The 72,089-nt window shown below is 38.5% G+C and overlaps 1 protein-coding gene across 4 annotated transcripts; it reads left to right on the top strand.

The window, feature by feature from the left end:
- The first annotated feature begins 13,601 nt into the window (after positions 1-13,601).
- sema3fb (sema domain, immunoglobulin domain (Ig), short basic domain, secreted, (semaphorin) 3Fb) lies at positions 13,602-71,799 on the top strand. 4 transcript variants are annotated; one of them, XM_079596711.1, is made up of 20 exons: positions 13,603-13,699; positions 13,847-13,951; positions 16,432-16,585; positions 50,414-50,574; positions 51,737-51,799; positions 53,676-53,795; positions 55,939-56,028; positions 57,667-57,760; positions 60,157-60,276; positions 60,520-60,659; positions 63,112-63,226; positions 65,887-65,956; positions 66,115-66,259; positions 66,510-66,732; positions 68,500-68,588; positions 68,948-68,989; positions 69,265-69,422; positions 69,909-69,976; positions 70,379-70,512; positions 70,588-71,799. In XM_079596711.1, exons 3-20 carry the CDS (start codon positions 16,474-16,476, stop codon positions 71,005-71,007), a joined length of 2,364 nt encoding a protein of 787 aa, XP_079452837.1. In that variant the 5' UTR covers positions 13,603-13,699; positions 13,847-13,951; positions 16,432-16,473; the 3' UTR covers positions 71,008-71,799. The 4 variants fall into 4 exon arrangements, with proteins under 4 accessions (XP_079452836.1, XP_079452838.1, XP_079452837.1 ...); XM_079596710.1 differs by having other exon boundaries at positions 13,602-13,951; XM_079596713.1 differs by lacking the exon at positions 55,939-56,028.
- The last annotated feature ends 290 nt before the right edge of the window (positions 71,800-72,089 follow it).

Raw genomic sequence — 72,089 nt, 5'->3', positions numbered from 1 at the left:
TAGGTTTGCGTGATCAAATAATTTATCTCGGATGTCATTTGTAGAAAAAATTACTCAAAAGAACTGATCCTAAAACCAGATCTGTTGTTTGCTGACTGATTCACGGACTGACTCAACATTCAACTTGACATTTTCTTCTTTCTTTATAAATACTGTTTGTTCCTTTTACCTCAGGATCAGATCAAATGCATTTAAGATTAAATCATTTGAAATATAGATAAAATCGCAGCTTGCAAAATGGTTGTGAAACTATATTATGTCATCAACGTACCAGCGTCACGGGAGGTGACAAAGCAGGGAAGTTGCGTGAATGTGGATCTGACAAAGCAGTTTTAAGGGAAGCGGGTGGTTTCAGGAAGCCATTGTAAAAAAGTTAATGTTTCCTGCTCTGATGTCACATGTCTTTCCAGGCTTCTAGAGCAGTGTGCATTGGAGTCGTGAGGTAAATGTACGTGTAAAAGCACGCTGTGACATCATCACATCCCACCTGGCAACTGAGGGACCCTTGTTCTCATCCTGTGGCCATAGAGGGAGGGGAAGTAAATGTGAGACAAAAAAACTACCATTAACGTGCCAATGTGCGTCAACATGTATTCATCAACTATTAGTGCCATCGACAACAATAAAGCGGCTCTCGCTGACATTTACTGATCTGATGCAACCAACCCGAGGCAAGCAGGCAGAAGTGCCTAAGTCAACAGCCACAGTGCCTCGGTAACAAAAGCATTTCCAGCACGCCTAATCCTCCTGGCTCCTGACTGCCAGAGTCCTGAGCTTTCCATTCACGCTAGACCAAAGAGTCACCGCCATGGCGCACCTTCATCCAGGGGCCGTATAAACAACAGCGCTTTAAACTGAAAACGGAAACATTATGCCTCTTGACTGTTCATTTACATGACAATGGTGTTTTTGAGGCCTGAAAATGCAAACCTTTGATAACGAGTTGCAAAGTGCACGTTTTTGAAAACGATACCGTTATTGTCCCCATGTTAACTTCAAAAACGTGACGTGACTTGACGCATACATATTACGCGTTCAGTCTATATGTGCATAGTTTTTCCTTACGAGGTGATATCGCCAACTACTGGTCTGGCAGAATATTACAGCGCTTTTAATCGCTTTCGTAGATCCATGTGAACAGGGGTCATTTTGACAACGTTGTCGTCTATACGCCAAAAATGTGATGGGAAAAAATTCTATTTTTAGTACATCATTGCCGTGTAAACATACAATTCAATACAATCGGCAGAAGTCAAAAGCTAAACCTAGGCGTATAAACGAACTGCGCCACAGTCACATGACTTCAACGTCACCATCACTAAGCCTCAACATCATTTTCAGTCATTGTTTAAAAACATTTTCCCTGAAAGTTTGAGTAATTGTTTGCAAGTGTGCAATTTATAAACCCAATGTGGCTGTAAAAGTGGATGTGGGTTTACCTTAACCATCAGGACTGCTAAATGCTAACTCATTTTTTGGCGTAGGCCTATAAAAATCACATCATCCCTGCACCACTCTATTGGTTTAGCCTAAAAATCAGCTTTTATTATGCCAGTTGTCAGATTATATGTGTGATTTGACATGTTATTGAAAAGTAAGCTTATCCAACAGTCTTGGATAGTTCAGTCTTTCTTCATTGAAGTAGATAGGAGTTGTACGTGAAAATGGCAGCCTGGGGACGCTGCCAAGATGGCTGCTGAGTGAACTACCTTGCCTTAAAGGGACATTGGCATCTGATTAAAGTGAAGGAATGATGTACTGTAGGCTGTTTTCTCTCTCTTTCTTTGGCTAAAGCATCCGTTAAGTATAACCCCCAGTATTATTAACAACACCATTAAATATCATTAAAAGTAACAATGATATTTATGACTAACATTTAAAGTTCTGGCACATTTATGAGATTACACCAAAGGTAATTGTCTAATTGTCATTTTTGAAAGTAATGTACCACTAAACTCTACCCTAAACCTAACTTATAGTGAAATAAAATGATTATTGTGAAATAAAATTGCTACTGCAGATATTTCAGCTCTTTGATTGTGAGACGTGTTTTACCGGTGCATGATGCATCACAAGTGCAATGTTGTACCAGGTGAGCTACCAAGCAAGTTTACTACATCAGGAAAGCCATACGTATGGAGCTGGGTATGTGATGTAAACATAAAAATTTAGTAGTTTATAAATCAAGCACTATGGTAAAAGTGGTTTGAAATCATAACATTGTGCAAGTAAACTACCTCCGTAGTCATCATTTGTGTGAAAAGGAATAAAAGGTGCTTAACTGACAATAATGTTTAGCTGGAAACTGCAGTGATGGGTAGAGACACTTATTTTCATTGAGCCTAGGTTGGGATAGAAATGCACGCCAAATGCATAAATGAAACACACTGGTGGCTTTTTTGAGGTTTTAAGATACATGCAATGCTCTTTGAGCACTGCAACCCAAGACAGTAATGATTGCATTTAACATTATGCATGATGCTGTGTTTTTCTGTTTCATGTTTTTTCATCTGCGGCTTGCCTTAATGCTTCATGTGAAAGCTCTGTTATGGAGATTTTATTGCTTGCAGGAGTTTGGGTTTTCTCCCCAACATAGTCCAAGTCTTTGTATTCTGGGGTGTTCCGCCATTGTTCTGGGTGTGAGGTGGTGCCATTAGAGGAAGAAAAAGAGAGAGAGAGAGATAGAGAGAGAGAGAGAGAGAGAGAGATCCACTTAGTCCTATTCTGTCACATCAGCATACAATCCAAGTTTAAGACAACAATCCTTGCTTTATAGTTTCCAATTTGTCCATTTTCTAATGAACTTAATTTCGCATTGACAAACATGATGTCATAGCATTTAGAGGACCTTATATTCACAAACGGGCTCCTTTTTGTACTCTATCTGGCGTAGATAAGACAATTTCAAAACCTCAAACAGTGAGATCATTGTTGTCATTTCTTCATTCAGACTCTTCTAATTGTGCATGCTTAATTATGCAATTTAAAAAGCCGTTTAAACTGTCTATCAGTCAAAGGTTTCTATAGAAATATATTTTTGTATTCTGCAAACACATTCAATGTTGTCTGCCTGCTTCATTGTTTGCGGTTCTTTATGATGGAGTATTTATATGATTTTTACAATGGCAGTTATGCTGGGAGGTTTGGCTCATGGCAAAAGTGCTAGTCATTATTCTTAATTGAGATTGGCAAGGTTTTGTTACTGGCATTAGCATTAGCATTGACACACACAATAACTTTTCCTTTGATGTTGGTTTCTGGTAGCAGGAAGGGAGGCCACCAGCTGAAATGCCACTGATGAACTACAAAAAGCGCAAACTCTGTAATAGCATGAGCCTTTCCTCCCTACCGGGGCTTGCCACACACACCGTGTCCTTAGGAAGTATAGGCACACACTGTGCCCGCCAAGGTTGCAGCACAATAGACAGTATTCCATTTCCTCTTTGAGCTTGATGTGAGCAAGGACCACAAACTGATTTTATTTTATTTTATTTTATTTTATTTTATTTTGTTTTATTTTATTTCCCCCCAAGCTAAATACACCCTTTTTCTGGCAAATGTATGTAATGACTAATGAGACCACACACATTTATTTCTCCACATCCTCCTGATCTGGCTAAGCATGGCTAAGTCTTTTACCTTTTAATGTGCTTTGATTCGTCTTGCTTACGATGATTGCTGACTCTATAATTGCAAGCTTTATCAGGATCAAGTATGATTTGATTTGACCCTCATGACATGACACTTCTGTTGTGGTTGATCACTGTTTGTTTACCTTTTCGATGACGGAGATACAGATTAAACAAGGATAAAGATGACCAATTGTTTAGCATGTCACTGCACGACACTGCATCCCCCACCCATATAAAGATCTCTCTGATGAGATTGTCACAACTTAAAAGTGATTAAAAGTGTGAATGGATCTTTCTCCTCATGAGTTTGGGAGGAGTGTATTGATGCTTGTAATGGCAACGGTCATAAAGAAAATAATATGTACACGGCTACTTACCTCATTCCCTCCATGAATTCATCCAGCATCCCTTCTCCACCTTAAATCTACATTTTCTTAGTGTCATGTAGCCTGCGCATCAACGATTTTGATGATCAAAAGCTTTCATTGTTGTAGGTTCAAATCCCTCAAGAGTTGATCCATCAATAAATATTGTGCTCTTGACCTTCGGTTACTCCAGAAGGACTGATCTATAGTGTGTGTGTGTGTGTGTGTGTGTGTGTGTGTGTGTGTGTGTGTGTGTGTGTGTGTGTGTGTGTGTGTGTGTGTACAGTATATATATTCTGAATATGAGTCTATATATGAATATATTTGAGCTGAAAGTGAGATATTTTGGTGTCTCCATTTTGGATAAACAAGCCAAACCTGGTTACCCTTTTCCGCATGGCTTAATTCGCCTTTGGCTAAGCCACGCCCTAGAATATAGATTGACCAATCACAGCGCAGCCAAGAACGAGCTCCCACAGAGGGTCCGACACTTTTTCATGGCGCTCCATTGACTTCAACGCAGGAGGCTCATATTTTTGGTCTCGGCAGGCTATTACGTCGTCGTTTTATAAAAAATATGGTTAAACGTTGTGCCTGGGGCATTTGTAAAACAGATACGCGTTTCCCAGAGAGGTTGGAGGGGGTGTCCGTTTTTCCCCCTTCCCAAAACCGAAGTTAAATACTGACAAGTGTCGTCTTTGGATTAAACTGTGTGGACGTCCTCAGTCAGCGAAACCCCTCAAGGATCAACAAGCTCACCTTTGCTCTAAGATACATTTACCTTTTAACCTTACTGTGTGTGAAGTTATAGGCTACTAGTTAGACAGTTTTATGCTGTTTAGGTTATGATTTCGGTTCTCTGCCCTAATTGTTGATACGCTAGCACACGCTGCTAATAAATACAACTTTATACTCGCGTAGTCCGTTTGCTTTGTAAATAATAACGATTATAGAAGTGAATAGAGACCTACCCAGCTTTGTATGAACAGTGTTTCTCCTGGTATTGTTAGTCACAGCCTCCGTCTCGATTAGGATATTAGGTGGTTCATTTTTTGACTGTGACCGTTAACTTATGCTTTTGCCTGTATTTGGATGCCTTGTTGCTGCTTGCGTTTCACCGGTATGTCCTGAATAAAGCCTTCAAACGCACACTGCAGACACTTTTGCCTACTTCTATCTGACACTTTATTTGCTGCTTTATAAAAGTTTGATAAAATTTCAGCAGGAAGAGCTGTCACAGCATAAGCCATGTTGATACCAAACCAGAGCCCAGATGAAGTTGTCGGAGGTAGCAACAGTAACTAAGGGGGGCGGGGCTTAGCCAAAGGTGAATTGATATAAACACTTGAACTGAAGCCTGAAAGTGTTTTGATAGGAATTACTCAGTGTATTTTAGGCCTTACTTACAAAAGTGCTTGGATTGTTTTACATTTGATTTTCATTCATGGTTACTTGACAAAGTTGTATAAGCTTTAAATACATTAAAACTTGTGCATTCAATCTTGTCATTTTGACATTTTATAATAATGGTATGCCAAAATACCATCCGATCAGCATAATCATAATCAGTCAAAATTACTAGCATTTCATCTCACTTCTGCCCTTCACTCACTTCATCTCTCCTCTGCACTTCAAACTCCTTTAAACAGTCATGGTCAATGGTGAGATGTCAGAATTTTCTTTTAGTTCAGTGGTCATGTGCCAGACCTGTGCCTCCCTTGGACCGAACCCAAACCCTGACGCATAAATGAATCATAACATAACCCTCCTATGATTTACACATGCATTTGCCTCTGTTTGTCAAGGTTGTTCCAGTTGCACTGAATTAAATCAGTGTTTGAACTTTTCATACCTCACCTCACACCTCAGTGTGTGTTCCCACAGAACGAGCCAGGATGAAGTCTGGACTGGTCTGAAACACATTACAAAGAACTGTTGAATTAGTTGTGCACCAGAGAACTCTGGTTTGTGGTTTTATTCAATTAAGGTGTATTTATTAAGGCATTTTTAAACATTGATTATGTGAGGTGGAGGATGAAAGTCTAGTTTTACATTAGAATCTGTGATGAGTGAACTTGCACACACACTCTTGGCGGTGGCTCTGTTCCAGTGCTCTCTAGAGCTTGGTCTGCTGGTCTGTGGAAAGCGGATTCAACTTTTTGGGTAAAAAGTGTGAGTAAAGTAAAAGAGCCATCTAAGACTACTAGATCCTTTTATATAGTTTCCCATTATTTGGCACAATTGTCAGTCAAAATATAAGCTCTTAAATTCTATTCAGTTATTCAATAAAGATTGTGTGTTAAAGGCGAATTCCGACAGACGCAGACCAACGGCGACAGTCACCAGATTACAGCACGTCAGTTATAATTCTGATTCAGCAACGGGCGAAAACAAAGCTCCTACAGAACAGACTCCGTCAGGGGTAACACACTGATCCGACAAAACCCGCCGTCGTGTCTGTCGGTGCGGTGTGAATGGGCCTTTAGGCCAAGTAAAACTTTAACCTTTCTTGTTTGATCCCCACATTGTTCATTGTGTCCCTGATCAGATATATCACTGTAAAAAAATATTGTTGGTTTAACTTAAAAAAGAAAGTTACCTGGTTGCCTTAAAAATTTGAGTTAATTGAAATGAAACAATTGAGTTAATGCAATGAAGGAGATTGGTTTAATCAATAGAAACTCAAAATATTATGTTATCTGAACTACATTAATTATCTAAGTTGATTTGACAAAAGATAAAAAGTTGTGATTACAAATAATGAAAACATTTTTTACAGTGTATGATTGTTGAAATTATAGTTTTAACTGATTGGGGTGAATATAGATGCTAATTGGATGGTCTGAATGAAAACCCAAAGGAGCCGGATCAATGTTTCAGTAAAGGAAAATCTGCCACAGATAAATAATCTGTAAAACATGCTTCAGAAAAACATACTTTTAGCCCTTACAGTTCAAAAGTAATTAACACAAACATGAGTGCACATTTGGACAGTTGGTGGCGCTAGAGGGATTGAGTTAGAGACTCCAAAATTGCTGTGGTTAATGTTCAGACTGTCCTATATCTGTGTGCCAAATTTCATTATTTTCCCCCAAGCGGTTCTATGGGCTATACTTCATGAGTGGAAGAAGAAAACAAATACACAAGGCACCATTCCACCATCGGTGCTTGGCCCCTTATAATATTTAAATAATAATAATTATTATTATTATCACAATGACTAAAATGCTTCAGAGAATTTGATACGAATACCAAAAATTTATAGCGCAAACAAATCCACTGAGCATAGACTTAAGAACAGGACAAGCTAATGAGAGATGGATTTTTCTTGATTTAAATAAGCTTCAGCCAAGTACATTATATACAAATGACAAACAGCTGAAACATAAATGTTTCCTCTCTTGCAGGTCCAACATATTTTATGTCCTCGCCCTGTATACAGGACCTCAGTGATGGTGACTCATAATATTTCATTCTGCCAAAGTAGAACGGCCTCAATAAACCTTCACTTCTTATTTTGAAAGTTGACAAAGAGTTTGACTGTCCACGATTCTCATATAAAACGTGTTTTCACAGCTGCAGAAAGAAAATGAGACAAAAACATCAGAACTTTGGGAAAGATGTATAAACTCTGCTTTGAGTTATTTGAGCGGAGACGAAGACCTGTGAATGCTCAAGGTGAGGCAGAGAACTTTTCTCATATATATGCTAATGAGAGAGACGGGACATCAGCTCTACCGCTGGGTTGTCAGGAGGCCTTTTTCATGTCATATCTTGTCACAGCTTAAGGTTCCTATTGAGGCTGTGAGATTACTACATGTTCTCTCATTAATTCAAACATTTAATCTGTCGTACTGTTTGAGGGTGTGTGTGTGTGTGTGTGTGTGTGTGTGTGTGTGTGTGTGTGTGTGCGTGCGTGCGTGCGTGCGTGCGTGCGTGCGTGTGTATTGTAAGTTATTGATTGTGTGTCTATCACTGAAGAATACTTACACTGTAGTTTGGAGCTTGGCATCCAAAGTTATCATCAGGGTTATGCGCCATTCAGAAATGTTCTAGATTCTAGATTTAAATTGAAATTGAATTTGAATTAGGGTAGCAAACAGGTTGAAGAATTGCAATTTGAATTTGAATATAAGACAGAAGTATAGAATTATTTGACTAATTTTTAACAAACTTTGAATGTTCACTTGGATGGATGGATGGATGGATGGATGGATGGATGGATGGATGGATGGATGGATGGATGGATAGATAGATAGATAGATAGATAGATAGATAGATAGATAGATAGATAGATAGATAGATAGATAGATAGATAGATCAAATTCATCTTCTCAGCAGCTTTTCTGACTCTCAGAAACAAAGGCTGTTCTTATCCAGCCATATTCATTGTTATGTGTACACAGATAGCGTGTTAGCATTGAACCAAAAACTTTGCGTTGAGAAGCCAAGAGAGCTTTCGTGATCTTGGCACTGTTTTTTTTCCCTAAAAAGTAAGGAACTGCTGCGGGTGACCGAGTTTGGTTTTGAGTCTCCAGAAAACAGGTATTCCCCAGAGGAAAAACCCTGAGACTGGTGTTTATTTACAAGCGCTAACAGGGCTAATGCCTCCTGAGTGATTCAAATGGCTGATGTGATATGTCTTCTTTGATTGGGTACAAATAGAGCCCTATTCAACAGAACCTCTTAAGCACTGAGACAAGAGTGACTTTTAGACCTCCATGAATTGAGAAAGAGTAAAGGATGGCTTCCAAATCTCCTAGCACCTGAGGGAAACCAGTACGGGAGACTAATCGGGACCATTAGCGCTGAGACGGATCCCAACGAATGCTTCAAGGAACAATCGTTGCTTTTTACAGTACTTTAGTAAAGGGAAGCTCAAGGTTGTATCAGGCTGGACAGGAATAGAGATCTTTTGTCTGTTTGTCAAGATCACAGTAGGACTTCTTCAGAGAAAATGAAGCTGTTTTCTCCAGTTTCTTGAAAGATGTCAGTATAAGTGTTTCTGTCAGGAGCACTATCGTCAAATACGATTGACAATTAGCATACAGTTTGGATTGGCGGTATGGTTCCGTTCTGGGCGAGAACTCCCTGCGCATCCATGCAGTCTAGCATTGGATAAGAGCAGCAATAACCCACCTTAGGGTAAACAGAACAGAACCAACATGAATGTATTGCAGATACCTTCAATTCAAGATTTTAAAGTACCACATAATTTGAGAATGTATTCTGATTCAAGGGGAATCAGAATGCCATACTTACTGACGAGAGGTGGAGCTGGGGATGGAGGAGGGTAACTAGCTCCTGAGAAACGCGATATCTGCTGATAATAAGGAGCTTATATATACATACAGTGATAGGCATCGTATTTGTATAGGTAGACGTAGATCAGCTGAGAGTCAAACATATTTAGTAAAAAACATGAGTAAAAAACATATTTAATAAAAAATCATATTGGAAGTGGTCTGTATTTATCTTCTGAAGTGATATGATAATCAGCACAAATATGAGAGATAATGGAAACATTAGTCAATTTTGTCTTGGAATATACACTACTTTTCAAAAGTTAGGAGTCAGTAAGATTTTTTTTTTTTGTCAAAAGTGACAGTATAGGCATGGAAAATAAAAATTATCATAACTTTTGCACAAGCAGCACAACTGTTTTTAATATTGATAATAATAAGAAATGTTTCTGGAGCAGTAAATCAGGAATGATTTCTGAAGGATCACGTGGCACTGAAGATGGGAGTAATGATGCTGAAAATGTAGCTTTGCAAAACATGTTAATGTTTATACATAATATAAACATTAACATTACATAATATATTAAAATAGTAAACAGTTTTTTTAAATTGCAAAATGGAACCTTTTCGCAGAATGTGATGATGCATTTTCACAGTTATAAATATCTTAAATCTAGAAAAGTAAAAAAAAAATGTATATTAAAATATAATGTTCATTGAGCAAAGGGGAATGCAAAAATTATTACATTTGTTGTTGGATCCACGTATTTTTTAAATCAAATAAATACAGTCTTGGTGAGCTGAAGACACTTTCAAAAACATAAAAAAATCTTACCATCCCCAAACCTGAGCACAACAGTCTTATGGACCATTGTCATGGTACTTTTTATAATGCATTTGTAATATTTCTGCAAAACATCTCTTTATATGTTCCAGAGAAGAAAGAAAATCACAGGTTTGGAGCGACGTTATGGCGAGTGAATGATGACAGAATTATTCCTTTAAATAAAATGAATTAAAAAATGCAAATTATTTTCAGTTATGAATGCCTAAATGAATAAAAAAATAAACAATTTACAATATTTAGTAAAAAAAAATATTTAGTAAAACAATATTAGTTCAAAAAAAAGTTTTGTCAGATTTCTTCTGTTGACGTTTTTTTCAGGTACTCTATCAGCAGAAAAGCACAGAACTAAAGGGCCCAGTTTTCTACACACACCTCCGCTGTGGGAAAAGGTGTCAGGTTGTTGACCCCTGAGGTAATCACAGTGTGAGCACTTGTGACTAAAGTGTCTGGACCCTTCATTATCACCCTCAGTTCACAGATACGCACAGGTACAATAACACCTGAAGCCTCAGGGCTTTACCGCACCACAGGAACGCAAGTCTAATCTTTCTGTAGCACGAGGTGCCTCAGCATGAGCTAGTCATGTCATCCCACTGAAACATTCAACCAATATTTCTGCAGCCGTGTTAGAGGACCAGCCCTCAAGGGAAGATCCGATGTCAATACAGCAAACCGGATAAAAGACAATAGCATGGTGGAAACAAGTTCACAGGCTCACTCAGACTCCACATCCAGTCTTGACATCTGAAATGCCTTTTATTTCCACATAAAGGATGGGGTGAAGGGTTCTGAGACAGTTGTGTAGACCTGCCTCCTCCAGAAGCCCCACTCTGAAAAGATAAGTTGTCGAAGTTGTCAGAGTTCGCCTGGAGGGAGACAAAGTCAGTCTGCTTTCATTTACAGACATCTTCCATTTGACCTCTGCCAAGTCGTCTTTGAAAACAGTTTTATTGCAGGTCGGTGCGAGAGAGGAGGGAGGGGGTGAATGGTTCGACGGTGCTGAAAAGGACAGATTCCCCCTTCATTCTCCGGTTCTGTCCATTCAACATCTTTAGCCCGAGCCCAATCTCACCGGCAGGCTTGCATTGTGACCGTAATGTGAATTTTTGCGGGCGGACGCAGATGAAATAGGAGGCTAATAAAGAATGTGGCCCACGGAAAGTGAGCGACAGAAGTGCAGCAATGCGAAGCCTGGATTTAGCTTTTTCAATCTTTTTTTGACAATAGCAGGAATGACTTTTCATTAGTCGCCTCAAGTCGAAGGTTTTCAAATAACTTCATGACGTGAGAGACAAAGATGTAGGTCTCTGTGTACCGACTGCTGAACACTTCATCCATGTTGATGTCTCACTTTATTTTTCTGGCCATCCTATAGATTCTGCTGACCAAAACAGAAATGTTCTGTTCGAAAAGTTTGCTGAACAATGAGAAATTTGCTTCAAATTAACAGTTGAGTTTGCAGCCATCTGATATGTTGAACATATACAGTATATTATACAGTACATATATATATATATATATATATATATAGAGAGAGAGAGAGAGAGAGTATTAATATCAGAATTAAGAGTAAATCGACTATGCTGTGGCACAATTACAGTAAAATGATCAAAATGATAATGAAGGGACAATATATATATAATATGAGAAATGTTTCTTGAAAACCAAAGTAAATGATTTGTGAAGGATTGTGTGACACTGAAGACTGAGTTATGATGATGAAAATTACATTTGAAAATATATTCAAATTGAAAACAGTCATTTTAAATGATAATAATATTTCACAAAATTACTGATTTACTATATTTGTGATCAAATAAATGTGATCATGATGTAAAACATGATGCTTTCAAAAACAAAAAATCAACCATTATTGCATCATTTGTGGCATGTCAGCTTTGTCTGTCATCAATGTGCATTAAAATGATCTTCTAACTTCTAACTAACTTCATCATGTTGTAAGAAAGATACATACCAGAATATCTGTCCTGATTTCTCCCAGAGGTTTTCCCAAGCATTCCACGTAGGGACAACACTCTCTATATCAAGCAGTGTGAATGCTATGATGGCACCATGCTCATATCACTTTAATTGAAGAAGACACGCATGATAATTTCCCAAAGATGAATGTCGTTAAGTTATGTCACTGCATGTCTTGCATCAAAGAGAGTAGAACCTCATTCCCGTCTCTCTACGAGCCGCTCTGAAAAAGAAGAAGAGTTGCATGCTGATGTTCTGTAAATCTTGTGCAGGTAGTTTTTCAACCTTTAAGCATTGGTATGCCTTTTATCTAAAACCCCGTGTCATGTATTAACACGCAAAAGCATTTACTCCCTAATACAAGAATGTTTCTGCTTACGGGCTGAGGTGAAGGGACTTGAATACTGTATGTGTGTATGTGGTGTGCAAACGGTCATAGATAAATCAAGCCTGAGGCTTTGTAACTTTAATTGCATCTTATTGCTTGTTATGAGTTTCAAAGCGATGACCTGTTTGAAAGAAGCAGCAAAACTGGAAGCGATGATTCCAGTGTCACAAACTCAAGCTACAAAAGTGAGTTTCAAAAGCTCTATCAGAGTGAAGGTTTTCACTGCAGTTCCTCAAGGGAAAACACTGAACAAATAACATATTTTGACCATGAGAAACTTCTACTGCTCTCGCTCACAGAACTTAATATGAGTGTATTTTTAAGGTCATGTGTCATAGCTATATCGATAGATGGATAAATAGATGGATAAATAATAGAGGCTGGTGGCTAGTTATCACACTCTGGTGACTGTTTCTCTATATAATACAATAATACAATTTCAAATTTAAGTTCAATTTATATAGGCTACACAATACAACTTAATATTGCAGCTATAAAAAAAACTATTGAATATAAAAAATAATACAGTAGGCCTGGCCTACACATATTTTGAGTAAGTAAAAGTAAGTTGTCATTAAAAAAAGGCCTATTAAAAGCTTTTCACAAAACTATAGGAATTGTGAAACACAAAATAATTAATGAAAGCAACATCTAACTTTCAAATATGTAAAATCACTGTTTTGGTCAGAAAATGTTGTGATAAAAAAATTACATTATTATTAGCTATATTATTAAAAATACATCGTCTTTCAGAACATAATTTTGACTTTTGTTTGAATGTAGTCTACGCTAGTGTAGTTTTATTGTGTTATTCAACAGCAAACAAAGTATCTCAAAGTTTGGAGGGTTTTTTTTTGCCTGTCTATCGGATTAGTGTACACCAGCCTACAACACAATGTAAAAAATGCACAAATATAGCGTTCCACACAGTAATTGCACTTCATATCTAAGTTCTTGTGAATACTTACTGAGTTTACTCCACCTAATGAAACGTGAATGTAATCGCATTGACAGTACAGTGAGTTGAGGATAATCACACAGCGACTCGAGCTGAAGGGGGCGGGGCTCCAAGGTAAACTCCGCCCCGTGGGTGTGTCGTATGCTAATGAGCAACACTGCATCCACCTGCCAAGCTGTTTGGGCAGCATTTGAGGCGAGCGAATGAGTGCGGGCAGGAGTGCGCTTGTGTTTGGAGATATTCAGACTGGCAGCCACAGCGCTGAAGCTGTTCTCGGAGTTGTCAGGTGGCTTTTACGCTTCTTTAACGATTCTTAGCGCGATATCAAACGGGATTTTATGACAACTGTGCCAAATGAACACTATAATAGAGAAGAAGCACACCGCGCTCAGGTGTTCAGAGAGATAAGGACTGTACCTCACTATACCTGCAGGACCTGGGACATAAACACACGAACATACACGAGAACTCAGGCATTTACTGGATTCACTCTTTGAGTTGAGCTCAAAGTTGCTTTTGGACAGTTTGGAGGAAGCAGGTAAACATTAGTTTCTTTTGTTTTCATTTTCTCAACACTTTCATCGTACTATTTTAGTATCAGTCACATTTCAACGTTTGGATTTCATTTCTAAATGCATCTTTTGATCTCAGTTGACTTTGCAATTATTGCAGATTCCTATTAAAATGTTATTTTATAATAATTATTTTCCAATATAACATTCAGTGTTGGCAGAAATATTTCATTTTTTTGTATGTATCCTATGTATCCACCAACGTATCCATTGGTGACATTGATTTATAAAATTACAAACCTTAATGTACCTTAATTAAGTACCTTAATGTAATATGGTCCTAAACACATGTATAGAAGTAGGCTAGTAGTTTCAGATGAATTGCAGAATGTCATGCCAAAGGACTTTGCAGAAACTGCTTGACATTTCATGTCAATGTTAGTTAGATTAAGAATAACACATGCTCTGAAGTTGTATTACACACACACATTCATATGGCAGTATGCATACTAAATAACCTTAAATATTTGTTTGCATTGTTACTTATATTACTCTTCACTGCGAGACAAATTTGCTTTGCTTTGCACATCTCCTTTCATGCTGTTTCCCAGTGTTTTTCTAAAAAAAGTTAACCATACACTGAAAGCTCCTGTATATATAACAGCACAATAGGCATTTAAGACCGAGTCAAAGTAGTTTATTTTCATTTCTCTGCTGGGTGGCAGGAAAAAGAAACTAAATACAATATCTCCAGGGGCCAGAGTGCATGTACTAAACAAACACTGTAACAATTTCACAAACTAGCATTAAACAAACACAGTAAATATATATATTCTAGTGTCAAATGGGGTAACAACATGCAGAAAGCAAGAGTTGCATAAAAATAAGTGAGACCAGTCATCTTGCTGATCAGTCATAACTAAGTCCTTACAAATGTTGACAACTTTCAATGTGTACCAGGAAGGCTGAATTTACAAGCCAAATCATACTTTCTTGAGTTATAAGTAGCAGATAAGACCATTCTATTCATATTTCTATTTAATCTAGATGTTTGTTTTTTTAATTTGTCATCAGAATTAATGAAATCAGTTGATATGTTAGTGCGGTAGTTGAGGATATTTTTCATTATAGTTGATAAATAAATGAGGCTTATCCTTTTTTTTTAAATAAATTGATAGAGTCCGCTTTAAATTGCATTTTAAGATTATACAAATGAATAGATCTAAAAGTAAAAAGAATGGGACCGAATGTTTCTCGCTATCCCACATTTTTTCACATAATATTTTGCCTGTTCTTAAAAAAGCAGTAAAAGCCATATATTTGGGGTTTTATGTATTCTTTCATTGTATTTGTGAGATTGTATCCATAATTGCTTACCTCCAACTGTGTCTGTGTGCACTTGTGTTCATATAATTGTTGTTTAATTTCACTGGCTTGTGTGAGGTAAAGAGGCAGAGAATTTAGATAAACAGCCGGACAGTTAACAAATTGCCTGCAAATAGCTGAGGTTTAAACAGCTGCTTCCACTCATAAACGCTCTGCGGCCAGGCAACGCTTTTTGGACAGATCGTCTTCCGCCAGAACTACTTTTTCTGTTCTGAGATGTTTGCTCCTTCTTAAAAAAAGAAGAAAAAAAAAAAAATGACGCATATACAGTTGTGATCGATGCCAATACTATGTGGGTTTGGGAACGGTCTCGTTGATTCAGATATCCGAACAGATTTAAGTTTTTACGGTTATGTCACGCCACCACCGAGCAACATGAGTGCAGCCCCTCTATGGGTGGCAGCCTTGTTCCTGCCCATGTGAAAGAGATGGACTATGTGGCAGCAGTGGGGTTTGTCAACATACTCCCTTGGGGAATATCCCTTTGCTGTATGTTTCAAACAAATGTAACCAAACCCTTATTTTTTGGCGCAATGTTTACTGCGGAGGGCCTCTTCGCTTCTCTTATTAAAGCAGGGAGCCCAGAGGTAAAACTGGAACATTAAAGTACAGTACACAAACAAGATCTCAGATATAACTTTGGATTTTTCTTAGACGTTTAGAGAATGCATGGGGAAAATTGCGTGTTTTTCTTCATCTTTTGTTCTTCATTTGATAAGTTATTGCTGATATGATCATCAATATAAAATGTACACAAATATTTCTTTAAAAAAGTTTTCACCTGCTTTCTGTGTGCAGCTATAACTAAAATAAATCAGCTGTGAGTTTTGTGAATAAGGCCAAATGGTAATGAACCTAATTTACATTGAAAGGAGGTGTGTTTGTGCTTTGAAGAATGACAGTGACTTAATTTGAATACAGAGTAGTGCTATTACAGCACTTTTTTTTGCGCGAGTGTTTACTGAATAAATCGCATACATTTGCACTGAAATACGGCATGCAAAAGTGTGCCAAATTCGCCCTACAGTCTGTAACCCAAAGAAATCAGTTTGAGCCATGCGTTACCTTTGGAAAGCATATGAAGTCATATAATTTACAATCATGTGTTTTTTTTCGCCAGTGGCCTCTGCTATTGTGTCTTTCTGACTTCAACGGATGCACCATGCTGTTGGGCAGTCCTTGGTCAGTCCAGGTTCTCCTGGCTCTGTCTGTCCTGGCGTTGGGTTTGGACAGCGAACCTCAGAGCGCCCCCCGGGTCTTCTTGTCCTTCAAAGGTAAGTTGGCTGTTTGGCGTTCTCTTGATTTGCTTCTGGTTTTCTTTTAGGGATTGCAGCTCCAGTTGTGTGGCCTGTGGTTTGGAGGAACCGTGTGAACGTTCTGGAGTATACTTTTTTTTTTTTCACATACTACCTTCTGGTTTTCATGACTGAATTTGATGAGTTGATAAATGTTTTTAGGTTCGGCGGGAAATTCACAGCGTAGACGGATTCTCCGGTCTAACCGCACGCCGAATGAGTGAAAACCCTCCGTGTGTTCCTAATGGCTTTCCCATCAAACATCTTAGATTTTTTTTTCTCCCAGCCAGCTGCGTCCACTTTTATTCGGTGTCTGAGTAATTAAAGACACAAACAAGAGTTGAAGAAACAATCATTCCGAAACTTCAACACAGGTCAGAGAAATTTACAGAAAGCCGAACACGCCGTCTCGGTTATTTTCGGTAGTATGTTTTTAAGCACATTTCTGAAATAATCAATTGCAGATGCAAAACAGGAGATGTGAGAAGTTAGTGATGAAATGAGGGCAGATGAGCCTACTGTTTTAGCTCAGGGCCTGAACTCTCTCACAGATTCACGCTTATTCCTACAAATAAAGCTGCTTAAAAGGTTTTTGCAGCTTGATGCCATAAGAGAACCTTTTTCATTCAGTCAGTTCCATTCTGATCTGAAAAAACAATAATGTACACTCTTTAAAATAGAGCTTCTTTATTGGCATCTGTGGTTCCATGAAGAACCTTTAACATACAGAACAAATGTTCTTTTGATAATATTATTTTTTTATTTTTTTTCACACTAAGAAAAATGAAATGAAAGGTTCTTTGAGGAACCAAAAACGATTTCCCTTTTGGAATGTGTATTCTTAATAGTGTACATCAAGTACTTATACAACATCATGTAAACCCTTTAAACCCAAAAATCCATATAGCGATCTCTGTAACCTTATACAATGAAAAATGTTTCTCGCTGAACCTAATGTCAAGTCACCTTCATTTATATAGCGCTTTTAGCAATATAGATTGTTTCAAAGCAGCTTTACAGTGCTAATAGGAAATTAAAGTAACAGAGATTGTTTTGGCTTTACAGTGGCTCTAGAATGAAGTTATTGTCCAGCTAAAGTTGAAGTTTTGATTGACTCTAATGTGTTGCAAAAAGCATTAAAGAAGCTTTATTTTTAAGAGTTCAATTGGCCAGGCTCTGTCTGGGGTTTTAAAAGCATCTTGTAGAGTTAAATTGTCTAGATCAGCCATGCACATCGATATGCCCCAGGTCTGCACTGCTGGAGATCCGTCCTGTGATTAGCCGTTTGAGAGAAGGGACTACGCAATTCCCCTGTTTGCCAAACTCTGTTTCCCAGACCAGAATGTGCTGGTAGACTTAATTATGAAAGCCGCCCGGCACAGTTCGTTATTCAGGGCTTTCCCCCCCGCTTTAATCAAGATGGATTTAACACTCCACTGAGCATGTTTGTAGATCCAGTCATTTTTTGAAGGATTTCAAATATTGGTCCCTCAGGAATCGCTTTACCTCATGAAGCTGTGCTATGCTATAACCCTGCACCCTTACATGACACACAGTCTTTTAGCTCATTGATGTGTAAATTGTTCATGTATTGCGACCAAAAGGATGTGGTTATGGTTGAAAGGGTCATGGATTTGTCATTTTGCGGGTTCTCTTGAGAAAAAGCTGAGTAAGTGCGTTGCTTACTTGCATACCCCATCAAGTTGGGCGCAGCGTTATTTGGATCCTGCAGTCGCAGAGCTCTCGAGCCAAACTCGCATTTAGCGCTTTTAATTGGTTTTGGAGAGCAACTGCAAACCTCATCATAAGACAGCACCTGCAGTCCACCCCAAACTGCAGGCCTACTGTTTTCACCACATAACACCCTCACAGCAAGCACAGGAATGTGCTAATTATTGTCCAACCCATTTTTAGATTTCTAAACCTCCCTTCTCACTTGAGTTCAATTTGTGTGCATTATATGATCATTGAAGCGTTTCTCTAAAACTTTCCTTGAGCAGTTCTCAAAGCTTTGAAGATCTAAAACCCAACCCGTCTGTGTTTAAGTTAGCTGTGTCAATACGTCGACCGCTCTTAGATACGTTATCAGGTTTTCCACTTTACAGTGCTATTATTCTCAGGAACTCCGTGACCATGCCACGCTGAGCACGTTTAAGGCTCATGAATCTCGTTTTTTTTTTTTTCTCTGCGAGTAGAATGTCTGACTGTCTATGATGATGCCTTAAATCGAATTGCTCTGTCAACCCACTTTAGGGGTCAAGAGTTGCGACCCCTCACACGAGAGCAGCTCACTTTTCTAGTAAAGCGGTTCCACCCCACTTGGAGAGTAAATCAAAAACATCTTAATTGTTCTTTGAGCTTTGCAACTTCCTTCCCTTGTGTTGAACTTCGTCAAGGTTGTTTCCCTCGGGAAAATCTCCCATGATGCCAACGGTGAGGGTTTTTAAACCAGTGGCAGATGTGGTACCTTTTCCATATCAGATTGAGGAGAAACCCAATCCTGTTTGGTCTGTGTAGGAATGGATTGTCATGGTAAATGAGATGACACTGATTCAGTGATGATTAATCAAACCGTTGGCTTGATCCAGATGCCCGTTTTCAGTCGTATTGTATGCACGAGTTAATTATTTGAGCCAACGGAGGGTTATCGGCCACAATCAAAGCTCATTTGATGTAAATTGTCGCTGTTTGAATGTGTGATTTAATTCCGTGTCTTGTCCCCAACGTTGAAAGGCGACCCAGCATGCACAATTGATTTAGAGCCGTAGGAGTCTGTGTCGCCAGCCTCCCTCCAGGGGGTTCTGACCCCTTCAACTATACGGACACACACACATCCCACTGGGTGCTTTGGCTAGTGTTGGCTTAACTTGCTAATCTGATGTCAGTATTGCTGCTTGTCTAAAAGTGTCTGGGACTGATTAGAGTAAGTAAACGTGGCTCTGGAGAAGTGTAAAAGAGTGATGTCCTAAAATGTTTAAGTTCTCGTGCTTGGAGAATTCATAGGTGGAACCGTTGAGCTCATGCTGTTGTGATGCAATAACAGAGTTCAAAGTTGACTTCAAAGCTTTATTGACATGCATGTGAAATATGCTGCCTGTTTCAGTTTGACTCTAGTAAATGGTATTGTACAGGTGACATTGGGTTTAAATTCATCTTGGCACAAAATCATAGTTGGCTTTCTGCTGCTGATATTTTTTCTGCAAAGCCAGTTTGAGAAGAATAATTTGAGCCAGGTGGCAATGTGAATTAGGGGTAGATTGGGTCAGTTCACAGTACTGTGGTCATTGCTGTATTCTTTTTTTATTGGATTGTAAAGGGTAGCAGATAGCAACATGTACAGACCTCAGTTTATGCAAGGTTTATTATATTTTAAAGCAAGGGTAAAGCCAATGAGAAAAAGTCCACCAAAAATTTGTCAACCAAACAGAAAAATTGGTGGTGGCTCTCCTCGAGTGGTGTGAGTGTGGGGGCGGAGCCAACTATTTATAAATAAGGGGTGGTAAATTGGTCATTGTTTTTGCATTCCAGTATATTTCATATTTCAAATATTCTCACTAATTCATAATGTACACATACTTTCTACATTTAAAAATACAAGTGGACACATTTAGAAGACACATTAACATCCCAGCTTTTAAGTGACCTGCATTTTTATCAGAATTGAACCTTGGGAACTGGACAAAACCAGGGAGCCCCATACCAGTCTCAGCTTGTTTTTACTTATGTGGTTAACCGCTATGCCAAACATGTGGCATTCATAGTTGCCCACAAATATCATTTTTAATTTCGCAAAATAACTACTTTGAGGTGTCGTTTTTGGCCAAAGTGGTGGTGAACATTACACGTCTCATTGACTATTACACCCAATACAACAATAACAAATATAGCCATAATACACTATAATTAGTGTGCTAAGATTAAGTGTCTGCCAGCAGGGGAAACAGCACTTATATGATGAAAACAGAACTGCTTATGGGCAAGTGGGAATAGTAATTTTTGACCAGCAGAGTCATATATCTGGGTACACCACAACACTAAAAAATATTTCCAGGTGTTTTTCCAGCTAATGGACATGCACCTTCTAGAGTAAATCATCATTATTATCAGAAACTCATTGGCTCTTTTAATTAAAAGATGGTTCTTCATTTCTGTTGCTGCACTTTTGAGCATTCTTTTTTACTTCAGCGTTCCGTGATCTCCCTCTAATGTGTCTGATGTCATCCGATCTCTATAAACAGTTCTGTGCTGTCATGTAAAATCAGGTCATTTGAAATGAAGTCAGTCGAGAGTGATTTGTTCTCCAGGCCTTTAAGTATCCGCTTTTATAGGAGGAACACTGGACGCATTGTATTTGAGAGGGGTAATGATCATTCAAACCTGGCATTGCGACCACATGAGGATCTCAAGAGGAGATCTGATAAGGATGAATAGACAGATGGATGATAAGGGGAAAAGAGCCATTTGGAAGAGTCCCTCTTTCTTATTTTTCTAGCTCTTTTTCCTCTTTCTTTCCATCTAAGCCATTTCCTCAGAGGCTGTTCGGATTTCAGGAAAACACTGTCTTGCGACACTGGAGGCTCCAATTCAGTTTGAGGGCCTTTGGCATTCGAGACTGTGAGACCGTTAACCCTGTGAGGGTGTTCCTGCCCTCTACACACAAATGGGACAGGTCATAGTCCTGTATTAAAATAGCTGCTCTGGGTAAAGATAAGTAGTGCAGACTTACTGGCCCCTACGAGTCCTTACAATCACAGAAAGGCCACTTTCAAGAACAATTTTCTTTTCTTTTTTTATAAAAGTAAGCAATATTGCTGCGTTGTTAATGTGCTTTATATGTGGCTGTTTATATATAGTGTGTTAATTCTTCCTTGTCTTGTGATTTGTGCATATGAAAGTGTTAAGATGTTTTAATGGGTTTTAATAGCAAAAATGGCGTTAGAGTATGTGTCTTTTATTCATGTCCATGAATCAGTTCAAACTCATTCAAAACTGATTTACTGTCATGGAAAGTCATTCCGTGCCATTTATCATGCATTACAATGCTACTATATGTATATAATACAAAGGCTGTAATAGTATATCACTCAGTCCTACTCAAAATATATCGATTCTGCTGCAGATTAAACCGAACAATTGCTTTGAGCCACTTCATGCACTGATCAGATTCTGCTGACATGCACAGAACCGCTCTAAAACAGGGGAATATGACCAGCAATTTTGGTTGCTCAACACCATTGACCCACATTCAGTGTATCTGACTGCACAGGCCGGCATGGTTCATTAATCTGGAGTGATATGATGATGTCTTGATTCTTTCCCACAAACCTCTGCTCTAATCCGTGTAGCTGCATCATAATGCAGGCCGTGTGCATCTCATCAGGACACGGGCAGCAGCTGGACCTAAAAAAACCTCACAAACCGGAGCATGCACTGCAAGCGCTCAGAGTGAGGTCAGCGGATTATCACGCCCTTTCACACGAGTTCCAGGTCAGCCGGTTCAGTGCGACTGCAGATAGAGGGAAAGCCTTCTGAGGCTGCGATATGATGAATCTCTCTGCCGAAGGCATCAAATCTCTAATAATATTATTTTAAGAATGACAATTAAGCACCTTACCCCTATTCTCAATATTGTAATGCAAAGGAAATATTATTTAATCATTTATTAATTTAAATTGCAATGTATCATTTAAATATTTGTTGTATTGCCTTTATGCTTATTTTATTTATAGAAAATAAATAAAATACTTTTTTTTACTATTTTAATTATTTTTTTGCTGTGTTACCGTTTTAAGTAAAGCATTTATTTTAACTGCCATTTTAATTACATTTACAATCATTAGAACGCAATGAGAATCATCATTGCTGCAATGCAATATCCTTAATTTTCTTTAGATTTTTGGGTGAAATATGACCCCGGCATTTTGTTTAAACCCCCACCCCAAAGGTTTTCATTCTTTTAAAAATATCTTAGTCTTTAAATAAAGCTTGTCCACTCAGTGTTTCCTAAAATAATTTGTCATGGTATTCCTTTAGTTCAAAAGGATATTCCTGTAGGTCATACGGGTTAAGAATGACATGTGCTGAGTAAATTATGATAAAGCTTTTATATTTGGGAAGATTTCCTGTTTATTGGTGCTGGATGCTACTAGTCATTTTAATACAGTCAGATGTGTCTGCATATCAGAACTCGCATAGGTGGTCCTCATTTCTCATTTTGGGACATGGATTGTGTGTGTGTGTGTGTGTGTGTGTGTGTGTGTGTGTGTGTGTGTGTGTGTGTGTGTGTCTGTCTGTCTGTTAGTGTGTTCCATGGGATTTACTGGTCTGTCTGCAGATGCTGGAGATTGATGTTTATGTGGACACCTGGTGAGGATGAAGTGTGTCGTACTTGCGCACATACATGGACAACTCCATATGGATTCTCACTTAATGAAGTGTTTATTGATTTGAGGTCACAGGAACTATAAGTGACTGTACAGTATATACAAAATGGCTCTTTAGAATTGGCCTACTTTATTGGTCAGTCACTACATTCTGCTGTAAAAAAAAAAAATTATATTGTCCCAGGCAACCAATTTCTACACAGCTGTGCTAGTTTAAATATCCTGTATTTTGTTTTTGCATTATAAAATGATTTCAATTCAAATCAATATTTCATGTTGGTCAGTATTTCATATTTCAATCAGTTTTGTTTATTTGGTTAGTAGCCATGAAATAATAGGGATCATGTACAGTCTACTGGTCATTATCACAAAATAAAACCTTTCAGCATGATAAAAATCTCGTTTATTTTGCGATAATGACCATCTGACTACATTAGCACTTGTATATTTGACTTGACTATACTTGCATGTGTATTTTCTCTCGCATTTTGCCTTGGTTCTCTCTCGTTTTCTTTCTTTCTGTCCTCTCACTCTCTCTTTGTCTTTCCCCATGTCTTTCTCTTCTCTCATCTGATCCGTTGACACGGGGGAATCTCGGGGAGGCCGAATACTCTGAATTCTTGGGCCGGCAGCAGTGCACACTTTTAGCTCTCACAGGAAGAGTGATGTTGAGTTTACCGTGGCCTCCCTTCTGGACTCTCACCTGTGCGCTTCTGGGGGTTTTGGGTTTCGCCGTCTGTCAGAGCTCAGCTGTGATTAAACTGGGATCTTTCCTCAGCAGGAACACTCAGATGCCTCTCCACACTTCTTTATTTCATTCCTTCTGGTCTATGTGCCACACTGGAGAGTGACTCAGGAAATCACGTTCATGTTTTTCTTGTCCTAGTTGCGGAGTCAATAATTTTTCTCATTGTTGTCATGATATCACCCAAGAAATATCGGTGGGTTTCACTAAATCTGTCAAAAAGAAAACTACATCTTTAAAATTAGGATTTTGCTATTAAGCACTGATTCTCCATACTGTGATGTGAAAAATATAAATTAAAATGATCTATACATAATTGTAGTATTTATTATTATATTGCCGTTATGATGATTTTATTACAAAAACAATTGCTTTTTTTTTACTTTACTAAAAGCATATTAAAATGCCGTTTTTCTTAAGATTTTTGTTACATAAATATTTGTATAATTTTTTTTAACTTTATTTTACTGATATGTTAAAACATAATTACTGTTGTAACAAGAATCCAATGAATGACTTAATCATTGCTGCAATACAAGATTCTTAGTGAGTCTAAAAATTAAATTTTCTTAGCTAAATATAACTTTCTTTCTTTTTTTCAGGGGCATGAAATAAGACCTGGGTGTGTTTTGTGAAATTTATCTGTAGATTATTTATAATAGAAACAAACTATGCAACCAGCAACAACAGAAAATGACTAAATATTGAAAATCTGAAATCACTGACTCTTTATCTAAGATGCCCGTGTCTCTGAATTCAACCCGAGATTTAAATGGAGTATATTTAGATCTAATGCTATCGTTCTCAGATTAAAGTGTCGGATGGAATAATAGTCTAGCGGGATTAAGAGAGTGTGATTATTACTGACATGTGTTTGTTGTGCCGTGAGTGGAAACGTTGTGTGTGTGGAATTGCAGTGGAAAATAAGCTGAGAATGCTCAGTGGGGGGTGAGAGGTGATTTTAGCATGTCTTAAGGTCTTGACCAGAGAATTGTCTCTCATATCTAGTTTACACCATAATTCCGATCATGTCTATGAGTTCTATATAAATTTAGTGTATGATTTGTATTTCGTAACCATTTGATCATCATAGTAGGATAAAGAAATCCTAAATCGCTGTGCTGTCATTGGCCACCCATGAAACTGAGAGAACAGAATGGATTTTCTCATTTGAAAGTGAGAAATGTGTACATAACTATTTTTTTGTGTGTGTAATTCATGTGGTTCACAAGACATTTTATTGCACAGATTGTTTGATTCATTTTAATGCAAAATATAAGGCAGAACATGTGCTGTAATAATGTCTACAGTTCAGTATCATTCAGAGTTTGGCAAATTTTCCCAGAACGTCCTCCTGTGAAGTTTTGGAGGAGCTCTGACCTCTCCGTGGGATGGGGTCAAGAGCACGCTCTATTTAATGAGCTGGGCATCATTAATCAGCACGCTGTCAGTCATTCACCCACTAGATCTGCTCATCTCAGATATTTTCAGATTTACATTCTTGAGATTATCTGGATTCGCTTCAGTTTGCCTGATTTACAGTGTGAATGCCTGAAAATAATGCTCGTTTCTCAGTCGATTAAACCATGCAACATGAAGAAACTTGTTATCAGTTTTACTCAAAGTGAATAATGAGTCATCGGGAACCAGAATGACAGTTCATGGAATGAGCTCTAAAGAAGGAAGCCAAAATATGAAAAAAAAATCCAATGTTTTCTAACCCTCCTGCTTTACTTAATCTTGTTCTCAATCAATCCCCCAGCATTTCAATCAGGAGTGGTGTGGAGAGGACACAGCATTTGTGAAGTGTGGAACTCAGCGTCCGCCCCTGCATCGGGAGACTTTGAAGCCTTCATTGAGATGCTGATTCACGTTCTTCAGTCACCCGACACTGCATGCTTTTCGAGTGGGTGGCAATTGTCATGGAAGGAGATGAGCTCTCATCTGCTCTCATTGAAGCCGTGCCAGGTCCTCCCTCTCCACCACTGACCCTCCACCCACAATCTACCCTGTTCCTGGTGGGAAATGGGTGGAGGTATGGCTTTGTGAGAAGATCAACTTTTTAAGTTCCCTGTGGACTGTGGAATTGGCCAGGAGTCGGGGGCGTATTGTAGACCTAGGGGTCCAAAAGGATGGAATGAAAATGGGGCGGGGCTTCACACATCCCTTGTTGTTGTTGTTTCGTCTCGCCCCTGCGTTCATCCACATAAGAAGGGCGAGCGAGCGGGCGTGAGTGGTGAGAGGGCATTTGTGTGGGTTCATCGTTCCATTCACAGCAGTTCATTCACATTCTGGGAGATCTGGGGGTGGGCTTGTGACTGGCACTGGGCCTTTATTTTCCATCAATGAGTGCCTTGCACAGTGTGCCACAGAGCAACACACACACTTTACACATACACATTAACCTCTAACTTATGAACGTATTGAGAGATCGGAGGATGGCAGAATTTGTGTAGAAAATAAACTTTGAAATGAATGTCATCGATCATAAAATAAATTCAATCTGAAGAGCATACAGCACTTGTAATATCTGAATTAGTTGTATGAGTTGCTTAAAGACACACATTCAAAGCTAACCCAATTTCATTTTCTTGTAATTGTCCCTGGTCTTATTGTGTTTTGATTCATTTGTTATTTACTTTTTTTTTATATCAGATGGAATTTAGTAGCTGTAAAATGCTCAAATCACCAAATATTCATATTAATTTCAATTAGGTTGTGTCAGCACTATATTCTTTCTGACTAAATATTCTATTAGACTCATATGTCACATTATGGAATCAAATGCCTTGCACATGCTGATTCATATTGTTTTTTTATGGCATTCTGAACCAAGACAACAAAGATCTTTGAGAACTGATAGGGAAATATCTTATTCAAAATATTCAAGCCAGTTTAGACCTCAATGGTGGCCAAAACCTAGAGAGCAGTGTGGTTTATTATTAAAGTTTTGTTTATTATTTTATATAATATACTGACAGCAAATGCTGTTAATGATTGATGCAGATAATTTCCAAATGGCCACAGCTTGTCCAATTAATCTTCCTGAACTTTATATCAGTCTATTGTCAATTTGGTTCCACTCCAGATGTATCATATAACCAAAGTAAGGAGAGATTTTCAACTCTCTTATTTGCCTTTCTTTAAGAAAGGTGAACCTCCAAGCTCCTTCTTGCATCTAATAGCCGAGACCTGAGTCCTTCAAAATGCAAAATGACGGGCCTTTTCTCTGATGGTGTTTGTTTTAACCCACTCGTCTCACATCAAAGCTAGACCACTCAGTAGGTAAACGCACTTTATTCCAAGTCCCATTCACACGGGCCCGTTTCCCCCCAAGCAAGGTGCACTGCTCCGCAAGACCCGTCAAAGGAGCTCTTTTGTTTTGTAAATATATAAGCCCAGGGGAGGTTTTGCCACATAAAGTCCTTGTTTAACTTCTTAACTTGACCACTTGTTGCCCCGCTTAGCGTCTGAATGGTTGTTAATGAATACTTTATTGCCACTTTGCCGCATGTATCACGGCGACTTAGTTTAATTTCTCAATCCAGGCGCCCTGTGGCGTTTCCCAGAGAAGTGGGGAAACGACACATTTGCATTTCCTTTCTGTGGAAAACACAAACGTGGGATGAGTACAAGTGAGGGAAAGACTTGCACACACAAAGACGAGAGCAGAGAGAGATTGCAAAGGAGGGTGGCGTGCATGGAAGGGGGCAGGAGTAGGGGTGGGCGATATGGCAAAAATATCATATCACGATTTTTTTCAGGAAAATCACGATTCACGATTTTATCACGATTCCTTTTCATGTTGGTTTTACTATTTTGCAATTGACTGAGCATCACAGCCAAACTAATGTCCCTATTTTAAAAACAAAGCCTTAGGTAACAAAATATAAAATAAAAAAGAATGGCAGACATTTAGGCCAAAGTGGCGAAGATAAACAATATTTGTCATTGTCTTTGTTATTAAAAATTAAGAACAAAGATACACACACACAACTTAATATACAAATTAAATAAACAGTGCTTTATTTTTTCAGCTACAGGTGTATTTAACAGCATTGAAGAAAGTAATTAAATGAAGAAATATGAAAATAAAACACAACATCGACTTCACTGTATAAATTTTACATTGATTCTTGACTCAGTCAAGAGTGAGTGATTTGCTCTTTGTATTTTGTTGTTTTATTAACAGGGATAGTTCTCCCAAAAATTTAAATTCTCTCAAGCTGCTTTAAACCCGAATAAGTCTCCCTCTTCTGTTGAAAATAAAAGTTATTTGGAGGAATGTGGGTAACCAAACAGTTGATGTACCCCAGAGACTTCCATAATAGTTTTTTCCTACTATGGTAATCAATGGGGACCAGCAACCGCCCGGTTAGCCACACTCCTCAAAATATCTTCTTTTGTGTTCAGCACAAGAAATAAATTAATACAGGTTTGGAACAACATTAGAGAGTGAGTAAATAATGACAGAATCTTTATTTTTGGGTAACTGTCCCTTTAAGGACAAGCGGCAGCATGTTTACTATTAGGGCTACTGTCACTTTAAGATCTGCGCGCAACGAGTCTACACGCAATTGAAAAGCAGATTTTTTCTTCATTTTTTCTATTGTTCTTTCACTTTAGACATAACCAACTTTGTTTATGTAAACCTTGTGTGTATTTGACAGTATTAGCGCAATAAGACTCGAAATATAACTTAGTTCAGTAACGGGTGCTGTTAGACAGGCTTTTAGTGCATGTGCGCGTCGGGTCTATTGTGCTCAGAAAAGCGCCCGTTAGAACAGCGCATCAGCAGCGAATGGCATGTTTAACAAGCAAGGCTTTAAAGCACATGCAAATAAAAAAATTTTATGAACTACAGTGTCCCGTTCCTCTGCATTTCATGTGGATATACGTCGCGCTGTACAGTATGTTGAGACGGAGGCGCCAGAAATGCAAACTGATAAAATGGACGATCCTACGATATTTCTTCAAAAGCAGATCGTGGAGACATTTTAATCGTCCACGATCAAAAATCGTAATATCGCACACCCCTAGGCAGGAGTTGAATTTGCTTTGGTGTGTGTGTGTGTGTGTGTGTGTGTGTGTTTGTGTGGTTGTCCAGGATGGGGATACAGTAGGAATCAGATTTCCCTCCAGACCCTAAGGTTGATGCCTCAGCACAGGGGCGTGTCTAGAGGGGGGGCACGGGGTGGCACCGGCCCCCCCTGGAATATGATTGGCCCCCCCTGGTGCCCCCCCCCCAATCTCATTGGGTTAGATTTGCTGTCAACCTAAAAATGCCCACCGCACCATTGGACCAGAGCGCTGTCAATCACTGTTTGATTTGAGACTCGCGCGAACGCGAAGAAGAAGTGATCACAGTTGCGCGTTTTTAAATCAGGAGGGAGCGCTGTCAATCACTGCTTGATTTTGAGACTCGCGCGAAGAGGAAGCATAGTTGCGCGTTTTTAAAACAGGAGGAAAGTATGTAAGTTACACACTAAATATATTTTGAAATATCGAAGCTACAAGCCCAGTGTGAATTCCCGCACGACGCTGCAGTTAACAGTCATAAAGTGCGAGATAAGATTTAAATAGCTAAACTAAACAGCTATTTTAGATAGAAGTTTTAAACGAACAATAGAAACAATCAGTATGAAAAGTATCCAAAGCTCAGCTTTGGGAAAGGAAATATAGCTACAGGTCAGCATACTGTGCCCAGGATGAGACCATAACATTTTACAATGTATTTCTATTTAACACCGATATACTGTATGTGTTTTCCTTGCTAATTACAGTGGATATAAGCGCAATTAAATAACACAATCACCTATTAAACATATTTCCATTATTATTGTATAAATATAGGCTAGGCTATATTTGTGTACCTCAAATGTGTATAAGTATTGGAATAACAAAGACGGAATGGAATTGAAAAGCTGTAGTTATCCAATGTTTTTGCCTTAAAACACCTTAAAATGCACATGTGTAGATCAAGAAAGACAAAAAATCCTCGGGGGGGCATGCCCCCGAACCCCCCTAGTAAGATCACTTTTGAGACCTCAGTAGGCTATTTAGAAAACTCTGCATACGACCCTGGGTGAAGACCATTTGTGCAAAAATATTTCAGTACCCGCTCCCTCATTAACTTCCAGTCCAAATATCTCAAAATTCTTAAATCAAGATGCATTTACTAGAGGAGTAAAATTACATAAGATATTAAGTCTTGTTTTCTGGGGAAATAAATCAAAATTAAGTGAGTTTTTGCTTAAAACAAGCAAAATTATCTTCCAATGGGGTAAGTTTTCTTAAGACTTAAGAAATTATTAAGATATTAAGACTTAATATCTTATGTAATTTTACTCCTCTAGTAAATGCATCTTGATTTAAGAATTTTGAGATATTTGGACTGGAAACAAGACTAAAATACTAAGTAAGAAAGGCATTTTTTTTTTACAGTGGAAAATTATTTCCCTTATAAGGGGTCCCTGGCTCCAAAAAGTTTGAGAACCCCTAATCCATGCTAAAAAGAAAAATGTAATACCATCTATATTAGAGCACGTGGCATTGCACAAGATTTTGGTGATCATGCTTAATATTTTCTAAACCAGTATTTATTTTCAGTTGAATTTTCTGATTGGCCCCCCCTGACTGGTTCTTGGTCCCCCCTGTGCCCCCCCATTTAAAATATCCTGGAATCGCCCCTGCCTCAGCAATCTTCTTGTTACGTCGGTCCTGTTTGGACATGTTTAGAATTTATCTTCCGTGCACACACTTGTTAATGTGAGCGTTGAGTTACAGTCTATATTCTTGCTGTTGAGTAAATGTGTGCTGGTGACTCTTGGGTGTCGTGAAGCAAGTGTATAATCAGGCTGCGCTCCAGATGTGTGTGGAAGCCATCATTTTTATTCTCACTGCCATTAAGAACATATCTTGACTCAAAGGGATTGCATTTGTGTGAACGTGAAAGCGTGTGTGACCGCTGCCACGGGATTATGATTGTCATCACCCACTTCTCATGGTTTATTTTCTGTACGAAATGACTAATAACTCCATCAATTAGCCAGTAGAACAGCTGCGGTGATGATGATGGACTATTTAAATATCCCAATGCTTTCAGAAATCATTTTGTTGGAAAGATATTTTCATATTGCATCATATTCATGACTCACTGAAATGTTTTTACAATACGTGGAAATCACAAACCAATCCACCCAACGGAAATAATAACGTCACTTTGCTCTAACTTGGTTTTATGTGATGAACTTTGAGGGTCAAGTTTTCTTTCTGGGCTTCTGATTTTGTGGCTGGTTAAGGCAAGACAAAAAAAAAAATCATAGAAGAGATGTGATTTGTTGCTTGATGTTTTGTATTGCACCTTGTTAAAATACAGTGTTAGTGATAGTTCAGTCATAATGTTCATCATGCAAAAAAGCAAAAAGAGCAACGCTTGTCCCAGTGACGCAGAATTGATCAACTTTAATTGATTGGAACTAATTAGCAGTGTAGAGATAAACAATGATGAGCAGAGACTCAGCAGCTTCTAATGACACTCTAGGGGGAAATAAATGTCAGAGGAACTGCTTTAAAAGGCCAGGCAAGGTTTGTTCTCATGTATGTGTGTTTACATCTCTTTCTAAGCTGAGTTTATAAGTTCCTCATCGCCCTTTAAATGATCCCTGAGACCTATAGTAATCAGACCACTTTAGAACGGTTCATTTTGGTGACTGACAACTGAAAGATGCAGTCATTTTTTGCTACGTTGGGCCTATATAAGTTTAGATATTATCTATTGACAATATAGTTCATTTTGTTTATATTGGTTTATACTACTACTAATACTACTACTACTAATAATAACAACAGTAGTAATTAATTTATTTTATTAAATATTTTATGTTTATAATAATTATATTTATTATTAATAATACTAATAATAATACATTATTACAATAATTGCTTGTATTAAGGATTTTATTTATAATAATAAAATATTAAATATGTTGTTTAATTATATTATTTAATAATAATGAATAAATAACATTAAACTTATAAAAAAATAATTGTTAATGATATTTTATAATATTAATAATAATAATCATCATATTATACTAATACATTTATTATTAATATTATTATTATGCCGTTATTGCAATTAAAAAAAATTCTGTTAAGCTTCTCTATAGTGGATCTTAAAATGTTATGTATTTTAACAAACTTAAGTTATTTACCTGTGCAAACTGTTTTCTTTTCCATTTGGTGGGTGTCTGAAGAATACCATTACTCCACTGTATATGTCATTGCTAGATCTGATATTATTAGAACCAATTATTTAGTTAGGATTTAGTTGAAAAGTGTGGCTGTATTTTAAATTATTATTATGGTGGCAGTGAGGAATGTTTTGCTTGAGCAAGTTCCTATAGTAAGTCATGGTGTCACTACTGATTATGTTAATCAAGGTACAACATGCAGTCGTGCCAAAAATCTCTTACCTGTCCTGAAGCCCAAACCTGCTCTAGATCAAGACACTTTTGCGTCACAGCCCTCTCTTGGTTATGTGCCAGCATGCATTGCCAAAGCGGTCCCTGTTCAGGCCTGGAAAAAAGCTAACAGTTTGCTTGGAGTTACAGAGCTGGCATCAACTGACGATGTCTAACAACTGAGAGGTGACTTTAACAGCCTTCATCTGTTCTGATTTATGGCATTTCATTAGAATGCAGGAAAAAGCACTACAAGATCTTGTGGCTGGTCCACTGTGTCCAAGGTCTTCACCGCTCTTTATTCTGTGACAGAATTAATTGCTGGAAACTTCAAGTGGAACTAGATGGACGACCTCTTCTAAGATTCGGTTCTTAGTTTTGACAAGCTACGGTTAAGAGGGCACGCAAGTCCAGCAATGTTTAATGGTCATCACATCACGCCGATGGTCACGGAAACCGCTGGAAAATATGATGTTTGAAACTTGTCATCTCGGGCCCATGCACTTCTCAACATAGACTTCAATTTGTTTCTCTCGCTACGTCTCGCTGTAGGTGATCGTATTATTTCCAGTCGTGCTTATAATGGCTCGGCTGTATGCAGAAAGAGGGTTGGTTTTGGACTAGAGTTCAGTTCTGTGAGAGATCTGTTCCCAGATGGAGTCCAACTTGATTTAGAGTTCACACGTTTATTATTTTGATTTGAACAAGACCGTTTTTTCCCATAGCGAGTCAGAAGTCTCTCAGTAGAACAGTATTTTCACTGCAAATTAAACCGAACAAAATTAGATATTTTATGAGTGGATAGAAGAAGCCATTACAAGTCAAAATTATAGTAAGATGAAGGATTTACATACTCAGACATCACATATTCAGAATGATATTAGTGTTTTCAAAGCCAAAGTACAGTGGGCTGCTTTAAAGAATTTCCTATTAAAACTTGGTGCTTTTGGATTTGTTCTATTTATATTTTTCAGTAGCAAATAGGCTTTAATTACATCCTGACATTTTTTGCTAGTTGCTTGTTGGATGGATGACTGTGGCATTAAGAGGAGGGACATTATTTGTATTATTTTGTTAGCTTTCTAAAGTGAAATTTCTTTGTTTTGGCCTGATTTTTTTTTCTCAAAATGTTCTTCTTTTCTCAGTATGTTCTTCGGTTGCACTTGAAGTATATTGGGGCCTGACATGAAAAAAAAATCTAATTTGACCTTTTTTACTTAATAAATGTCCATGTCTTAATGTGCTAAGGAAAGCTGGTAACAGAATACATCCAAATTGTCTTAAATATGTTTCATATTGTATGTGGGGTAAAGGAAACACTCTTTAGAGATGTTCAGCCAAAAGACTGGGATTTACAATCCATAAGCCAGAGTTTGCAGTGAATCCTTGGAGGATTGAATTACGACTTAATCCCTTTAATGAAATGCTTTGTGCTGTAATCTGTCGAACAAGATGTTGGAGACTGATACCATTCCCCTCTCTCTAATGTACCACCCAGATTGAACACACACACACACACACACACACACACACACACACACAAATGCGCACGCTCTCCAGTGCACATGCAAAGAGCACCAGTGCATGGCAGCAACTGGGATATCTTCATTAGATGTTTGGTAGACGTCTCCTTTTTAGGTCATTCCTTTCTGGTTTATACTGTACATTTTATATACAGAAGCATCACAATTTACATATTTGAGCTCTCTTAGAATAACTAAATAACCACCATCTAAAAACGTGTCAAGAAGAAACCGTAATGCCGTTTTTAAAACCGTTGGTTCACTTTCTTGATGCCATTGGCTGAATAGGTCCAACAAACCTTTGCAGATTGAAATATATATGTTTGAATCTATAAACACGAGGGGTATTCTGTTTGAAGAAGATTAACATAGAACTTCTCTGGTTTAAATTTTCTCTATTTTGTGCAGCTCTCCTCTCTTAGAAAGGGAAACACTCCTTCTCTCGCTGGCTCGTTCCATTGAGGAACAGTTTTGCCCGAGGAGGTAGATTAACGTCTTGCTGTGGGAATTTTCAGGCATGCTCGGTTTTTGACTCATCTTGCTTAATTGCTAAAGCAATTAAAATGTTTTCTGCTGAACATCATGGGGTGGCACCTCGGCGGTCTCTCTCTTTTACTCCGTTTTGGCGCGCTGTTATCTCTGGAAGAGCTGCAGAAGAAAAGTCTAGCGAAACACAACAAACAAGAGGGGAAAAAACCTTTGGCTCTTTCCCAAATATGATTAGCAAATCACCCAGAGAAAGAGAGGCTAAACTCTGCCATCTTGACTTAAGGATGTTGCCGAGATTTTAACATGAAAAGACTTAGACAGATTACATGCCGATGCTGCAGGTAGCTTTGCTGATGTTGCGATATAAAATTACTTGAGAGACTTGGGGTTTTGCACATAAGTTACTTCACAACCTGCTAATTTAATGTCAAATTTAGTTAGTTTTCAGTTGAAATGCATGGCCATTATTAAAAACATATTCAGATTTCATCTAACTGTGATCAGTTTGACAGTAATCAGAGAAATTACCTTGACGTGGCCTCTCAGTATGGCTGTTGTGATCGAAATTTATGAGCTTTTATGAGGGTTTCGCCGTTTTGTTGTAAAATGAAGCCAACAATAACAAGCAGTATTAATGGCTAACTCAGTGACGCTAGGCATTTGTTCGCTTTGGCACTGTGTGGGAATTTCATTAATCTCGTTCGCTGGACAAGGGGGCATTCTCAATGGAGACGGTTACGCTCATTTTATGCTTAATTCTCAAAAACTTGGAGACCACAAAGGAGTGTGAGAAAAAGGGAGGTTCTTCTTCACTTGATCTTGCTGAACCGTGACCAGAGACCCAGATAGAGAGATCTTTGCCTCCAAGATTTGGGAACAACGCTCATTTTCCCCTCCACTGAAACTGAATGTGCTTTGGAGATTCTTAGCCATAGGTACTTCATTATATAGCATAGTTCGCTTTTAATTACGAAGCCTCTGATTCGTTGTTGTTGTGTGTGTTGTTTTTACCACATACTGACTTGTTGACGATGGATTCCTTTTGGGTTTTTATTATTTTAAGACAATCACCTAAGTGTAAGGTTGGCTTAAGTTTTTGCATCCTAGAGTATGAAGCTATGGAAAAAAATATAATATTTCCCTGTTAACCGACACGCTAACTCCGAATACGTGGGGGGAAATACAGCAGTATCTCATGTCTTCATCTTACGGCAGTCTAGCAACATGACTGCTAGAGGTGAGAGGTCAACCATTAGGTCATGGTTTAGGATGTCCTGCCTGCCTGTCAAGCCTGATTGGGTGTTTCATCTGTCAATCATGTGTAACTGGAATGAGCTCTGACAGGTTCGAGACTTTGTGAGGGTTGAGATTGCTGGTAGGGGAGAGATGGTAAAGATAAACGAGCTCCTTAGATGGGTGTTAATTTATTGGGCTGTCACTCTTTCCCCTCGCTGTTTATCTTTCACCCCAAACGTGTGAGACCTGAGCCTCAGGGGCTGGAGTTTTATTAGTTGGGGGAGATATTTTGGGATATCTGACAGGCCTGACTGTGGTTAGCTGTTCCTGGAGGCAGAACGTTGAATGCAATTGAAATATCAGTTGCAGGTGATACTCCTTTAAAATATATAATGCGCTACCATTCAAAATCTATATATATTGTGATGTCTCAATATTATCAAGCCCCCTCATAAAATCTATGCTCCTGGATAATTATTACTAACCATCAAATGATTACTAACCATCAAATGAATGCTGAATTGCTGTCATGTTCATTTGAGCTTGAACTGTAGGATTCCATTTCCTGAGTTCTTGTATTGAGTCTAGGGAATTGTATATATACATTTTTTTTTATTCAGACACCATTTCCTCCTACATATTCCTTTCTGTCCTCTTTTTCATGACTACCATACTACTCCCATTGCACCTTGGGTAATAGATTACATCTGCATGAAACCCCTGTCTGTGCATGCACTTTAAGAAGGTGGTGTTGGCTTATTTTTTTGTTATTAATTGGAAGTGTGAGGTCAACCCAAGGATACTCCTAATGGCTGATAGGGAGAATGGATGGTTGGGATTCGGATGATAAAAGGCGGGGAGGGAAGGTTTACACCACTGCTCGGCACTGGGAAGTTATGAGGCCTGGATAATCCGGGTAGACCTCTGATGATGGATGAGAGCTCTCTCTTCTCAGCTTCCCTCTCCTGAGAACAGACCTATAAGTGCACTTCTGTGGGAGGAATTGGGTTTGTTGGGTATCCAAATGTCACTGTAGTGTAAAACAGTATATGGGGTAGGATACAGGAATCTAGGAGTGCAGAACAAAGTTTTGTCTTATATGGCATGTGCATGAGTGAACCGGTCAAGAACATGTCTGGGTAATATTTCACCTCCTGAATCTAAAGGCGTATACATTTTTAAACTACATTTCTCCCAATTCTTAAGCCCAATTATGATTACTGTAAATGCAAAAAGAAATCTCATTCCTATTACTGAAATTAGAAGGTATTTTTTAAAAATTATAATAATAATACATTTTGTGAAAGGTGTGCATGCAGTTTTTATGGTGGAATGATTTTTAGTCCGAGCAACAGGTCTTTGGGTTTTAGTTGAAGGATAAAGAGGATTATTTTGCTCTCATGTGATTACACAAACACTACCTCAGAAATTAAATTGTGTGTTTTATGTATTTGTTTCAATCTTTTTGATTCTAAGCTTATTTTACAAAATCTTAATATACTTAAAGTGAATATATTTTTGTTGCTATTAAAATAAAATCCTCAATGGACAACAGCAATTCACTCATGTTTAATGGAGTGAGAAAATCAAGAGTATTGCTCATTGCATTGCATTTCTCTTTAGAAAATCAATAGCAACTGCCAAATCTTGCCAAATCTCTTTCGCATCAGTCAGCTTAAGTCCATTATGCCGACTGCAAACTGTGTCAGAGATCAATTTGGTCCGGTTGAGCAGGCCACCAAGGGCATCATAATGCAATTTTAACATCATAGTCTCATATAAATCCTCTCATTTATCTTTGGGTTTGTTTGGCACTTGCAGCATTCTGGTTGATGTGGTGTTATCTAGAGCTGAAGTTAAAGAAAGATGGAGACTGTTTATCTGCAGCAGACAAGAGGATGAGGTTGAAGTCTTGGGCGTACTCTCATTGGACGAGGTTGGACAGCGTGTGACCCTTCCTGTCTACTGGACGTCTGAACGCAGTGCTATGATAACCCTACGACCCTGCTCCCGCTGGAAGCTAATCGGGATGCTTTCTATATCTAAAACAAAGCGAGAGACTCACACGGAGTGTGTCATTGAAGGGATTTATTCGAAGACACTGTCTATTAGGCCTTTTTTAGGAAAGCATTTGTTCCCACAGCATTAACCTTGGTCAACCAGATTAACCAGAAAGACTGTGGTGGTTAACTAGCATTTTTTGGCAATGTTCCACCAGCTAGACCAGCATAAACCAGCATGGAAATTCATGCTGGTATTGTTTTTAGCTGAGAAAATGTGCTGCATTGTCAATTGTTTCCTAATGGACTGGTGGACTTGTTTGGAAGCTAAAGGTCTGATATTGATCATTTCATATACAAACTAAAACATAGTCTTCCTGATGGTGTAGCAACATGGTAAATCAATATCAATTCTAAGTTTCTGGGTGAGAACGTAAAGCGAGTTCATCAAGTCCAGTTTAAGCTCTGGGGAATTGCATCGATAAATCAAAAAATGTCATGAACTTGTTTCTACCAGAAAGACTCGGGAGAATAGATACTCGACAATTATACATTTATTAACAGCCCAGCAAGCAACATGCAATAAGTTCTTTGGCGTAGGCCCCGTCCGTAACTCGCAATCCGAGGGTACGGATTCAGCATTTCCCGCCTGAAGATGGCGGGGGCGCAGCCGACCCCCAATGCGGTATTGGAAGGGACCATCCTGGTGGTGGTGGGGAGGTTGAAGGGGAAATCCTATGGTGATAGGAAGGATGGACGGAGGAACCCATCTCTTGCTGGAGGGAAGAATCATCTTGGTGGTGGAGGGGTGGATGGAGGTGAGTGAAGCGTCAGCATCTGCGAACTCAGACAAGTGTAAGTACGGTTCTTTTATACTTCTAGTATTAAAACGTGATTGGATAGATGAGAAGATAATCAGTGACGCAACAATTGAGTCTTCCCAGCAGAACTTACGCTAAAGCTTCCATTTCTTACACATCATTGATCAAACCAGCTTTTAGGAACCTTCAACCACCCAGCTGCATTTAAAACAACGGGAAAGTGAATTGTAGCTCTCTATTATGACTTTCTGCTATTGCAATTGGGCTATTATTTAAAGACAAATGAGTCTTTATGTTCTTGTGAATGAATCCACACTCGCCGTACAGCTGCTAACTGATTTTCACTCAATGGCTTTTTTTAAAACATTGTTTTATTTAAGTTTACAAACGTTATATTGTTCATTATTCATTACACCCTATAGTGTAAATTTCGAACTGATGGTAACCAGAAGATCGTTTCAAGATGTCACGCACTCTCTTTCCTACTAATTTTCAAACTTTAACAAAAATGAGCCAGCAAGCTCATTTCGCAGGTCTTCGTGACGGTGGACCCTACAGCAACACATCATTCCTTATACGCAGAAGTATTTGTTCAACATTGTGTCTTGAAGTTGGCAAGGTTTGGGTTGTAAATCATCTGACAGTTACCTTCCATGCCAGGTCTGATTGCATGGTTACCTCATTCGCCTCCAGTTCTGTAAACTATTCATAGGGCTGAATTTTTCCATACCTGTAATTGAAATGCTTCTCTTTTCGTCGTTTCTTTCAGGCTCTGCTCTCCTTCAAAAAGAGTGTTTAATACTGACTCGCTGATTATGATTTGGTTTTGGAGTTTGAAGGGGTTCAGCCGTCTTCTCCCCATGAGTGAGAGTGACAACCACTTGAACCACTTTATTTCTTGAACCCTTTGTAATTTTCATGCGCCTTTCTGTTTGCACTCAGTTCTGGAATGGGTCTTGGAATGTTTTTTTTGTGTGTGTGCCACTTTCACGGTCATGTTGTTGGTAATCTCTCTCTCAGCCGATTACCAGCAAACAGGGAGTCACTAAATCGGCTCAGTGAAAACTTTTTACCCTAGATCTCGGCCTCCTCTTTGTACTATCTGCTTTATCTTGCCCTGCTTCCTTCCTTTCAGTCAGTCAGTCATTCCTCTTTCCAATGAGTACATACTGGCTTGTATCCTGATTAGTCCTGTCTTGTATCCTGTCAGAATTAGTCAAAGTTAGATAATGTATAAGGGAATTAGCTATAAGTGCATTAGAATTGGGTGTTATAATGACTCCTAAAGACATGTGAAAGTAAAGGTACTAAATTTACCAGGTTTAAAAAAGGAATCTATGTGGTAATATGCACTTGAAGCTTATTCAGGATAACAGATCTTTCCCAAGCAGCTCTATCTCATTGCATGTTACCAAGGAACACGCATGTACAATCACTCCCATGTTGATTTCCCAAATGGATAAATGGTTAAATGGATTGCTTTCTTATAACTTAAGCTAAATTCTCTTTGAATATTATCTGAATTGGCATCTTCATAGTTGTCAAAAATCATAATTTACTCATCCTTATGTCATTCTTATTTATTTATTTATTTACTTACTAAAATAAATGTTTAAATTAATTATTTGTATGTACTTCAATCCATGTTTTAGCCTAGTTCATTTAATTGTAGTTTATTCATTCTTTTTACTAATAAATTCTTTATTTTATAGGACAGTCAAGTGTAGACAGGCAAGTTCTGGTCAAATTTAGGTTGACAACCATTGATTTTCATTGTATGGAAAGAAAAAGTGTATTCCTTTTATGCTCTAAAAAAACTGAAATTTGATTTACCATTTTTGGTTGAACTACTTCTTGAAAAAGTGTAATTCGGAAAAGGTACTTAGCATAAGCTGTTGTATTTGTTTCTCTTCCCTCATTAGACAGATCTTGCATCTTTCTCACAGTCAACACGGGCAGTTATTATCGTATTTGAGCCTGTCATTTTGCAAGGCTTATCAGCAGGGACCCCATAGGCTCGGTGACACCTGTCCGTCCAGCTCTCCCTCAGAATGAGTTCCTACCCGTGGTGACAGAACCTGTCCTGAAAGGGTTAACCATCTGGCATTTCATTCCCATGGGAGGAGGGCGTGTGTGTGTGTGGGGTGCCGGGTGAAAGTGTGGCGCACCAAACCTCATTGCTGTTTGTCCGCAGCTAATCGCCTCATTCTCAGATGAGCGCTTGCGTAAATGAAGAGGAAGAGCGACAGAGCGAAATAGATGAACATGTTGACTCAATCCTAATCCTGCTTCCTTCCTGTCTGGCCTGGGAAACAGAACATATGCAGCCCTCATCGCACCCAAAGCATCTGCCAAATGTAACACCAATGTTGGCTTTCTCTCATGCATTGGCTCTTATAGGTCTTATAGGATGAATGGTGTGAAAAGAGTCATTCTATATATAAACTTTTCCATTTTACAAAAGCAACAGTCATCTCTTCAGGTCCCATAGGTTGTAGTGACAAGCACCGAGGCAGAGCTATAGAGAGCCAGCAGCGGGCGGTAAACGCATGCATCAGCGGGAGAGTAGCCGAAGGATAGAACTTCTACACAATGGCTTCTGTCACTTTTAGCATTCCTTTCCGTCTGCCTCAGAGGAAACGGGGGAACAATTCCACGGGCACCTCTGCCGTGCCTTGACCCCTCAGCTTCTGTTGTGATGGCACAGCAGTCGGAGGCTTCCACCAGGGTGTACGTAGGACATTTCCCATCACCTCCAGGGGCCACCAGAGATCACCTTCCTAGATGTCCGTGGTCGTAAATTAGCCGTCGACATGTCACAGGATACTGACAGGAACTCTCGCAGAAAACCTGCTAGTCTCAGGCATTCAGCACTTTGAAAATCTTTCTGTGTCGCTGACGAAGCGCTTTTCGTCCGTTCCCCTTTCCTGAGGCTTTTTTAGGTTCTTGTATTTATATAAGGAGGGTATTGTTTCATTGTAAAGATTATGTAGCAATTCTGCCTGTGGCGTTTTGGGTAACCTTTTTTAGTAAGGGACTATGGTGCAGACATCTGTCCATCTCATAAGTGCAAATCTTCCCTCGACTCTCGTCAAAATCAAAACTATATTATTAGTATACCACTTTGGACACCTGAATGGAAAAAGTATGTCAAATGAAACCAAACCCTTTCCTCGCGTTTTTGTTTTGAGAGCTTACTGATGCTCAACCCTTTCAGCGCGGTCTTCAAAACTCCATTCTTTAATAAAAACAAGGGTCAGTGAAGTGGAACATTTTTGCTGAATTTAAACTTCCTTCTGGTCCAGGCCAAGTCAAACATCTTCATACTGATACTATGAAAGTGTGTATGGCTTTTGGCAGTTTGGAAACAAAGCAAGGGTGGCCTGTAGTCTCAGAAGACCAAAAAAAAGCTCAATCAAACTAATATGATTCGTTTCAAAGTAAGTTCATTTGCAGCCTGGACCTCAAATTGTCATCAGTTGGGAATATTATTTACTTAACTATTAGACACCAATTCAAAACAGCTGCTGAGTTTGTAATAATGTATATTCTGTAAAATCCTTGTGAGCACGTCTTTGCTCTTTTGAAATATACATTACCGTTCAAAATTGTGGGGTCGGGTCGGTAAGATTTTTCTTAATAAAGGCTTTTATCCTATGCTGCATTTATTTGATTTCAAAAATGCAGTAAAAACAGTAATATACGCGTGATATATTTCTTTCAGAATTCTTTGATGAAAAGAAAGTTTAAATGTCTTTTACTGCCATTTTTTAATGCGTCCTTACTGAATAAAAGTATTAATTTCCTTATTGTTTTGTTTTTTTAAACCTTACTGACCCTAAACTTTTAGACTGTAGTGTACTTTCCCTTTTTCTATTTCACTTTTGCTTGGAAACCTCATTGGGATTCTTTGCAGTAATGCCACTTTGTTTGTGCAATCCCTGGTTCCTGATTCCGCTCAGGTCGGGGCCAGTGACCCTGACCCCAGGGCTAATCCTGGATTAATCTGCAGCTCAAGCAGTCTTTGCTGCCGCATCACGACTTCTGAGCCCTGGCGCTCCGGGTCTGATGTATTTACATTGGCGGGAATGAGTGTTTCTCTGAGATTGAGAAAGAAAGGAGAGTACGGAAAGAAACGGCTGTTCAGTTTCCTTCTGGTTCAACCTTCTCGGACAATCTAATATTTCAAATATCCGCTGATCCGATCCGTCTTTTTAGTTTTTTTGCAATATTTTGTCAATCATAAAGGTGTCTCTTTCCAACATGCACCTGATCCCTGGACGTCCGAGGCCGCCCACCCTCCTGGGGTCAGGGCACAAGAGGGCAACGCGTGTGAGAGGCAGACGTCCGAGATTGATCGCTGTTGAGAGAGCGCTTGTTAATAAAACATGTCTGTGGTGATAGAGAGCTGTGTTTTCACAGATGTGTCTAATTCGAAGCAAGCTGTCTCTCTCCTTCACAATTCAAGCCTTCTTAACAGATACCTTGCGCTGAGAGAGAAAACTATCTGCGGTTTGTTGACATTCAAGCTTTTCCTGTAGGAAATGGATTTTCCATCAGATGAGCAGATTTAAACCAGTGATGCTTTCATTGATTTCACCTGTTATTTATTTCGTCTTTAGTATCAAACAGGAAGAGGAAGTGGTTGAAATTTGGGTTTTTATGGTTATGCTTCTAGCTATGCAAGCTAAATTTTATGAGTGTTTTTTGTATTATGCATTTTATTCTCGCTGTTGCCACAAGGGGTGCTATAGTAGCCATTAAGATAAGCTGTGTCCCAATTCAAAGGATACGCACTTCAAAGGCCACACCTTCAAAGTCCGCGAAGGTCAGACCAAGCTTTGTTAAATGGGATGGTCTACCCAACAGAGGATAGCAAGCCGTTGATGAGCGGCAGTAACGTTTGTACTGGACTGAACAAAACAGGGGTCATAAAACAGTCTAATATGTTCACCTTGATCGATTTATGAACATAATATTATAAACTTTATAATACATTTGAACTGCTATTTGAACGATATGTCATCCACCATGTTGGTATTGGCAGATATATGATCATTTTTAATGTTATCGTACTTGTTTCTTTAACCATGTGTATTTTACACACTGATCTAGCAATCACATTGGCGTACTTGCGAAGAGTGTGCTGATCCTTTAAAATGTTTAAAAGCCCTTAGATTTTTTTCTTTAAGACAAATGGATGCCATTATGTTGTTTGTTGCACAGTCTTGTACACACTGACGCCCACAATCACTGGGTGCTAATTATATCTTTGAGAATGGTGAGTTTGAGAGTTTGGGTTGGAGGTGGTGATGCATGATATTGGGCACAAACATTTGAAATGATCCTGAAACAGAACTGATGTGACACACAGTGGCGCATAGTTTAGTCATTTTGTAGAAAGACATCTGCAGATGTAATTTGTTGCTCATTACTGATGAAACCTGAACACCTGGTGTACCTGAAAACACCTCAAAACATATGTGCATTTTAAAGTGCAAAAGAATTGTTCACCACCTAAATTCTGCAGATTTATAAGGCCAAACATGATTTTGGATGGTCACAGGTGATGGAGGCCAAAGCATGCGGTCATGAACTCTAAGTTTACTGACTGAATGAGAGATAAAGACCCTTCATTTATGCAAAAATAAATGTCCCTGCGGGACATACAGTAAAAAGTGTTTTTATTTGCTTCCCCAGAAACCAGACGGGGGGTTAAAAAGGACATCATGATAAAAGAGTTTGATGCACTGTGTAGTCATGCGCTAATATTTACAACAGAACGATTTTTTACATTTGCTTTAACTAAATTTAGTCTGTAATCCAAAGTAGCCAATGAGGTATTTTACAAGTGATTTCTCCTAAGATCTTTGTTCGTTTGTTCGTTCATTCCGTCCAACCTCTTTCATTCCATCTGTCATTTGTTCATTCTGTCTGTCCTTCATTCATTCCTTCATACCATCCGTCCTTTGTTCATTCCAAACCATCAAATGAGGAATTACTTATTCTATCCTTATCTAGTAATCCTTATCCTTTTTTATGTTTATTTTTGTGTCAGATAAATAAATGTGCATTTATATAAATGCGTGTATACATATTGTGTGTGTGTGTTTCACATGGACGAACGTCTATTCCTCTCCACGCTTATTGTATTCTATAATGGTCTTTGGTGGTTCTCAGCTGTGATTAAAACAGGTCCAAACTAAACAGCAAGAGTACACCAGACCTGCTTTTCAGTAGTTATAGAAGCATTCCTTCTCTGTTGGATCATCTTTTGATCCTGGAGGCCAACAAAAACTGTGTATGTGTGTGTGTCAGAGAGAGAGGCTGAGGAACAAGTATGTATTAATTTATGACACAAAAGGATGTTGCTCTTAAGGCAAGACTTTTAACAGCATGAGTCATAGCTTCAGGAGTAATGTAACTGTACTGTGAGCAGATAAAGACTCCGCTTACCTCATATACAACCAGGCTTCCAGAACTTTAGATATGAATCAGGTGCAACATCCGGCTGGAACATATTAGCGATAAAGACAGCTTTTCCTCTCTGCTCTCTCTCTCTGAGCTCTTATCAGAGACTTACAGGAAATCAGCATGTGTGAGTTGTCAGAACAATAACACAAGAGCACTGCGGCATGCAGTGGGTTGGACTGCTTCCATCTCTGTGTGTGTGTGTGTGCTGGTCTGCCCACTTTACCACACGTAGACACAAGGCAAGCTGTTCTACATGGATGGGCATTGAGGAGGGTCACATGACTATACAGTAATCACACTTTAAAGGGCTTAAAGGTAGGCAGAAAAGACAAACATTTGCAGTATCTGTGATGTTGCTAATACACAGACTTGCTAATTATGGCATTATACTCTTAAATGATCTTATTAAAATATTATTATCTAATTAAAGATTAGAGTTATTGCCATTTTTTACCTTGCTTCCTGATCTAGTAATCTAATTATCCTGGAATTGTATATTACAAATATTGTTGGCTCTGACAAATAGCTTTTTGTTGCTCTTTTGTAAGTCGCTTTTGATAAATAAATAAAAGTCTGCTAAATGTATAAATGAAAGAATTAAACAATACGGTCATAATCCAAAAATAGATTTTCTTTTTAATGGGCACTGCTCACCCTCACATCCCTTTTTCTTCAAATGTCCCCTTTAGGCCCCGATATCCCTTCATTTATAGTTATAATTTACTCATGTTACAGATTTCAAGTAGACATACAATATATACATATAGCAGATGTTTGGCTGTTGTCAGGGTTTAGCAAAACTTCACATCATAAATTTCAGTGCAAAGTGACGTTTTGGACAAAGCAAGATATTATTTAAAAAAATGAATGTGTTAAAACTGGCAAATTTGAATGGCTGCTAAGCAATACTCTTAAACACAGCTGTCTGCTCAATGTATGAGCCAGTCTCATTAAAAACAGGCATTATTGCCATTAATTTTTTACTAATGTAGCCATTAGTTTTGGCTGCTTTTGGCTTTTTTTTTTTTTTTTTTTTTTACACTTGTGTAGGATAAGCTCAACCAAATACCACTTAATTATATAGACAAAACGGCTTGTTATAGTTAAGTGAAGGTATATCTTGACTTTGAAGATACTGTTGTCATTCTTTTGACTGTGTGTGTGTGTGTCACCTGCTCCTCTTAAACTGTAATTATCACTCTATAAGTGTACAGTATGTCACTTCTGCTGGTGTGTGCGTGTGAGCGAGTGAGCCAGCACACAGTCACACGGCATACGCTGCGAAGAGTGATGATGTGGGTTCTGGCTTTGTCCGCGGACCGCCTGCATACATGGTGTCACGCTAATCCCAAACCACCCTCATCTCTCTCTTCCTCTTCCAGGCAGCTCTCCTCTCTTCTGGGCCAGACTGAATTTCGTGCAGGAACTCGCTCCGCAGCGCTTGGCTGAGGCTCTTTAATTTAACTAAATTTGAAACTGGAGAAATCTGCCGTAGGATGGACTGTAATTTCAGGCGGTATGAAGATAACCGCGCTGCTAGCGACCTGGACTCACAAGTAGTGCTGTTGTTGAATGATTGTTATTGTTAGAACAATGGTTCTGCTCTCAAATTAAAATTTTTTAACATAAACAAAATGAAGCAAAGTCAAAATCAGATCAAAATGTAACCTTTTTGATGTCTTTATGTATTTCCCCCTCTAGTTTTACTCGAGCATATCCCATATTGCTAAATTAAAATAAGTTGCAGGTGTTTATTTATTTATTTTATTCATTCATTCATTCTCATAACTCTGAGTTTTGCTTTTTATTAAATTCTTTTCTAACTTTTTTATATTTTGACCTTTTTTCCTTTACTTATAATAATAATAATAATAATGATAATAATAATAATAATACGTTTTTTTAGATATTCCAGAATATTTGTTTTAAAATATATATATATATTCTGATCTTTTTGCCTATTATTATTATTATTAATAAAGTTAAGATATTCCATATTTTTGTCACTATATTTTTCTGACCTTTTTTTCCATTTTTTATATTATTATTATTAGTGCCATTTGTGCCTCTAAACCCATGACCATTTGTGCTTCCAAATATATATATTATTCTGGAGTTAATGATGTTTGAGTACTGGTATGTGTAAATAGGCGTACATAAAAACATTTAAACCACACAATACTGGTTTATATAGGACAAAAGAATTCACAAATACTCCTACGAAAAAAAAGTATGAGGAATAATACATGAAGACGTTTTGTGTAAAGTTTGTATTCAGAGATAAGTGTTCCCCAACTAGAAATGTCCTACGGCTGCGTCAACAAAAGGGATGAGACCTTTCGTAATATCTGCTCCCGCTGCCAAAACCGAGCATACTTGGCGGCACAATGCGAACAGCTGACCAATAGATGGGGAAAAAAGAGTAACTTGTGTGCTTATGTTATTCACCACTCACCAGCTGTTTTGTCTTTGTAATACAGCAAAAAAAATCTCTGAATATGAACTGTGGATGTCTCTCAGAAGTGGAAAGCATTTTGGAAAAGTAGTTTTGCCATTGTTAGAATAATATTGTATATAGTTTTTCTTTTTCACTTCTTGAGTGTAACGCCAATGTCAAGCACACTTTCTGAAAGCAACTAAGCCAGATGTACTGTAGTTGGGCAGTCTTTTTTGCTGCCATGCATTCAATAAAGTGACCATTGTGGACTTGCAAGGGTCCGCAGACTGAACCATACCAGAGTTAAATGCAACTAAGTAACAGAGCATCTTATGGGAAGTGACTTTATCTGGCAGCGTATGATTGTAATGCTATGGGAACATGTACCTTTGTGGGCTTTGGAGCAGAGTTGACCCATTGTTCGGTCTTAGATTGTCTTTGGCCAGCAAATGGAAAAGCCAGTCAGGAAGAAAGAGGTCAGTTCTGGAGATCTTAGTACCATCATGCATAGCAAGCATGGATTAGAGCTGATCTCACATACCCTCACCAGGTTACATTACCTTCCCTAGGGTTTAACAGTGCACGCGGCGTGAAGGAAGCAAGAAGGTTTTCAGTTGATTGGAGAAACTCTTTGCGAACAAGACCACGTGAGAATGTAAAAATAGAGAGGGAGGAGAACGTAGCCGTATTTCGGAACGAATACCCCTCTGTCTCTTCCTGCTACACTGCTCATGCAAAGAAACAGGGTGGGCATGTATCCGTGAGAGTGGGGTTTAAAAAAAATGGATAAAAAGTGCAAGTTCGGGTCCGGTTACTTGCTCGTTAGCAGGACCAAGTTCTAGTTCCCCTCCAACAGGCCATTTCATGCTACGGAGGTGAAGCATAGAGAGGGGCTTTTCTCAAGACAAAGTCCCCAGTGTGTGTGTAATACAGACCCCCCAGTAGTTAGCCACTAAGACTACACCGGGCAATGGTGTTCCTCCAGGCTTTATCTGGATCCACTTGACTGGATTTTCACAGGTCTTGTACCTAAAGGTTGAAAGAGGATCTATCAAAGAATGTTGTGGTAGACGTTGGCCTTGTAGATCAAATTTGTGGTTCTTCTTGCAATATTTCAGCGCCTCTTCTGTTTTATTAGTCTCTCTGACCTGTCTTTAGCTTAATCCAAATCAGACACCATAGTAGGTTGTAGCTTGTATTGCCTTCTAGACTCTAGCCTGATATTGTCTGAAGGAAGCTGTCGGCTCATGTGTCCGGAGAGATCCCAGATAGACATGGAGCTGTTGGTATTGGAGTGCAAGGATCTTCAGCCAGTTGGTCTTGTTTCCACAGGTGGCCCTCTGTCTTGCAAGAGGGAAAAGGATAGGATGAGAAAGAGGAGGGAGTTGCAAATCAAGGGAGAGAACAAGAAAAGGAGGAGATAAGAGTAGCATTTAGTTTTTGGCATGCACAGCCTCCGCTCCGTATTTACTCTGGTTTCGACCATATGCCAAGCCTTGGAGCTGAAGCGAGCTTTGTGCATTCAGAGACACAGTGCATACTTGAATTCCAACAATAGTAAACTTACATTTCCCCTCCCAGTAGAACATTCCAGGCTTTAAACACTAGTGTTTTCTTTGAGGGCTTCAGGAACTGGATTTGCTGCACGGCTCGGCAAAAATCATTGAATACACGTGGAGAATATCCTGTGGAAGTGTTATATTTAGGTTATGTGGCGGACAGAATGGCTGTCTTATTAGAGCTGCTTATTAGAGAGATTTGAGCAGACCCCTAACCTTAGGTATTAACCGTTAATGACGCTTTATTTGGGCGCCGAACATGAATGATAACTCAAGGTATGTGGTTTATTGAGAAGTGTGCTATTACTCTACTAACCAGCCACTTAGCAACACCCTAACAACCACTCAGGACATCCCAGTGTCATGGTGCCAACTTTGGCATGTAGTGTGTAATGATGGAGCTCATGGTCTTTATCTGTGCATTTTCTTTTACTCTTACTTTCCCACTCTTTTTTTTTTATTGGCAAGTGGTCGGGCCTGTTTACCTTTTTTGCTCTTGATTTCTTATCATTTCTTTAACTCGCACGCCCTTTCTTTCTCTCATTCTTTCTTCCACTCACTCACCCTTTCTTTCTTTAGTTATTTCTATCGCTCTTTCTTTCGCTCGCTCTTTCTTTCGCTGGTTCTTTCTTTCGTTCTCTTTAACTCGTTCTTTATTTCTTTTGCTTTCTTTCGCCCGTTCTTTTTCTTTCGCTCACTTGCTCTCTTTTGCTCATTTTTTCTTTTTTTCTTTAATTCTCTTTCGCTCATTTATTTATTTTGTTCTTTCTTTTGCTCGTTCTTTTGCTTGCTTGTTCTTTCACTCTTATTTTGTCTTCTTATTTCTTTCTCTTTCTCATTCTTTTTCTTTTCTATATTTCTTTCTTTCACACCTTTCTATCTTTTACGCTTGTCTCTTTTCTTGCTTTTTCTGTCTCTTTCTTTCTGTCTGTCTGTTCATGTCTATCTTCACGCAGTCTACGTGGTGGACTGATTGTTCCGGCTTGAGCTCAAACACAAATAATCTCACAGACGGAGGCTCTCACACACCATGCGGACAGCTGTCAATCAAATCCCTGACCTCAAAACACAACCCTCGCTGAAGGATTTATTAAATCAAACTATACAAATAGAGCAATGGTAATGTGATTAATCAGTGTATTATGCTAGTGAATTCAGGGCTTGTCAGGCAGATAAACCGGTAATTTTACGTTGCATTTGTTTTGATAAATTACTAAGATTAGAATTTATTTTTAATCCTTATCTCTGCAAGGTGATTCCTGGGTGGGACTTGGTAAAAACACAGAAGACGTGTATGTGTGTGTGTTATGTGCATTTTCCTTCTCTGTGAAACTGCGTGTGCAAAGATGGTAACAACAGGTTATCTTCATCCCTCAAATGTCTGTGATTTATTTATTTATCGTATGTGTCTCTGTGAGACTATTGAAAAAATGTGAAGACATAATTACAGATTGCCATGTTTTGAGTATTCTTCATTTTTGAATTGTGGCCAAAACTATTGTTATTGTCAAGTTACCATGGTTTTATGAGATGTATTCAAGCAATTATGGAAATGGCATGAAACTGGGAGTTGAAACACTTTCTCTCTTTACTTCTGAGTAAATCTTTCTAAAACAATATCACAGCAATAAATGTCTTGTCTGATTTTGACTAAATTTTCTCTCTCTCTCTGCAGATATGAGGTCTACAGGTACAGCCCATTACTTCTCTTTCCTGTTGAACACATCGGACTATCGCATCTTGCGCATGGATGAGGATCACGACCGCATGTATGTGGGCAGCAAAGACTACATCCTTTCTCTGGACCTTCACGACATAAACCGAGAGCCACTCATAGTAAGAACCAACACAAAACACTCCATTTATTTATTACAAATTAATGTATTTTTTTTATTTTTTTATTTTTTTATTTAAATTTTGTTTTTGTATTTATTAATTATAAATGTATTTTTTATAACTGTTGTTTTATTTTGTTATAATTTATTTGCATAACAACAACAATATTTATTTAAATGTATTCATGCATTTATTATTATAGATTTATTTAATTTAGTAAAATGTATTTATTTTAAATGTTTTATGTATTTACTATACATTAAAAGGTATTCATTTATTATTAATGTATGTATTTTTTACTGTTTTCATTTTATTTAATTTATTTGTTTGTTTTTTATTTATTTTATTTATTTATTATAAATACATTTGTGTATTGTTTCCTTTTGTATTTAGTGTTTTACTGTTGTATTTTATTTTATTTATTCATTTATTTTTGTATTATTCATTTATTTACATACTGCTACTACTACTAATAATAATAAGGGATGAATGGATGGAGCAACTTATAGTTGATTTATTTATCATTTATTTATTTTAAATGTATTATTATTTATTTATTTATTTATTTATTATAAATGTATAAATTATACATTTATGTATTTTGGTATTATTATTTTATTATAATTATTGTTTATTTATTTATTATATTTATGCATTTACTTTTGTATTTAGCTTTTTACTGTGTTTTATTATGTATTCATTTATTTATTTATTTACATAATAATAATTATTAGTATTAATGTTATTAGCCTACTATTTGTAGTAGTAGTAGTAAATAATAATTCATTATTAATACTTTTTTTACGGTTATTATATAATTATTGTTAGAATATTATTAAATCACTCTGTTCACCGTGTTTTGGCTTTAGTTCCTGGACAAGCACAAGCCATAACCTAAATCACAACAGGCTCCAAGGGTCATTCCTGTATCACTGTTACTTTTCACTGATTAGCTCACAGTAATGCAGGAAACTGACTATTAAATTCTATAAAACTAAAGCCTGGATATGAGGGAACCCAGGGGCCTTATAAAAATGCAGGGTGAACATTCCCTGGCTAGTTCAGCTCATTATGGTGAAAGGTTGTTGAGTTAAATGGGATTGTTTCTGAGATAGTGTGTCGTTGTTGTGACAAATGGGATTGACCCTTCTCTCTCTTTCAGATACACTGGCCTGTTTCCCCGCAGAGGAAGACGGAGTGTATTTTAAGCGGCAAAGACACAAATGTGAGTACCGTCTTTTTCAAAAGCTTTGCTTCCGCACCGCTTACATACTCTGATCAGGAACGGTGTGAAAACGAAGAATAGTACTCTTGGAACCCATCAAATTACAGGACTGGAACTAAATGTTGTCTAATTTTTATTTTTAAGACCTCCAAGAATTGTTACAGAAAGTGTTATGACAATATTCACAACCAGTTTCTCAGTTTACAGTTGGTCTACATTTGCTCGCAAAATATCTTTGTTTAGACATCTTAACTCAACTCCAGCCAGCTCTCACTTATCAAACTCTATGGCTTTGCATGTGAACTCTGCTTATAGTTTGGGTTTTAGCTGTATATGTCATTACAAATGCACTGCATGTATAAAACCATTTGGTCAGGGTCTACAACCCTCAAGCTCAACAAAAAAAAAAAGCTATATATATGCTGATATAAATGAAGTGAAAGTGAGATGTTCAGGTTTAGGAATAGTGATGAGGTCAAATATATGTGTTACAAACCTCAACCTTCCTGGTCAGACACCACACACAATAGATATTCAGAGAAGGAAAACAGATGCTAGATCCAGCATGAAACGAACTCGAATCTGTCAAATTCCTGGATTTGCGGACATATGGAATTGGGTGTGTGGTTTAGTGGTCTGGTAAAGAAACTGTGAGCTTCACCTGATCATCTGCACATCTGCAGGGAAGGGGGTGTTTGGTTGTGCACTGCTATGGTACGTAGTGTCTGGTATGGTAGTGGGACATTGTGGGTTTTACCACAGCTCATGAATTATTCATAATGTTGAATACACTTGGTGTGAAATGAATTCACATGTAGCTCTCTAGAGGTACTTTTCTGATAGATGATTTGACTCTTTTGAACTTAACATAGGGTTGCTGAAATCACTTCCAGTACTGAGACAAAGAAGTAGTTGGGTTATTCTTTCCTGTGATTTCCTATCGAAACAGGAAGTTATATCAAAAGTTAGATCAAAAGTGACAGTAAAGACATTTAAAACGTAAAAAAAAAAAATAAACAAATAAATGCTGTTTTTCAGAACTTTCTATTCATCTGAGAAATCCTGAAAAAAAGTTCACTGTTTCCACAAAAGTATTAAGCAGCACAACTGTTTTCAACATAATATTCAGAAATGTTTCTTGAGCAGCAAATCAACATATAATGATTTCTAAAGGATCATGTGACATTGCAAACTGGAGTAATGATGCTGAAAATTCAGCTTTGCATCACCAGACTAAATTAAATGATAAAATGTAAAAAAAACTGTTTTAATTGATATAACATTTCACAATATTACTGTTTTTACTGTATTTTTGATCAAATAAATCTTACCGATCACAAACTTTTGAAAGGCAGTGTTCGTCAGGACAAAATAAATGGCGCATCTGCATCATAAGTGTTATGATAAACTATTATTACAAAGTATTCTACAGCTATTTTCTCTTGGGTCAACTACAGTGAGAGTGGGGCAACAGTTTGAAAAGTATTTGTTTGAAATCAGTTAAAATGCTGGCATGTTTATAGCTAGCTATCCGAATACCTGAATGCTATGGTCAAACATTAGCATCTGTGTATGCATACTAGCATTCTATGTTTTTGGCATTGTTACAGTTCTCGTTTTTGGACCAAACTCCTCTGCATACCGCAATCAAAATTGTGGTCCGTTTTCTCAGAAGTTTAGGACTAATTTCAAATGTTTATATCTTCTTAAAGTTTATTTAGCGATAGCATGTAGCGTATAGCATTAACATGAGCTAAAAGCCACAAAACTCACATTGTAAATTCTCTGGCTTTTTAATGTCTGGCCTAATGGGTCTTTTGTTCAGTCTGCCATAGACATGTGTGAAAATAGTTAACGTGATTGTTTCCTCTCTCAGGGCGAGTGTGGTAATTTCATCCGTCTGATCGAGCCATGGAACAGGACGCACTTGTACGTGTGCGGGACGGGCGCCTACAACCCAATATGCACTTATGTCAACAGAGGACGCAAGCCAATGGTAAATAGCTTTTCTGAGAGTGTGGTAATGGGATGAGAGGTGTGTCTTGAACGTAGCGGGTACACCTGGATACCTGTGAGGCACAGGTGTTCTTCACAGATTTCTCCACAAATCTATCCATTACCGACTCTTACAGTCCATCAACTGTGATTTGTCACTCACCGTCCCCCTGTGTGACCTCCTTCCCCCCCGTAAAAACCCTCCAGGTGTTGGCTGGCGTTCACCCTCACAGCTGCCTTCCCCAGCGCACTATAACTCTCTCTCCTGTTTAGTCTTACTCTTTAATTGAGGAGCTTGAGTTTCTTCGCTCAAGCCAGGCATCACTCTGTGGACCCTCTTTTCCTTTTTAGGACCCTTGCTTGTACAGCTAGCACTTTGTCTCTCTAAACACAACACTCGTTCTCTAATGACGGTCCAGGGACGTTTAAAGTATAGAATTAATAGGAGTCAGAAGTTGGAATACCATTTATATACGTTTTATTCTTTAACGTGCACACACACTTATAAAATCACACCTACTAATACTATAAAGCGATTTCTTAAAGAAATAGTTCACCTGAAATTTTTTATTATTTTTGCAGCTTTATCTCAAACCTTCACAAAGTTTTATTTCTGACTGATTTAAGTCAGTGTTTATTGATCATTTATGATGAACCATTTAATGAATTCAAAATGTTGAACTTTAGATGGTTATTGTTAGTGGACAGTGAACAGATTTGTTCCTTTCAAGGAAGTCCCTTTTAATGGAAAGTCACTGGTCATATTTGCATCATATCCGGGCAGCTATTCCGGGCATCTAAGACCAAGTCCTATCTATTTGAATGGGGAAATCCTGGAATCTCAAAAACTGCTTTCCGAACTCTCAATTAAATAACATATTTCAAATCAGCAACAAAATCGGACATGAATTGTACCATAAATTGTATATTTCAGTAGTAATATGAGTGCACCATCTTTGTATATCTGAAGTCTTTGATTTAACTCACTGACTCCGAGATTAACAGCTGTAGTCACTAGTTGTATGGAAAATACCTCCATTAGATGTTCTTCAGAAAGTCTCATGGGTTTGGAATTGAGTGCGAGTAAATAATGACATAATTATTCCTATAATTTCCCAGTTTTAATTCTGAAAGCAGTATTATGTAGCGTGTTATGCTATGGGAGCTCCCATTATAGCGTCTCAGGATGGTGCTGGAGGTCTATTTCCCATCATAATAAATTGCCTCAACTTTTCCCACAAATGTTTAACTGGCACACATCCTTTAAATGCCCTCCGTGTGAATGTTGGTACAAGAGCTGAGAGGTGATGTGATATACCCCTTAACACCCTGCTCTTTCTAGACAGGAAACCTGGGTCACAGACTGCGTCCACAAAGTCCTCCAGCCAGGCAAACATCTCCATGTCTGTGCCAATGAGCATGACACACATCATGTCTAACACATACAGACGCACATTAACCCAAAGACATCCAGATGTGGCCAACTGCAGCAGGTCTTTGGCGTGCTAGTCCAGGCTTTGCATTCAGACTGTACCCAAGACAGTATGTTGAAAGAAACACATGTGGCCGCAGCAGACGTGCTGACTCACAATGTTGATTTTTGGGGTTTTCCGAAAGCCAGCTGTGCAACCCATAATGGTCAAACCATTCGACAGCAGCACGCTACGATAACACCCTTGACTTGAACACATGACACCACAATCCCAGTCGGGTTTTGATTTACACTTCAAGATATCTATAGTGCTTAATATCTTTCGCACACTATCTCTCTTCCGCAACTTAGTGCACCGTGTGGACATGATGAAAAACAGTATACAGTAAACCAGGTGCTTCGTTACACTGTTTTAATGGTTTTATAGGGGTTTTAGACACACTATAGCTGGCTGACCAGTCGAGACTGGGGAACCTACTTGAACAACTTAAACCACCTTAGACTGGTTTATACGGTTTAGAGGAGATCACTTCCCAACGCTTAAAAATGCATAGCACACATGATTATTGTCCATATGTATATTATAATGAATATGGTTTCTCTGAGGGTTAAAGGTCAACTCAGTGCCTAGCTTATGGGGGGGTGCAAAAAAGGGGGACCTTACTTGGTAAGTGGGTAACATCATAGATCATGCAACTATGTTGTGTTTTAGACGGCCATGCATCTCCAGATGCCCCAGACCAGAGGAAGAACTAGTCGTGCAGCTGAACCTGAAATCGTGTTTGATGAGACAGGACTACAGGTGGGACACGGATGTGGACGTCTGCTGCTGGCTCCCCTGTTGTCTAAAGATGCATTAACCTGCATGCTCTTTGTTCCTCTGTGTTTTTCCTGTTCCGTCTCATCTGTCTGATGTCTGGAGTTGTTGTTGACTCTGTCATGTCTTTCTAACATGTTTTTTTAAAAGCTTTGTTCTGTGGCGCACATCTTGTTTTTTTGTGCATTAAAAGTCACTTTCTTTTAGTTTTAGTACGTCTTAATGTACTAATGGCTGATCTTTGTTTCATTTCTGTTCTTCTGTAGTGTCTTAGCTTGTTAAATGTTTCTCTCTTTGTAGTTCTACCCACAAACCTAACTTTCCAAGTTAATTTGTAAGATATTTCATAACTCTATTTTTTCTGGACCTCACTATTTCTTTATGATAAACTAATTTACAACCTTTAATGTTCCTACCATCAAAGTGAATGCCACACACACACACACACACACACACACACACACACACACACACACACACACACACACACACACACACACACACACACACACACACACACAGTCAGTTGGTTTAGAGCAAACACAAAGTAGAAGAGGAAATAATAAGCCTACAGAGCTAAACATTACTCAAATACTTCAGCTGTCCTACATTTCACTTCACAAGTAAGAGCGCTTGACCCTCTTGTGACCTGTACATTTACATATACAGTAATACACTTACCGGTACATATTAATAATAACAAAATAGTAAGGGTGGAGAGAAAAACAACATTAGAGAAACAAGTACAAAAAAATTGGCATGAATTGATGGCAAGCACATGCCATCAATGAAATGAGGCATTTAAAAACTTAGAAATGGTTATTAAGGTAATTCTCACAAACGTTTGTTGCTAAATATTTTTAGCTCACTATAATTTCCATTCAATCACCTCTGCCAAACAGAAGAATATAGGGAGTCTGTCGCAAATTTTACATAGCAACTTTTCTAATTTAAGGCACTTAAAAGGCACAGGATCTGCCAGCGCCGTTGTTTCTGCATTGTTGATTTTAATAACGCGTGAAAGGGAATCTGTTAATGCTGGACAGCACTGAATATTTTGACAGCCTTTCCGCTCTCCTTTAAATGAATGTTGATAGATAAGATTAGAAATGTCTTCCACTCCTCCATCTGCATCTTTTAAATGGAAAATCTCGGGTTAGAAAACTAAGGATCTGGCTCATGGCGAGTCTTCTGGGCATGTCAGCACACGCTCGTGGCAATTCCTAAATCGCACATCCAAATACCTGTCAGTCAGTGTTTCTATATCATGCCCGAGGGATGCTGGGATTGGGCCGGTGTCAGTAAGCCATTCCGCCTCGCTCGCGGTGCAGGATTAGACAGGCGTTGCAGGCTACGGACGAGCAGAGAAGTTTGGATAGTGAAACTTTATATCGGCGCATTATATTCAGAGATCCAACTCTGAGATTAGTTCATTTTGCATCATTGCTTCTCTGTTTTACTGTTGTGCATCATAGTCTTTTTCATCACATGCCTAACCCTGTTGCCTAAGTCCATGTCATGTTTTATAGGGATTTGAGGACTGAAGACTACAGTGTGTGTTTTTTTCTGAATTATTGATTGTAAGACAGAGAGATCTAATCTTTGCTTTCATTTCCCTTTCAGGAATACGTGTTCCATTTGGAGCCTGGCAGAGAGGATTCTGGGAAGGGAAAGTGCCCATATGATCCAAAACTGAACAGCGTCTCTGCTTTGATTAGTAAGTCCCTTCAAAATGGTGGAAAATATATTTCCACTTCAGAGAGTTGGACGTGTTGAACGTGCTCCTGCTCCAAAAAACGACATCTTGTATTCTTGTGAACGCTCTTTAAATGACTAATCAGAGCAACTCGCTTTATTCAGAGAGCTACGGCTCAACTGCTGCCCTAAAAAAAAGTTACTAGCTCCTAAGCATTGTTCTTTTTTTCCTGCATTCCATGAAGCGACACAGCATTTTCCTATAAGATGGTGAAAAAAAATGTACTTAATGAAAATTAAATCAAATGGATAAACCATGGGATTATTAGTTATGTGTTTTATTGGAAACGTCCAATCCATGATTTGAGTAACTCTTAATGGAGAACTCAGATGGCAGTGAAAGCTGTTTATTTTGAACCATGCAAATCAATGAAGTGCACGGTGTGTTTTAACAAGCCCTCTAACTATGCTCCTCACTGCGACTCTTCATGCACTAGCAAACTCAACGGTTTATAGATCATTGGTAATGGGTCATTTCAGAATAGTGCTTGAGGGGAAAAAAGCTTTTCACATTTAGATATGTTCCATATTCACAGAGAAACAGGATAATGTTGAGGAAAAGGCGGCTTTGTTTTATTTTGCTCCTTGTAGTTAAATTAGATATGAAACATAGATATAGAGCCGCACTATTAAGTTAAATAAAAGTGAAATCGCAATATGGTTTAGTGCAATTATCATATTACAAATGCTTTTTTTTAAATTCAATAAATGTATGTTCTGCATGTTTACATGTGAGCAGCTCAGGATCCAGTGTTTTTTATAATAACAATATGAATATATATTACTAATAATTTTATAGTCATACTGATAGGCACAATTTTTTTTTACCAAATGGTTTATTTACACGCCAAGTCTTGCCGCGTAAATGCTGCTAGCTAAATAAGCTTGATTTTACTTCTCATTTCAAGGTGGTGTTGCATTCGTTATTTTGCTTTTTTCGTTCTTTTAAAATCTGAAAGTTTTTTTCCTTAAAAATGTGCATAGCTAGCAGCCTGAATATTATCATGTTAGCAACGCATTTGTGTCTGTGTATTTGAATAAAGTATGTTAAAGAATGTTTTCCTTAATCAATATTAGTTTGTTTGTGGAAATCCATAGTATTTTCTGACAAAATAGTTTTGTATATTGGTATATTTTTTCCTCCTGACTAAACGATCTCCAAATTAGCGGGTCATCATCAGCCAAGACCAAACAACAGCACAAAACCCCAATTTAGCAGGACTTACACAGCAGGTAATTCAGCAAAACCCTTGACTAGGAAAACAACTGACTGAACCATCTAATCAGCACAGCTTAGCAAAGCCCACAACTAGCAAAACCACTTAGCTAAGCCAGTAAAACAATTTATCACAGGCTTACACGAGGTACGACCTTAAAAGCCACAAACAAACATGACAAGGAAGCTTTTGCAAACAATTTGGCATGCCAGTCCTTGAAAGAACTCTAGTGCTTTCCTGCCTGGTTGTATTTAACCACCACCTCATATATTAGAGTTGTTTGGTTGAATTTACAAGACGTTCTGACAGGTTGGCACCTAGACTTCCCCTAAGAATCAACAGTTTTGATCTGCCTTTGGAAAAAGCGCCAACGGGCAGAGCAAATAGACCGTTTCAACAAACTCATTCTGCATCCAGCCCGTTTCCTCTACAAACTGAACTCGTATCTCCCGCTGTAAACAGAAGCAAGTGTGGGCAAAAACGGGCAGGCTCTGTGCTCCGGATACCTCAGAGGAATGAATCCCGAGGGCCGCGACAGAGCTCCGCCTGGCTGTGGTTTTGCGGCCCCTCCTTAACAGCCACGGCCTCTGCCAACTACACACTGAGACACCTGCTCAAATGGCCTGCAACTGGGTTCTGCACACTCACACACACCCACACCCACACACACACTCACTTGACCTCCACACTACTTAACAAGGAACAAATTCCTCCAGAGGCAATAATAACCCCTCACATGCTCATGCATAATGACCAGCGCATGTGAAACCCAGTGGGCATCAATCTTGCCAATAATTGTGCATAGTGTAAGTGGGCAGTTGCCATCAAGCCAAGCTTTATATCATTGAACGGTGTCATATTAATATGCGCGTAATTAAAGTTATTATTGATGTATTTTATTTGATAAACAAAAATCATTATTTTGGCTGATTGTCCCTGTAAGTTCACTTGATCAGTTAAATGCTCTTTATCTGTGTCCCGACGGATCTCTGCACAGATGTTGAAAGAACGGTGTTAGACTTTGGGTGTGGCGGACATTTCATCATAGACGGCATAAATCAAGCTCATAAATCAAATGCATCATTCTTGCACATATGCAGATTCTTACATTTGACGTTTTCTCTGTTTCTGTATCTCTTAGATGGAGAACTGTATGCAGGGGTGTATATTGACTTCATGGGAACAGACTCTGCTATTTTCCGAACTTTGGGGAAAAACGCAGTCATGCGTACCGACCAATACAACTCAAGATGGCTGAATGGTAAATATGTAAAATAAGTGGATATGAGTAGTTGTCTGTCTGTCTGTCTGTCTAGAGAAAGTGTTTGTTGATTATTGCTTCCATTTTTTTAATTACCTTTTGCTTTATGCAGGACACCTACATTGTCCTAATGATTCCATGTAGTTTCTCAGTTACTATGAAAAGGCTGATAAATGTTGAATCGTGCAATTTGTAAAATGCCATTGCATGATACATTTTTCTCCCCCTCTCTCTTTTCCTTAGACCCCTCATTTGTCCATGTGCACCTTATCCCTGACAGCAATGAGAAAAACGATGACAAACTCTACTTTTTCTTCCGTGAGAAGTCTTCCGAGATGGGCCAGAGCCCCAAATCACAGTCACGCATCGGCCGAATCTGCCTGGTGAGCTTAAATCCCTGACCTAAAATATGATTTGATGAATACAACCCCAATGTTTGAGACATTCCATACCATTCAGCATTTCTGGAAGAGATTCCAGCTACAGCCGAGAGCGAGTGAGCTGTGGTTTGTGGATACTCGACTGTGGCATTTTTGTTTGCTTGCCGCTGACGTGCCGAAATCCACACATATTTGACCTCCCTGCTTACAATACGTCTCTCTATCCATGTGACCCCTGAACCTGTGACCTTTTGACCTGTCAGGTCAGGCCTTCTGAGTATGACTGAGTTTCTTGAGCGTATTATGGAAAAGATTGCTAATTTACTAGCACCAAAGCGGTTTGTCCCGAGCGTGGAGCTTAACCACAAGTTCTTAATGAAAATGGTGCCAGACCGCAGCTGCAAATTGAGCAGGGCAATGAAAACAAACATCGAGCGGCAGGCTTGGGCCACAGGGGTAAACTCAGGGGTTTGTGGTGCATCTTCATGGGCTTAATGTAAGCTTGTGGGTTTGTTCTTGTTTAGCTGTATTTAGAGGGTTAAATAATGAAAAGTTCCCCATCAAACTTAGCTAAACTGTACAAAACCCACATAAATGGGTCAATTAATTGATTTAAAAAAAATCTGTTAAAGGGTTTGGATTTTTCTTTTTGTTCTGTGGAACCCAAAAGATGTTTTGCAGAATGTCCAGCCTGCTATATGCAATACAATAAAAGTTCTGAAATCATTCTTATATATTGAGTTGCTGCTCAAGAAACATTTTTTTTTTAACAATGTTGAAAATAATTGTGCTGCTTAATATTTTCATGAATTCTATGATATTTTAATTAGAGATATTTCAGAACATTATATATCTTTTGATCTATAGCTTCCTCCTAGCTTAATAAAAGTAGTAATTACATTTCAAAAAATCTTAATGACCCCAAAATTTTAAATGGTAGTCTATACAAAATGTTTTTGTGTCTTTACAAATGGATTTGTGCGTGTGTGTTTTAATATGCATCTGTTCATTGAGTTGTTTCATATGTGGAACCACATGGTGGTGACATTACATGTGTGTTTGTGTGGGTGAGTTTTTGTGTTTATCCGCTTTCTGTTTTGTGTTTACGGGTGTGTTTATATGAGTGCGTGGTCTCTGTCGTGCGGCCCCCCAGGTCTTTGTTTATGAGTCGGGGTCATGTGGTGACCTAGCATGCAAACACACCCCTGCACTCAGGGCTTTATGGATCACACTCCGGAGAACCAGCCATTCTGCATCTCACATCTGAACCCATCTGGTCACCATCCACCCTCTCACAAAGATCTTTAGCTTTTATTAATAACAGTGAGTCATGCGATCAAAGATGAAGGTATTATCATTCATATCATGTATATGATTTGTCGTATACAACTCATTTAGCTGCATCTGTATAGTTTGGATCGTTCACCCTAAAATGAACATTTCTTTCATTATTTACACATCACATTCCAAACCTGTATGACATTTTTTTTTCTGGGAAACACAAAAGGTGGATTTGAATGAACATGAATGAGGACTGGGAAATTCAAGCTACAAAATGACAGTAAAGCATCTTAAAGTTGGTCATATTCTTTGTGCATTATATTCCAATTCTACTAAAGTCATACGAGAGTTTGTGTAAGCAACAGATAAGCCATTACTCGCTGAAAATCTAGCTATAGATCTAGCTGAAGCCATTGACTTCCATGGTATTTTTCTTTTCTACTATAGTTGTTCCAATCCTGTAAGAGTTTTTGTTTTGTTGAACACACACACACACACAAAAAGAAGTTTTGAAGAATGTTGGTAACCAGACAGTTGACGGAGCCATTGACTTCCATAGTAGAAAAAAAAAAATACAATGGAATTTTACATTTTTGCGTGAATTTTCCCTTTAAAATTCTTATGAGAATATTACAATTGATCTTAAGAAATGTATTAACTGAAGATTTTGGTTAAACTTTTCCTGTTCACAGCGGTTAACAGCTAGTTTACAGACTACTTTAATGATGCTTTTATGGTGTTTTTCTGTCCTTTTTGAAAGCACCAATCCACATTTACTGTATTACAATTGTATGGAAAATCTTATTGCATTCCATGGAAGAAAGTAAGTGAAACCAGTTTGGTATGACACAATGAATAAATAATGACAGCATTTTAGTTTTTGGGTGAACTATCCCCTCATATACCTCCCAAACGAAAAGGTTGTGATTTGAAGTCGGATGATAAATCAGGATTCCTCAGCCACCTCTTCCTGAAATTTGGCCAGCCATCAGACCAGATGGGTGTGTTTTGTGAATCAGACGAGACACTATTTGCAATCTTGTCTTCTCACAGCTAACTTTTCCTGGCTGTTTGTTCCTCTCTCTCCCGCTGCGGAGGGGCTTGCAATGAATTAAATGCAGCTATTTCTCCTCTCTTTGATTTCGGCTCAAACCGCGTGTGTGTGTGTTTACAGAACGATGATGGCGGTCACTGCTGCTTGGTCAACAAGTGGAGCACCTTCCTGAAAGCCCGTCTCATCTGCTCAGTCCCAGGAGCTGATGGGATTGAAACGCATTTCGACGATCTCAGTAAGTCTCCATTTCCGTTTCATCTCCAACAGATAAAGTCGTCAGTGGAAAAAGTCCCATCTCGGCTCTTAAAGTGGTTTGTGTTGGCTGCGGGCCAGTCAGGGATCTCTTTAGCAGTGTGTGAATGAGAAAGATCCTCTCCTGGTTAGTCAGGTTTCAGTGGCCCTGTCCAATGTCGCCCACACCCTACTACAAAACCACATGCAAACCCTCCGTCCACCCACTACATCCTGGATCCCCTAACGTGGGCCTCCAGGTCTGCATTTACACCGCGCCAGGTGACGTACCTCACCCCCCCTGCCATATGGCACCAGATTCCTCCCTAGTCCATATGCCGAGATGGATAATGGCTTATTCGGAGCGGTGTTACAGAAACCCACCTTTCTTTCTCCGAACAAAAGGCTCTTTTGAGAAGGCTGAAGGTGTGGGAGATGTGCCATGAGCTGCGGAGAGAGTTCGGATGACGTCCAGAGAGAAGGGCATGCCCTGTGGACGGATCAGGTGGGCCGACAGAAATGCAGGGTCCAATAAGGGTCTCGCTCTCGCACTTATAGCCATTTTCAGACTAATTGGCCCCAGTGATGTTGGGAAACGGCAGGTTATGATCACGCTGGAATTTATAGCCGTTGCTCGTATTAAAAGAGCAGGTCTGGGCTCCCGAACACAGCCGCTCGACACTTATAAACACGTTTGGCTCTTTATTAGTGGGGAGGATGTTTACACAGGCTCGTGGAGAGATGAGGTTTTAGATGTGTGTGTGTTGAAGGAGGGATGTGCAGGCATTTTTTAATAAGGTAGTAAAGCTGTAGTACATTGTGAGTTGTGACAGTCTAATAATGAACAGGATTAAGCTTTTATTAGAGCAGAGAGAGCGCTGTGCTTAAGGACTGTGCCATGTTTATAATCACGTATATTATATGGAAAGCAGAAGATCGCTAATCAGATTTTAAGGGTTGGTAAATATTTGAATGTTTTTAAAAGAAGTCCCTTATGCTCACTAAGAATGCATCTAATATTGTGAAATGTTATTACAATTTAAAATCGCTGTTTCTATTTTTATTTTAGATTTAATAATAATAGTAAATAATAATTTATTCCTATGATGCAAAGCTTAATATTTTTGTGGAAATTGTGATGTTTTTTTAGCATTCTTTAATTAATAGAAAAGAACAGGATTTATTTAAAACAGAAATCTTTTTTAACATTATAAATGTCTTTACTGTCACTTTTGATCAATAAAATGCATCCTTGCTGAATAAAAGTATGAATTTTTCTCATCTTAAGCTTTTGAACTGTAGAGTACCTTCTTAATAAATATATCTGTTTTTATTATTCACAAATCGTCAGTGCACGTTAATCTTTATTGTCATAATTATTCATCATAATTGATCATCTCAGACTCTTAAAGGCCACATGGGCGGGAAAAAATTATGAACCATTAATATAATGGTTTAGTTCAATCAATTCTTGATGCATTACATCAAGTCCCATCCTTTATTATTTTCTATTCCATACTGTTGCACTTTAAAGTTCTTTAAATGAAAATTCCTGCATTTTCTGTTCAGTGTTATTGAGAATCATTGTGTAGATGTTTATATAGATTCTATACAGCTGCTCATGTGACTCTGGCTTTACTTTTAGGAGATTAGGGGAGTTTGAACAGTTGGAAGACGTTAAGGATTTGGAAAATTCGTCCCAGATCTCCAATTGTTTGTTTTAAAAAAATCTGTAAAGAGGTGTCATTTTTAAAAGTATGTGTGTTCATCCCTTTTGAGGATCCTTCGATATATACCATTAACTGCATCTCTGCTGTTGTGAAGGAGGAATGGGGAGTTGCCAAATGTATTGGCATGGGCAAGAGCGAGTCTTTAAAGGTGTTATTAGTTGAAAGCATAAAAAATAAAGGTCTGGAACATGTTGCAGGCTTTACTTGCACTTCAGTGTGTCTGGAACGTGCATTAACAACTATACCACAACTGTCATACTTTTTTCATTTTTCATTTATGTGATCATGAGTTTATAGCTCTCTGACTGAGTCTTATAAGCCTTATCCATGTACACAAGATGCTTCACCTGCACTGTACATGTACACATACATATACATCTACACTCAGATACTGTATAAAGGTTGGCAGGATGTGTGTGTGAAGCAATAGGAACCATATGCTTTCCCCTATACACACACAAACACACACATGCACTCATAAGTGTTTATGCAAGCCGACTCAGCAAGTTTCATCAAAGTGACTGTCTTTCACCTCATTTTTTGTCTGGTTTACTGGAATAAAATTACTCCCAAAAATACTACAATAAGTATAATACGGCTGTGGCTAATAATAATGTTAGAGGTTTCTACACACATTTTAACAGGTTTATGAGGAATATCTTTCTTTGATAGGTTACACACAAATAACACCGTTTCAAAGGTATAAGAATAAGAATATGATTTGTAATAGAGATAAGCCAATCAAGTCTGATTGAAAGAGATGCTGAGAACAAGACCCAAATCTGATGAGTGAAATGCAGTGAGAAACTCTTGAGTCACAGGAAGTTTGTCCCAAGATTCAGTAAATGCGTTTGATTTATGCACTGCAAATATTAGCAAAGAGTGTTCCTCCAGCTTTTTCACTGCGATGCTGTTCTATGTTTGTGTCTTTTAGGGGATGTGTACATACAGCCCACGCAGGACACTAAAAATCCAGTCATCTACGGGGTCTTCTCTGTGTCAGGGTGAGTTTGAATGTGTCAGACCAGGTCTTTCTCCATCTGGGAACTGTAGTAAACACTGGAAGGGCTTGTTTAGCATGGGCAGTTGTCCACTACATTTGCATCTGTTTTTTTCACTTTATATACTTTATAACAAAACGTTGTCATATTTCCCCCCCCAGCTCTGTATTCAAAGGCTCTGCGGTCTGCGTCTACTCCATGGCGGACATTCGGATGGTGTTCAATGGACCTTTTGCCCACAAAGAAGGTCCCAATTATCAGTGGGTGGCCTACACTGGAAAAATCCCCTACCCTCGTCCAGGAACAGTGAGTTTCACCCCCTTATGAATCAGAATAGCAATAATAAGATGGATTATTGTCTCAACGGTGTAGTAATATTAATCTAGACCTGCTGTTGAAGGTTTAAACAACAAGCTCGAACTTCAACAAGCTGAAAGCACAGATTATAAGTGGGTTAAGGTTTTAGACTTAGCCATTTGGTATAGCATAAAGTTAGCTTTAGTGCTGGTGTGTTAGGACAGTATTGGCTAAAATTGATCCTCATCGTTTTTTTCAGTGTCCTGGTGGGACATTTACCCCCAACATGAAGTCCACTAAAGACTACCCCGACGAGGTCATCAACTTCATGAGGAACCATCCCACCATGTACAACACTGTGTATCCGGTGCACAAGCGCCCCCTGGTGGTCAGGACCAACGTGGACTATGAGTTCACCACCATCACTGTGGACCAGGTGACTGCTGCCGACGGCAACTACGAGGTGCTCTTCCTGGGTACAGGTGAGTTTGGAAACTACCCTGATTTTTATATATTTCAAAAAAATGTTTACATGTAAATTTACCATGTTATATGCAAGATAATATGCATACTTAAATGTAAGCAACTTAAAATTAGATGTATTGTAAAGCAGAGCATAGTATATGCTCTATTATTTAATTTTAAAACATTTTTTTTTCAATATTATTTTTTAGTTTGTCTCTTCAATTTCGTTTAGTCTTCATTTTATTTAAAAATTACAAATATTTATAAATAAATTGAATGCCCTTACTGGTATCATTTAAAAATGTGTAAAAGCATTATATTTCTCTCCACTGGGTTATTGTAGTTTAACAAAAAAAATTTTTTTTTTCAATTTGTCTTTTCTTTTTTGTTTTATTTAAAAACTTTTTTTTTTATATTTAAAAATAAAAGTATTGGTATAATTTAAAAATGTTAGGCAGTATTATATTTCTCCACACAATCTAGTGTCATTGCTGTCGAATGGCATTTTCATAATTAATGCAGACATGATTTAAAGGTTTTAAGTTGAATAATATACAATGTCTAAAAAAAACATATCTAATTTATTCCCGGACATTATTTTATTTTACTTTGAGACATGCAAATGTATTTAAGTTTAGTTTCCATTATCCCAGTTATTTTATTTGAGTTATTTTTTGTACATTTGTTTGTTTTCATTTTAATTGTATTTTTTTGTTAACAACATAACTGATAAAGTAGTGTATAAGAGCTTTTTAGGTACAGTAACTATCACCTGGCCTTCCCGCTAAACCTTTATCAAGACACTTTTCTGAAACTGCTGCAGGATAAACTCAAAAAAAGTCATTTTTATTCCTTCTCTACGTACTGTAACTCTACGTTTATCAGATGAGGTGAAAAGCATCTGACTCTACTTAGATGAAAGTCAAACGCAAAAAAAGTTATGTTTCCGTCTTTCTGTTCTTTATATAAGAACTGTGAATGCATCCCCTTAAGGCTGGAGGATCACTGTAAGAGAATCCATCAACCTACACTGATCTGCTAAACTCTTTCTCTTTTAGTTCTCTTCTAACATTAAAGAGATCATTCTTTCTACACGCTCTCGTCATGCTGTAGGTTATCCCTTTATGTCTGCTTTTCTTGCTTTGTGAGTCTGAGAGGCTAATGGGTTTTTAAATCAACTCTGCGTGCCCCATTGCACCTACAAGCACTCACAGGAACGTCTCTAGCTTTCAGCTGCCGTCGCTCGCCTACATTCAAAGCTCAGGTTAGATGCGTTGCTCCGGTTGCTATAAATCTCCAGCGACGTGCGCAGAGGAATGCAACGGGCACGCTTAAATCAAACAAGCGCTTCGGTAGGGCGCAGACGCTGGAAAACCTCAGCGTTCCAGTGGAGATGGAGCCTGACAGGGTACAGCCGAGCTGAAAGATGAGCGTGCCGTGAAAACAAAAGACAAAAGAGGGATTTTAAAAGGAAGGGATGGTAGATGGAACACGTGAAGGGTCTGCATGTTAGATGGGACGGAAAGAGAGAGTAACTCAAGTGTCTCTGGAGTCAGTGAAAGATAATAATCGTGATTTGTATCAGGGCATAAGATGCAAAGACAAAAGGCTTGGGAAAAAAAGGAATAGACAAAGTTGTCTGAGGAATGTCAGCGCTTTGAATGTTTTTGGGTCAAAGACAGACGGCCATGCTTTGTTGTAACATGGAACTGCACTTGGAAAGAGACAGATTCATATGTGGTTGGCTCAGTGACTGATCTGACTGTGTTTCTATTGGCCGACAGACAGAGGGACAGTGCAGAAGGTGATCGTCCTGCCGAGAGATGACCTGCAGACTGAGGAACTCGTGCTGGAGGAAGTGGAGGTCTTTAAGGTGAGCGCTGCGTCCTGGGACTTTCCTGGGATATATACATTTATTGATTTCCTGTGACGGCTTTTTATTTTCTTATCATTATCAACTTTAAAAACAGTTGTGTTGCTTAATATTTTTGTGGGAAAAGAACAGCATTTATTTGAAATAAAAAAATGTTTAACTTTATAAATGTCTTTACTGTCACTTTTGGTCCTTTTAATGCATCTTTGCTGAATAAAAGTATTAATATCTTAGAAAAAAAATATATATATATCGTACTTACACCATATTTTGTTGTGAGTCTACATTACACCTAATAAACAAACTGCCAAAAAGTAAAGGTTAATGTACAATAAAGTTTTCATATCTGTCACTTTCAGGTCCCGACTCCCATCACAACTATGAAGATTTCTTCAAAACGGGTGAGCATTAGCTATACACTAAACCTGATATATATGGTTCACAAACACTGATGTCTTATTAATACTGGATGAATAACCAAACCCATAAAGAAGATAACAATAAACCCATTTAAATTGGACATGCAGCTTGTTCCGATGGCAGCGTTCACACTTATTCAACTGAACCGCACTAACAGAGCAATCGCAGAGTTCACTTTAATCGAACCAACCCATGTTCATCCAGAGGGAGAATACTAATGGAAACAACTACTAAATGACTTCTGACTTTGTTGCAGCAACAACTGTACGTGGCGTCCGCGGTTGGCGTGACTCATCTGGCCCTGCACAGGTGTGACGTGTACGGCGAGGCCTGCGCCGACTGCTGTTTAGCCCGAGACCCTTACTGTGCCTGGGACGGCAAGTCCTGCTCTAGATACTCGGCCTCGCAGAAGAGGTAGAAATGCCAAACACACTTTACATGAATTTCACATCAAAGATCCCATTCCAGTCATGAGCATTCATAAGAATATGATCCTCATTTACAGTCACATTTTCTTGATTTATGGGAACATCTGGGAATGCGTTAGTCATTTTGGCCAATTGCAGGGGAAATCACAGTTTTAAGTTGTCGGTGTGTCCGCATGAACCTCGTTTAGGGACGGGGGAGTGTTATCATTGTGAAACAGGAAAGGATTTGATGAAACTTTGCTTCCTCTTCTGAACTTTACACAAGCATTCATCCTGTCATATCTGTAGCGTGACTGCACACATAGATGGTGCGACATTCTTTGGGTTGGAAAAAAAAACCTAAAAGTGGAATAACTGAATCTGCTAATCAGAGTAGCTGTCCACTAAAATTTTGTATCATAATATATTTTCATACTTGATCAGTTACAGGTGGAAATAAATGTCTTATCTTGCCATATTGGCTTCCTTTCAGACGCAGTCGGCGACAGGATGTCAAATACGGGAATCCCATACGCCAGTGCAGAGGATACAATTCCAACAGTAAGCCCAACTCATGCAGAAATGTATTATGTATAATCATATCAATAAATAGATTTTTTGTTTGTAAATATATCCATCTAATAAACATATTGTATGCGCAACTAATTTATTGGTAAATCATTCACAGCTAATACTTACTGACACGTTTATCAACATCAGTTCATGAATTACGTTTTACTCGCTTTCATTCATTTGTCCAGTTTGTTTATATAATAAAGCGTATATGTAAAATTCAGTCGTGCTTTCTTTATTCAACCCGTATGAGCTGTTAACAGAAAGCATCATTCTGCTCTGGGTTTGTTTTATTCGCATGGCCTCAGTTTGACTGACACGGCTCTCACGTCCTCGCTCTAGCGCTGTGTTGATGTCTATGAGAAATGACGTGTTGTTGTTGTCGTCCAGCCAATAAGAACACTCTAGAGACGGTGCAGTACGGGGTGGAGGGAAGCAGCACGTTTTTGGAATGCCAGGCCAGATCTCCTCACGCCGCCATCAAGTGGCACCTGCACCGAGACAACAGCGACAGGAGGAGAGAGGTGAGGACACACCAGTACATCTCCAATCTGAACTCTATATATGAAGTTCATTGATTGATGAATCCGTTTCTCCAGGTCCGCACCGACGGGCGCGTGTTGAAGACCGATCAAGGCTTGCTTCTACGTTCCCTCCAGTCCTCAGACTCTGGCGTCTACGTCTGCACAGCCACCGAGAAGAACTTCAAGCACACCTTGGTCAAACTTCAGCTGGTGGTCTTGACCAACCAGGCGGTCAACAACATCCTGGTGGAAACGGGCCGCCCCGCGGTCTCTCCGCTCCAGTCCAGCGCCTGGACCCCCAGCGCCGGACAATACAAAGACCTTCTGACCATCCTCAGTCAGCCCGAGATGGGCCTCATAAACCAGTACTGCCAGGACTATTGGCAGTATGGAGACCCGCTGACCGGGGTCATCAAGGCCAAAGACCTCAAAGAGCTGAAGGAACAGAAGAAGCCACGGAATCGCAGACATCACGGGGACGAAGAGGAGACATGAGGGGGTTTTAGGAAACTATAGGAAAGACTATAGGAAAGACTTCTAAAAGAGGAAAACCTGGAGAAAGAAAAAAAAAAAACTTCCATCAAATGAAACCGAACTTTGCAAGAAACAAACGGAATTCCCTTTTAACACGTAAAGATGATATCATACACAGTATTTATTGTAGGTTGTATATAGTACCATTCTGTGGATTTCTTTGTACGTAAATAGAAAAAATGAATGCTCTTTGTGTATAAGTACCTAACGGGCAAATATTATTGTAATATTATTTTTATTGTCACAACTTCAAACGAAATCTCCAGTTTCCATCTTCCGGGCATTGACGACTCGTGTATATTGACATAAACTCATAGACTATGAACTACGCCGAACTGACGGGCGAGGAGCGAGCGACTGGGACTTATCTGGCCCTCGGACTCTTCAACAGAGAGACAGACAGAGGCGGTGACATCATGCTCTTCACCACTAGTCCCACCCCTAAGTGCATTCTGGTCCCTCATTGGTTACAATGATACACCAGCTCATATTGTCTTCCTGATGTCACTCTATATGCACAACTCTTCTGTTTTCATTGCACAAATGAATCGAATTTCATGGCACAATAATTTTTGTTTTGTTTTTGTGAATGGACTCGATCAAGTTTTGACTAAAACAGCTGCTGAGGGCTCTTAGTAAGCTTTTATTGTTTTATATGCCACTTTTGAAAAGACTAAAAGCACAAACCAACTTGCACCGTAATGATGTCATGGCCATATATGTCCAGGTCATATTTCACCATTTAAAATGTTTTTTTTTTTCCTTCATAAAATAAATAAAGCCATTAATTGAAAATATACAAATATTTTTCGCACATTTTATGTGACTGAATTACACTAATTTTATTTAAATTGGCACTTTTTATAAATGCTTCACAATTATATATATATTTTTAATAATGTTATAATTATTTTTCAGGACATCTTACAAATCTGTTACAAATCTAATGTCACAATGCAAAACTCAATGGTACTAAAAACGCAAACACAATTTCATATATTTTAATTTTTAATTTCGGGGTGAAATATGATCTGGACCAGTTT

This window comes from Phoxinus phoxinus (assembly GCF_949152265.1).
Source record: "Phoxinus phoxinus genome assembly, chromosome: 22".
In the NCBI taxonomy this organism is placed as follows: Eukaryota; Metazoa; Chordata; class Actinopteri; order Cypriniformes; family Leuciscidae; genus Phoxinus; species Phoxinus phoxinus.
This window is presented reverse-complemented; position numbering and strand designations above follow the sequence as displayed.

Bases quoted from the DNA above. Each gene is read 5' to 3' on its own strand.
- sema3fb (XM_079596710.1), top strand. From the start codon at position 16,474: ATGCTGTTGGGCAGTCCTTGGTCAGTCCAGGTTCTCCTGGCTCTGTCT. The intron at 51,800-53,675 runs GTGAGTACCGTC...TTCCTCTCTCAG, and splicing joins TAAGCGGCAAAGACACAAAT to GGCGAGTGTGGTAATTTCAT. The intron at 60,660-63,111 runs GTGAGCTTAAAT...GTGTGTTTACAG, and splicing joins GCATCGGCCGAATCTGCCTG to AACGATGATGGCGGTCACTG.